This window comes from Haliotis rubra, unplaced genomic scaffold (genome assembly GCF_003918875.1).
Source record: "Haliotis rubra isolate DU_JTF1 unplaced genomic scaffold, ASM391887v1 Scf1010, whole genome shotgun sequence".
Classification (NCBI taxonomy): Eukaryota; Metazoa; Mollusca; class Gastropoda; order Lepetellida; family Haliotidae; genus Haliotis; species Haliotis rubra.
Window position 1 is genome coordinate 216,470 of NW_025764905.1, and position 72,089 is coordinate 288,558.

General features: G+C 39.4%; 2 protein-coding genes across 2 annotated transcripts; both read right to left on the reverse strand.

The window, feature by feature from the left end:
• Positions 1–6,995: 6,995 nt before the first annotated feature.
• On the reverse strand, positions 6,996–18,441 carry LOC124269185 (acetylcholine receptor subunit alpha-like). Its single transcript, XM_046704199.1, has 5 exons — positions 18,390–18,441; positions 15,192–15,325; positions 12,520–12,629; positions 8,161–8,495; positions 6,996–7,321 (listed from the first exon to the last, which is right to left on the reverse strand). Exons 1-5 carry the CDS (start codon positions 18,439–18,441, stop codon positions 6,996–6,998), a joined length of 957 nt encoding a protein of 318 aa, XP_046560155.1.
• A 3,872-nt stretch (positions 18,442–22,313) lies between these two features.
• LOC124269205 (kielin/chordin-like protein) lies at positions 22,314–45,144 on the reverse strand. The gene is made up of 5 exons (XM_046704222.1): positions 45,002–45,144; positions 44,352–44,501; positions 42,019–42,162; positions 24,247–24,381; positions 22,314–22,494 (listed from the first exon to the last, which is right to left on the reverse strand). The coding sequence occupies exons 1-5, from the start codon at positions 45,054–45,056 to the stop codon at positions 22,367–22,369; spliced, it is 612 nt and encodes a 203-aa protein (XP_046560178.1). The 5' UTR covers positions 45,057–45,144; the 3' UTR covers positions 22,314–22,366.
• Positions 45,145–72,089: the final 26,945 nt, after the last annotated feature.

A 72,089-nucleotide genomic window follows, 5' to 3' on the forward strand; every position in this document is an offset into this window, starting at 1 on the left:
ATAACCGTTATTATTGCTAAAATACATTTGTGTTGAAAAGAAAAAGGAAACAATGAAGGAATTTGACTGTAAGTTTACTCAAAACCAACTTCTGACGGGGCTGACTGCCCGAATGCAATTACGTCATCGAACAATTCAAGTGACGTCACAACAGAAAGTGACGATATTCGACCTTGGCCTTTGACAAAACCATAGCCTGCAACATGTCAAACTATGTCAGACACAACGTCAGTTTTCAGTGTTCGGGTTTGATCAAACAACAACGTTAATAGTGCAATTGTTAAGGTTAGCACCAGCAACAAAGCCAATATTACCGCTATTTTAAGCGTGAATTCGGGTTGTTTTGACTTGTTTCACCCAGAATATCTGCCAGTCCAAAGCAAATGTCGAATGAACCGTAAGCCCACGCACCCACTATGACGTCACTTGACAACAGAATTGATAGTGGCCCGTCGTTAAGGTTGAGCGGGCCAATATCATTTGCAGCGGCCCGCAAGTTTCTGATAATGGGAGGGCCGTTTCATGATAATTCCATGTATTTTAGCTATAATTCTCAACTACTTCTGGTTGTACTGTATCTACACACTGTTCGAAAAAGTGCCAAACATGTTTTATATTTAATGCCGTTGTTAGAAAAAGGTCAACCTGCCAGATGTTTAATTGTTTGCAAACATTTAGAAGATAGTCTTTGCCATAAATATAAAAATGGCGAGGGTAAAATTTTTCGATTACCAGTTACAACTGATTTTGTAAACTTTTTCAAGAGAATTCGTATCTCCCGACTAATGACGTTTGATGATTTTTATGAGCGAATTTAAGAACTTTGTCTTCTAACGTTATATCTAATTTTTGTGGGAAGGTAACATAAATGTTTCTAGAAAATAATGAATCAAGTCAGTTGTTACTGAAATGCTTGAAAGAACTTGACAAATTGACTTGTAGTTGTCATGGGAGAGATTGAAATATCTGTGTGATGCCAACATCAACTGTCATTATGACATGATCAAAAGGTAGTATAACCTCTGCCTTTCGACGTGATTTCTTGAACTTCTGTGGTTCGTTTCTGATAGAAACCAGAACATCGATGAGCAGAAATGACTTTTCCTACTTTCCACTCATGGCCAATGACAACAACAACGTAAGATCCTGACTGATTATATGTTCTGTATAATTCTCTCTTTTTCAACGTTGCTATTGTTGATTCAGTGCTCTGTGACACACGACTTATGGCCAGTTTTGTGGCACTTATTGATTGAAAGCATGATGACTTCTTCCTGTTCCGGGAACAGTTGAGGATGCAGAAAATCACAAAGCACAATTCTTGGCTTTCTCTGCTCTGATCTCTCCTTTTTTTCACAAGCAACATTTTTGTAGCTCGAATAGCAGTTATTGCCCAATCGAAAAGTTGCTGTGGAGCTTGTGATTTGGTTCTGGAGACGTGCTTGAAGATTAGCTTTTGATGCAAGTCTTTTTATTGTACCCCCTTCCCCGTCACAAGCACTTTTTCCATGACTTATTCCAAAGGCATGCCACTGAGCTTTCAGCCCATAGTGGTCTTCACGGACGGGGGCTGAGATGGAGTTTTTTCACAACCTGTGAGCTTGATATGAGTGAAATGTCCAAAGTGATGAGTGTGTATGGTGCTGGGATTAGAACCTATGATCATAGTTTTCTGGTGTGACTAAGAGACACAACTCTGCACAGCAAATTGCTCCGCCTTGAATGACAGGGCCACCGTGTGCCGTCATTACATTGAATAGTAGCGCTTATAATTTGTCTGGCTAAAACACACTTGATTGGCCAAATACATTTACAATATATACAATAATTTTCAAAGCAACAATGAAAGATTTGCATTAAGTTCAAGAAAAGCAGCCCCTGTTATCATTACGCGTACTACTTCATTGTAAAAACCATTGGAAGTAACAAAAGACCACTGAAGTGTGAAATAGAGTATAACATTTCCTGCGCATGCGTAGACTCGTTGACTTTCTACGCAAATGTCGCGATGTCGCGTGTTGTGTGTCGCGTGTCGCGTTTTGGTTTATTTTGCCTCGCTTTACTTGTTTTTGAGAGGGCGACAATGCGACATAGTGACAATGTCCCTTCTCGGATTCCATACTTATTAGTATCCTACCACCAAACACCACCACCGCACTCTCTCTCTCTCACACGCACGCACGCGCCCTAATACTCACACTCACTCTAACACTCTGTAACACACACATCAGTCTTGGTTGATCTTTGCTGCATTAAAGCTAGGGATCATGTTGAAACTCTCATCATAAATGTTTGTTGTCAATTTCAAATATAGAGGAGTCAACATACTAGTGATTTTAACAGGGTGGGAAAATGCGCAGGTTTAGTCACAAGAAAAATCAACTATTGTTGACGTATAGAAAGGAGACAAAGAGCCGAGAGTACGAACAATTGTGTATTACTCAGTGTTCTACACTTACAGAGAATGCTTAGTTCTAAAGAAAACAGAATGCCCAATGTTCACCTAAGGCACCGATATACGAACCTTTCAAACCGACATAATGAAAGGCACACATGTTAATAGTGCAGCCCTTTAAATTGCATGTGCCCAGTCAGGGGTATCACTTTGCCTTGAGTTTCTAATGATCTCAATACATTATGGACCGATGTGACAGATATAATTTATGCTCGAAATGCAATTTTGACTATACATAGTAACCATCTTTATTAAAGCGTTTATTCAATATATATTCATATATTAACAAGAAATTTGCGAGCAACTAATTTTGAAATATAGTTTCAATTTAGTGAAAGTAAACTACTAACTACAAAGGGTTATTGCATTTGCTAATAGAAGAAGAAGAAGAAGAGCTTTATTCAGTATTTATGGCCACATGACCAAAAGTACAATTCAATATGCAAAATATAGAACATGGTCAGGAGAACAATTTACAATTTATACAGGTAAATATAGTTTAAGATAAATTGCAATATTTTTTAGGAGTTTTACATTCTTTGTTGCAAGCAGCTGGGTAAACTTTGATCTGGTTGGAGATATAATATAAAAATCAGGAATGTACAAAGAGCGTTGTTGTGAATAAAATGGACATACGAGTAAGAAATGATACTCATCTTGTATCAAATTACAATTACATTTATCACATTTAATGGAATCAGCATTTACCTTATTAAAACGGTTGTGTTGAATTTTAAGTTTATGACTCATGCATCTGAATTTAAATAAAACTCGTAAGAGATCTTTATCATAGCAAAACTCTGATATATATTTTTCCGGTTCAAGTACAGATTTATATGACGAGTAATGATTTAAGAATGATGAAGAAGTGATTTTTGCATACCAATTCTGTATATCTATATCTTTACATCTCTGTTTAAAACACTTATAAAACTTGTTACATCGCCACAATCTTGCGATAACCACACAAAAGAAAACCCAGAGTGAAATAAAAGTAAACGTACATGGGATACCCAATTGCGACCACCATTGTCGTCGTATGTTTTTAACATCTCATAGCATGCCTTTGGAATACGATAACTTTCCATATTCAGGAGTCTACACCAGTACTTTATACAACGGGTGAAATACTGTACACAAAGATGGCTTCTACCTGTTTCACCGAGTACAATATTTGAAGATACAGTTTTGCTAACACGAAGATATCTTTTGAAATAATAAGTTTGTAATTTTTCAATGTTTGCACGATAGGTAAACCCCCATATTTCTGCACCATAAAGCAGAATCGGTGCAATTTTGCTGTCAAATATAGTAGATGCCACATTCAAAGAGATATTTTGATAAGTTCTGAAAAGAGAAAATATCGGAAATGAAGCCTTCCTAGCTTGTAAAGCTAATGTTTCACATGCTTTAGACCAGTACAATTTTGATGTGAAAACAATGCCAAGATATTTATAATGAGATAAAACCTTCATGTTTGTACCATCATAAAGCCATTTTTCGTTATTTCGAAGATAGCCACCATTCCTGAAAACAATAATGCAGGATTTATCTAAGTTAACTTCTAGACCCCATTTGATACAAAATGATTTTAATGTATCCAGCTTTTTTTGTAAACCTATTACTGTGTCATCAATGAGAGTGACGTCATCTGCGAATAACAATAAAAGTATATCATTCATACCATTTTTCACAAATATTCCACGTAGGCCACGTGCATTCATTTCATCTACTAATTCGTTGATAAAGAAAATGAACAGAACAGGACTGAGAATACATCCTTGTCGTAGTCCAGATATTGTCGAGAATACTTCTGTTCGTACACTAGATATTTTCACACAAGCAGATACCTTATCATACATATTTTTGAGGATTCGTATTATTTTCCCATGCATACCTTTGGAGATAAGTGCATATAAAAGCTTGTTTCTGTCTATATAATCAAATGCCTTCCGAAAGTCAATAAAAGCTGCGTAAAACCGATGTTTACGTTTTCTTAAATACTTTTGGCATAGAGCTGCAGAACGAACATATTATCAGCTGATGAGTAATCGGGCCTAAACCCTGCTTGACATTCATGTAGTATATCGTTTAAATCTAACCAGATACGGATTCTGACTTCGAGGATAGAAGTGAATATTTTCCCCATTACATTCAACAAAGAGATTCCACGATAGTTATTTGGTTCGTGAGTGCTTCCTTTTTTATAGAGTGGAATGATCAAGCCAACATTCCAGATATCAGGGAAAATGCCGCTGTCCAGTATAGCATTAAACAATATTTCTAGGTAGGGAAGTATGCATTGAGAATGTTTGAAGAATTCGGGTGGTGTTCCATCAATACCTGGGGATTTACCAGATTTTAACACTTTGATTGCATTTTCTATTTCTGTTCTGGTAATTGGTGCAGATAAAAAGTCAGTATTGTTACAGTCCGCACAGTAATCATGCTGTGTCAAAAATGCGTCAACATTCTCATTGAACTCCATATTTGTTTCCCGACACGTCGGGTTTAACAAATTCTTAAAATATGTCACCCACTTATCTGCCGTAATTGTGTTATTTTCATTACAATTGCTCAGTAGAGATTTTATCTTATGCCAGAACTTCTTACAGTCACCACTTTTAGCTGCACTCTGAATCTCATCAGCAATACCACAGTTAAACATTCTACTTTTATTTCTGCACAAGAGGCGAAAGTGTCTCTTTGCTTCAATGTATCTGTTTAGATTTTCATTTGATCTGCATTTGCGGAACATATTAAGCCAGTAGAACTTATATCTTTTTTGAACTTTCGCATTCTTCATCAAACCAATTAGGTTGAATATTCTTTGATTTCGGGATCTGAACATCACGACATTGAAAGTGACTTCCCACAAAGTGGAGAAACTCAACAAGTTTCTCGGTGGCACCATTGATATCAGAATAGACTAGATCAAGAAACTCATCTAATATACAACTCGCTGTACTAGACGCTACAGACTCATTGAACTTGTCTAAACCACCATTATTCCACCTGAACTTTGCGAGTTTTTCACACTCTACATGACGAACACTGGTTAATAGCGAGTTATCACCACAATCCTCGACGGATACCTCTACAATGCACGATAGAGGCAGGTGGTCAGAGTCTGACCGCGAGTGGACAAACATATCCCTAATCAAGTAAAAAACAGCTGGTCGACGCCAATATAAAATCAACAAGGCTTGAGCCATTGTGTGTGATACATGTAATAGACCCAGTTTCATCGCCTTGTGTCCTACCATTAACTATATGTATACCCCATACCTTGCACACTTCTAGCAGAGCCAGGCCATACATATTCACTGTAGTGTCTTGTGTTACTCTAGTTTCACTGAAACTGTCGGGAAGATACAAATCTGATAATGGTAAGAAGTTCAAATCACTATCATCTTCCAACAAATAATCATCGTTTGAGCCCACCCTCGAATTGAAATCACCTAGCAGTATTATAGGAATAACACGATTGTGAAACTTCCAAACAACTGGGATCACTAAGTAGCATCTTTCTGCATTTTTCCGGGGCAATGTGATAACCGACTGGTTAAACCGTTTGCTCGTCACGTCGTTGTCGTCGTCGTCGGTTAAACATGGGTACAGAGTGCGAAGCCCATTTCTTGTGTACCCCGCCATGATATTGCTGGTATTCCTAAAAGCAGCATAAAACCGGGTCAAATACTTACAATGGCTATGGGTTACATCAGATGTCAGGGGAATTGGCCCATTGCGTATAAAGTGCCTTAAAAAGCTGACCCTAAGTTCGCATCATACAACACGATAGTCTATTGCAACATACTATTGCGACCAACTATTGCAAAACAATTGTAATAGTTTCTCTCTCCTTGAATTGTCTCATTTGAAGTCGAATGTATAGGTTATGTGAAATAAAAAAACAACAACCAAAGTAGTTTCAGTCTCTTTTAATAACTGACAAGAAACTTGACACCCAGATCAAGTTTGTTTAAGAGGTAACAGGGGCGGATAACTCTAAATCCAAGTGAACGAATCTGGTACTTCCTGTATTTTGTGCTGCGCATTTATCAACAGAAGGCAATTCCTAAACTATCGATAGTCACACATACTATCGATGCATCGATAGTTTTTCTTTTCTTCCATCGATTAATTGCTATCGGAGACTCAAGTGCAAAAGTTCGATGCATCGTAACAGTCCTACAGCTTGTTCAGCTTGATCAGTTGATTGTGAACATGTCCGAACAGCCGAGTCAAGGGCGCCGTTTGACATCTCAGTGTCGAGAAATCGTCAGCAATGTCCTAACTCTCTTTAAAAAGTAGGTACAGATGGTTTAATGTTTCCGATTCGAGCTTTTAGGCAGCAGCAACTGGTGTTTCCAGTGCAACCCTGGTCCGAATAGCAACATCACACATGTTAATAACATTCTCTGCTCCCCTATTTAATGAAATTAACTCGACCTGCCAATTGTGCCATTTGACCTCCCGGGTAATGCATATCTAGAGTAGCTCAGGTCAAGCTAAACAAGCTGTAGTCTAAAGAATAACATTAGATCTGATCTAGGAAACCCAACAAAACTGCGCCAAGTGTCCCTGACAGTAGAGCCACTTCCACCCAAAACAGGCAGATATTTACCCTCCTGTGAATAGGCTGGGTTTGTTTTTCCTTTCGAATTTCTCTTGATTCGCCAGAAACACCATACACGAAGCGTTCATCTCTGCTGCCAGTATTCGCCCTTTCTTTGTCATTGTTATTGTTTGGATTGTCCCCCTGTGGTGTTGCATTATCTCCCTTTTCGAAGTAGAGCAGGACGATGCACACATTTCCGAGAACTGCAACGAAGCTTAGGAACAGCATGGCTGTTACGTACACGGCTGAAAGAATAAAGTATACGTGTTAAAGAAGAAATTAGCTTGAAACGACCGGGTTTCTGGTCAGCAGTGTTCACAGTGACCTGTTACCGCCAAGAGGCGATTGGGTGTTTGTATTCGCCCACAGCCCACAGATGTAAATTGAATCGGGATCTAATCATCCACTGCATGCCAAAATTAGGATACGATCACATCCACGAATGATACACAAATTCTTGTTAGAAACGAAATTTACGAAACTCGTGAACTTCCTAATGGTGGCTGATTTCGTTTGTCTTAGATCACCATGATGAGATCGTCTTGACTGAACGCAGCCATTTTGGAGCAAATGTAACTTATGAAATGTGAGAAACGCTGATTGAGTGAGCGAGTAAGTTGCATTTTACGCTGCTTTAGCAATATTCCAGCAATATCTCGGTGGGGGACATGAGAAAAGGGCTTCACACATTGTACCCATGCGGAGAATCAAACCTGGGCCTTTCGTCTGATGAGCGAATGCTTTAACCCCAAGGCTCGCCCACCACCCGAACCGAATTCTGATTGATCAATAGCAGAGACAAAGATGGGACAATACGAATGATTGAATATTGTTTTTCGACGCATCATCAATTTTCCAGCAATTCGTGGCGGTATAATAGGGGGGACGTGAAAGGGACGTGACCCATAAGGGCAACTACGAGCGCTACGATAGATGTACAAAGTTTCAGCCTAACATTCAGCAAGTTAACTCTCTACCCTAGGAATCATGGCCTTCATTTAGCTGGAATATTGCAATGTGCAGCATTGAAAAAACACAAGCGAATCAACTACATATACTGAAGGTGTACATACCCTTCACCTACCTAGAACAGAGACGGATGTTGAGACTTTGGGGATGGCAGAGTCAATTACTCCCAGGTACACTGTGAACGACAAAAGTGTTGTCATGGAAACCGACATCTTCTCCCCTGAACTTGCAGGAATGAGAAAGCTGACAATACACAACAGGGACAAGATGAAGATGGGTAGGATGAGAACCAGGATGTAGTAGACAGGTCGACGATCGAGCTTTAGTCTGAACACCATTGCCTCGTAAATTGGGTGCTTCTCAACTTCAGCGATGTGAACGTTGTACTCACCGTTCTGGGTCAGAGCAGTGTCATCTTGTATGGGAATATGCTTAAGGACCATTTCACTTCTGAAATGCATCCAGGTATATATTTTGATTTCACAGTTCTGAGTATCAAAGGGATAGAGGCGAATGTCGACTAGGCAAAATGTCTCCAGAGTGAATCCAGGGCTGAAATTGACAGTTCCATTACTGGAAATGCTGGCAAGGTTCTCTCCATCCCACAATGATCTCTTCTCACTCACTCTAAAACGAAAGAAATATTTGTACAAATGAATATTAACAAAATACAAACAGTTTATTTTGTTAGACGGCACATTCCTGTCATGTGTGTGAGTGAGTATAGTTTTACGCCACATTCAGCAATATTACACCTAAATGGCGGCGGTCTGTAAATAATCGAGTCTGGAACAGACAATCCAGTGATCAACAGCATGAGCATCGATCATGCAATTGGGATACGATGACGTGTGTCAACCAAGTCAGCAATCATTTCTAACCCGTATCTTCACGGTCCCTCTCTGAAAGAAAGAAAGACAGTCTGTTTGGTGGAAGAACATGAATAAAACTAATGACGACAAAGGCTGGTATGATAATTTACGAATGAACGAATCTTATCTGCACACAACTGCAGGATTACTTAAAAGCTAGTGACCAAGCTGTTCGCCAACCTTTAGATGTAAGAATGAAAGTTGCAAAGGCAATATTCTTTATGGTTTCAACTTCAGAATATAGAACTGTGGGAAATTTATGAAGTCCACCGTTTGTAAATACATTCATGACGTTTGTCAGACAACATGTGATGTGTTTCTTCCAGAATATGTAACTTTTCTCCTAAATGAAGATGACATGATACAATATACTCACAGTGCAAATTTGCACATGTTTAAATACACTTTTGCACCTGGTCCTGACCACATGTAAATTTGCTCCTAGTGTATATTTACATACGTGAGTAAATGCGTTCACATGACACATTTACACACGTATGTAAAGTTTGCTCATGTTTGTATTTATACATAAATGTACAAACAGGTGCATGTGAATGGGGCTTTAGAACTACATGTAAAACCAACAAGCAACAAAGCAATGTGATATATGACCTGCAACCAAGACCACGAATGTGACAAAAAATTAGACATTCCCAGAAATCTCACAAGTTCCTTTTTGTTTTGAGGAACTGAGAATTTAAAAACAGAGTCCACCTTTGCTTGGACCGGCTGTACCCGACCTTGGCCTATGAGGCGGAATAAAATTTGTGTCTGCTTGCTAAATTTACAGGCATCTTGGCTTCAATGAATCTTTTGGAGAAGGCATGGATCTGTTTCAGGTGTTAGTCCCATTCCATGGAACGAGTGATGGTATCATCGATGTAGGCATTCCTCTGACCAAATAGCATAACTTTGTAATCACAAAAGTCCATCTGGAGTCACAAAAGCTGAAAAGCAATTGGCAATCCCTTATAGTGGAATTTGCCAATACCCTTTCCTGAAGTCAATCTTGCTGATATACTTGGCTTGACCGATTCTGTTGATGCAGTCACTGGCTGTTGGTATGGGGTAAGAATCCGTTTTAGAATCAGTGTTCACACGTTTCAAGTCGGTACAGTATCTGTTACTTCTATCAGGCTTCGGCACAAGAATACAATGGGAAATTCCGTCACTTTGACTTGGTTCAATAATGTCATTATCCAGCTTGTATTGAAAATCCTTCTTCAAGACTTCAAGTTAATCCAGTAGTGATGCTGTTTCAAAGGCACAATATGTCCCTGTCTCATAACAACAGGTATTGCTAAAGTTTAATCAGTCTTTGCTTGAGCATGCATGTCAGAGAAATGGAAGACTTTTAATTCTCGGCGATTTCAACTTTCATTCTGATAACAACGAAAGTGCTGATATGAAGATAATGAATAAGCTGTTTGAGATTCATGACTGCGTCCAGCATGTGACTGTCCCCACACATAAGTCCGGACATATCCTGGACTGGGTGCTGATATGGGTCGCTGAGGAATGTGTCCGTGATGCTCTCCTCGTCCCCTAGAGTCTATAAGTTGCAGGAACATCCGCAATATGGATATAGAGGCGTTTAGACAAGACTCAACAAACTCTGAATTGATATTGAATCCTCCAGGTAACTGTGAAGATCTTGTTGCTCAGTACAACCGTGTTTTGACAGAGCTACTTGACAAGCATGCCCCGGTAAAGATCAAGAAGATTCCTGATCGTCATGAATCAACATGGGATGTCACAACAGAAGTTGTAGCTGCAAAACGTAAAAGACGCAGAGCAGAGAGACTTTGGAGAAAATCCAGATTGGAAATACATCGGTAGCTGTATGTACGACAATCTGGATATTCTGCTGCCTCCCATCTCCAAATTTGTCAATCTATCAACAACTTCCGGTTCTATGCAGCAAGACTTCAATGCAGCTATAGTCAAGCCCTTATTGAAGAAATCTGGACTCGACATAGAAAATCTGAAGAACTATAGACCAGTCTCCAATCTGTCTTTTGTATCGAAACTTGTTGAGAAGGCTGTGAGCTGTCTGAACATCTTAGCAAGCACAATCTCCATGAACCCCTTCAATCTGCTTATAGACCTCGCCATAGCACTGAAACTGCCTTGTTGAAAGTTCTGAATGACATACGGTGTGGTGTGGACAATGGTGACGTTGCTGTTCTAATTCTTCTTGATCTAAGTGCAGCTTTTGACACGATTGATCATAACAACCTTTTGACACGTCTTGACTCACAATTCGGAATTAGGGGATCGGCACTGAAGTGGATTCAATCCTACTTGACAGATAGAACACAGAAAGTAGTCAACAATGGAATCTCATCTAGTCCTGTTCAACTTCAATGCGACGTCCCACAAGGATCGGATTTGGGATTCACACTGTTCAGTCTTTACACCAGACCTCATGGCAACATCAGCAACATCAGCTCAATGCCGAGAAAACTGAAGCAATTCTCATTGGTCCATAACAGAGGCGTCAGAAATGCCAAATTCACTCGATGAGAGTGAACAATTCTACCATACCTCTGTCATCTCATGTGAAATACCTCGGGTTTGATATCGATTCTGATCTTAGTCTGGACAAGCAAAGCAGTCACCTCTCTAAAGTCTGCAACCTGCAATTAAGGAACATCGGCAATATCAGACCCTGTCTCACTAAAGAAGCTACGAAAACGCTGACTCTCTCGCTCTCTTATCATTTCTCCCCTGGACTATTGTAATAGTCTTCTCGCCGACTCTCCAAATATCAACCTAAACAGAGTCCAAGGGATTCATAATAAAGCTGCTAGCCTTGTCACTCTGTCACCCATGTCGAACCACACCACACCCATCCTCCAAGAACTCCACTGGCTTCCGGTAAAACTACGGATCGACTTTAAGCTCCTTTGTCTGGCACTCCAATGCTACTCTCAAACAGCGCCACAGTGCCTCTGCGACTTACTTCCATTGTATAGTCCCACCAGAACAGTTCGGTCTGAATCCAAACATCTGTTTACTGTTCCAAAAGTGAAACTCTCCAGTTATGGGAAGAAATCGTTCGCATATGCTGCAACCACTGCCTGGAACAATCTTTCCCTTGATGTCCGCAAATGTCAAACCTGTTCTGCCTTCAAAACATCTCTCAAACCAATCTTTTCCGACAAGCTTTCTTCTGATCAATCTTCACTGCACTTTGAGCATAATATACAAGTATGGAAAAAGCGCAATACAAATCCACTATTATTATAATACATTTCCAAACATTCATGGTTCAACTTCAAAATGGTATGAATTTTGAAAAGGTGATTGACATCATGAGCATCAATACCAACGCTTTTGGATACGATGGCACGTTTATTTAGTACCCTGATCACCCTATCCTGTCAGTCGTTTGTTCGAGAAGCATGATTTTTTAAAGAGAAATTCTAACCCGAACCTTCGCAGGCAGTGGCAGTTGTTGGCGTCAGTGGATGGATATACTGATCAAATCAGGGTAAAGAGAAAACCTCCCAATGCCCACACGAAAACAAACTGATGTTCCATACTAAGGGCAATACGAATCGTTTCCAGTAGGAACGCTAAATGACATTAATACTCACATGTTCGTTGCTACTAGATCTGGAAGCCAGATGTTGGAACTGTGGACCTTGATCACAGACAAGCCACCATAGTCATCTGGATTCCAGGTCAGAATCTCGTCCTGCCAGGTCTACACACGTACAAAATGTAGAGATCGTGCCAGGAGACCGTGCCAGGAAATACACAAGCATGCAATATACTAGCTAAATTTGTTCGGCATGTACATAGTCTAGCTTCCCTCGCTTCGGTTCGGAAAATATTTATAATATCAAAATAGATATCACCATCTAAGGTTGACACCCATTTCCTCACAGGGTTGTGCTCTCAGATTTCAAACCTCAAATTTAATAATTACTCATTTACAATATATTTAATTCGCAATTTTAAGCGCCACTCGTGGCATGTAAAATCGTTCTTCGCCTCCATTATCCCTGTCGGCTTCCGTTTCAACGGCGTGAAAGAACAAGAATAAGAAGAAATTAAAAAGAAACATGACATTGCCTAATTTTACCATTAAACGGTTGGAGTTTATTTTTCTTATCTGCCGTCATTATTGTCAAAATATTCGTAATTTCGTAACACTTATTCAACAAAACGCACTCAGACTGGCGTATCGGCTGAATGAAAGCAAGGAAGGTAACTCCGCAAGTATTCCCCATGGAGGACATGTGATTCAACAAGTATATTTAACTCCCCTGTTCCTTCACTCCGTTGAACCGGAAGCTGGCAGGGGTAATGGAGGCTTCGTTCGCATATAGAAAAACTGGTAATTTTCTCTTTGTTGCGCAACCCTATTTGCGCTACAGTTTGCCTGTGAGTCAAGTCTGGTTTAGTGATTGTTGTTGCGGGCAAAGTCCAAGGTTTTGTAGGTACGATTACCCAACCAACCAACCAACGTCACCGAGACTGACCTCATGCCTCCGGCCACTCAAATGCAACTCAACTACATTACATCTTATTTCCTCTACGTTTCTTATTTAGAAAAAGAGGTATAACATTTGCAGCTGCATCCTTTGCGTTACACGTAGACAACCTGGAGGAACGTTTACGACTATCCAGCAGGTGCAAAATACATATACAGAAACTCTCTCTCTCACACGCACACAAACTCACGCACACACACATACAGCGCCTTGAGCATGTAACAGTTGCGTGAATATGTGCGCTATATACATATCCTATATTAAATAAATAAATAAATAAATAAATAAATAAATAAATAAATAAATAAATAAATAAATAAATAAATAAATAAATAAATAAATAAATAAATAAATAAATAAATAAATAAATAAATAAATACAGAGACACGTACATACAGACTCACATACAGACACACATACATAAACAGACAAACACACGCAGACATTTGACGACAACTTGGCAACAATACGCCCACGTACGCCCTCTCTCAGACACCGAAGGTGTGGTTGGGTAGCCTAGTGGTTAAAGTGAACGATTGCCACACCAGAGACAAAATTTGATTCCTCACATGGGCACAATGTGGGAAGCTCATTTCTGTTGTGGGGCGGTGAGGTAGCCCAGTGGTTAAAGCGTTCGCTCGTCACGCCGAAGACCCGAGTTCGATTCCCCATATGGGTACAATGTGTGAAGCCCATTTCTGGTGTCCCCCGCCGTGATATTGCTGGAATATTGCTAAAAGCGGCGTAAAACCAAACTCACTCACTCACTCATCTCTGTTGTATCCAGCGGTGACGTTGCTGTAATGTTACAAAATGATAATCCTTTCTATTACAGTATACCTGTGTGAATCTCATTCCTGGTGTGTGGCCTCTACTGTGATGTTGCTGGAATATTGCTGAAAGCGGCATAAAACTAAATTCACTCTCTTAGGCACCACGTGATTATTACCATATAAGTGAGTCCTGTGGTTCTCATTGTCTGCGTTTTCAAGTCCTGCAAACATATAATATGCATGCATGTTAATTATTGTGGTGTATCTTATACCCATACTCTTATACTCTTTTTGCGCAGGCTGTTAGGTGCCTCAATCTGAGAGTGTGGGTTCAAATACCGGATGAGACTCAATCCCAAATACTGCTAGAAACTGAGAAATTTTAATTCCATATCTAACCTACATTACTTTTGACCACCTTTCAAAAGTATTATCTTTTGGTTCAAAATTACACTAAGTACGACTACACCATAGCAAGATGCTTCAGTACCTTGCATGTCTACATTGGTATTTGGCTTTCTCTACGAAAATCGGGGCGGTGGGGTAGCCAAGTGGTTAAAGCGTTCGCTCGTTACGCCAAAGACCCGGGTTCGATTCCCCACATAGGTAAAATTCGTGAAGCACATTTCTGGTGTCCCTCGCCGTGATATTGCTGGAATATTGCTAAAAGCGGCATAAAATTAAACTCATCCTCTCCACGAAAATCGGTACGATGGTAGACCGATGTTTGCTGGAGCAGTGTGTGTGGTTCTAACTGATGAGGTGGTGATAGGCAGATGCGTGTAGATACAGTCTGGTTCGATATGTTCAAGTGATGTTAGACCGATGTGTAATGATATGATGTGATTGAATTTGATGAGGTGATGGTAAATTTAAATATGATATATATATGTTTTATAGCTTAAGTTGATGAAATTTAAATTTGATGACACTAAATAGAAATCAGGAAATCATTGGCTGTATTTAGTTCAGTTATCAAAGGGCGAGTGCACATACCAGACCATGGACGACGAATATCTGAAGGTCAAGGGCGACGCTTATTGTCTGACTTTGGTTCAGGAGCGGTCGTACAGTGACGCTGTAGTTCTGAAACAGGTCCTGCTGTAGTCGAACGGCCTCGCCATAGCTGGCTGGAGCAAATGTACAAATAACCAGTACAAATACACTATACAGGGACGTGGAAATAATGAAATAATGTTCATGAATTCTATTCCTTCGGCACGAGAACACATACACTAAACGAAAAATGAAACGTTACCCTCCTACCTTAATCAATTACTTAAAAACTATCAAAGATATGTTAGCAGGTATTAGTTTACAAGAAAGCTTAACAACACAGCTTTATGCAAATCACAATAATAATTTCTCAAATGGATTCATATTTAGGTGAAATGCATCTGTTTCAGAAGAGTTAAATTGTCCTATTTTCGTCCATGCCGAAACAAACCGATAACAGTGATTTAGATGTCCAAAAGAAAGGTTGAAGTATAACTCCCCTTTAAAACAAAGATAACCATTTAAAGTCACGATTTTGCAGCTATTAAAGCAAGGAACAGCTATTGCAGAGTGTGTAAAACTGTAAAAGAATCATTCCTATGATTTCAGTCTTTTAAAACATTTTCTGCTGATTTGCATGAGTGAAAACAAGTAAAACGTGTCTTTGATATTGTGAAAGAGTGTTTAGGAACATCGACAATTATCTTGGTTAACATTTTTGCTTGCAAAGTAACATTTTTAAACGTCATATGTTGGCCAATTTCCGGGTGTAATTGAGTATTTAAAGCACGGGAATTCATTTGGAACCGACGGCGTCAGCCGGGGGTTTCAAATGAAATATTGCCGTGCTTCAAATACTCAATAACACCCGGAAATTGGCCAACACATGATGTTTGTCGACATTGTAAACACAAATTTAAACCAAAAGGTTCACACACGTTTTTTGTGTCTGCACTCATTGACATCGAGTACGGGTACAGCAGTGCAATGTCATCAGCCGGCCGTTTCGGCTGTCTCCCATGGTAGCATCTGGAACTGCTTATTCGGACTTTACATCACAATATCATTTTAATGACATCATCACAGCTGACGACGTAACAATACAATGCTGTGAGCGATGTTTTTATGTATTAATTCGCAGCGAATTTCCGGGAATCGAATACCATTTGCTCATGTTTTTCAACCAATCAGATTAAAGAACACAGTGACGTTTGGTTTACAAGTACAAATAGCAATATCAGTCGCCAAAACGTAGCAATATTCAAGCAGTATTTACAACCATTTCACGTGTAAAATGATTCTATCTCGTATAAAGAGAAACTAGAATGCATGATGTGATACACAAGTACCAGAAATATGCAACGATTAACAGCTGAAGAGAGAGAGAAAAAGCCATTGGGATGGTGCAGATGGGGTCGACATGCAATGCTGTTCCCAACGCCCTCGGATGCCACCGTATCACGGTTATAAGACTTATTCAGCGCTACAGACAGACTGGGGTCACCGTAGACAGACCAAAAAGTGGACGTCCACGCATCACAACGCCAGCTAAAGATAGGTACCTCCGTCATTAACGATGGAGGGTAACGTTTCTTTTGGCGATTAGTGTAGTCTGCTTCCAGGCCCTAGAGAATAAATTAAATAGCAGTCCTACTCAATTCTAGAAAAATTTGGCAAATCTAGCCTGGCAGAGCTCCAGAAGTTAAATATTGTTCCGGTTTCCATTTCGATTTGTTTTGGAGATAAATATTTTTCAAATATATTTTTTTCTCTGGGAGTAAATGTCTCATGATTGAAGGGATTCATTAATGCATAACGCAACGGCCATTTGTGAATTCAGCCGGCCTAGTGCTAAATAATTACACCTAGTGTGACCCCCAACACACACGTTTCGTCGTACTTCGAATTACCAGGACGGAGATGATTATGAACACTAGAAAGAGCCAGACCCTCTTTGATATGACGTCCAGTGCACTATCGATAGAATGCTCCTTGATTACGACATACAGTGTTGGCATAACAAAATATGTTTTTGAATAGAAATACAGTCGTACTACAGAGCTAACAAATATACTATTCAAATTGGATTTAAATATCTAAGCTTATTGTTAGCATGGATCCTAGGTTTCAGTGTGTCATTTCATCTTGTGGAACCCATACTTGCTACAGACAGGTGTTGTGTACTTGTCAATGACTCGTTCTATGGTTTGCAAAATGGTTGATTGGTGCCATGAAAACCATTTTTATGGTTTCTCATGAATCAAGTGCAAAAGGTTAGATTAAAAAAGAGTGGTTACCATATTATTATTTATCCATTTTTAAATGGATACAATTTCAAATTATGAATCTAAAGCTGTGAATTTTTGTGATCCTTAGCAAAGTGTTAGTAGTATATATACTCCTTGAAAAGACATACATTTGTAAAACAACCGTTCACTCTCTGATATTGAAGCACAGAATGGTATAACAACGAGATACTCCTTGGTTAGAAATACAGATGTAAAGCAACAATTCACCGTACCCTTTGATATATTGAAGTACAGAGTGGGCTAACGATGAGGTGCTCCTCGATCAGAAATACAGATGTAAAACAACCATTCACCCTTTGATATTGAAGTACAGAGTGGGCTAACATCAAGACATTCCTTGATCAGAAATACGGTTGTCAAACAACAGTTCACCCTTTGATATTGATGTACAGAGTGGGCTAACATCAAGACATTCCTTGATCAGAAATACGGTTGTCGAACAACAGTTCACCCTTTGATATTGATGTACAGAGTGGGCTAACATCAAGACATTCCTTGATCAGAAATACGGTTATCAAACAACCGTTCACTATTTGATATTGAAGTACAGTGAGTGAAAAGTATTAAACTCATCTTTCAGGTAGACATTATCTTTTGATCTATCCAATACAACTAGGATACGGTGACCTGCATCAATCAAGTCAGCGAACAAGACCACCCGATCTCCTTAGTCGCTTCTTAAGACAAGCATAGGTTGATGTAGGGATCTTCACGGATTACTAACACAAAAGGTATTACACCGTCAGGTTATGTACTGGATAAGTCGTCATGGAGTGTTGAAATCCACTGTTTTGATGCCTTGTTGACATGCATGTGTATAGGGTAAGAAAACAGGCAACTGACGTAACTATTCACAGGTTTAAATAAACAACCCAAACTTTGTCATTACCTGCATAAACGCCCAACTTCCACGCGAACAGCAGCAGGATTGGGAGACACATCCTGGCTAAGGGACGATCCACTGGATTGTATCTACGCATCACAGTGACGCATTCAGTACAGCAAATACGAAATTCTGTTTCAACAATGTTTCAGCAAAGTTATTTGTTTTGTAGATAATGCGTGGTTCTTCGACAAAAGAGTTAATGGGCGCCGCGATTGGTTTTATTTATCTTGCACTTTGTTAAAAGGGAACATGCATTTTAGTGAGACTTTGTTATGCTATGAAGTTCAAAGCTAACAACGACTAAAATAATTGCAACCTGGTTACAGTTATTTATTGATCCATTCAAAGCTAAAGGTATATTGTATGGAATCCGAGAAGGGACATTGTCGCTATGTCGCATTGTCGCCCTCTCAAAAACAAGTAAAGTGAGGCAAAATAAACCAAAACGCGACACGCGACATCGCGACAACGCGACATTTCATCAAAATGTCGCGTTGTCGCATTGTCGCGTGTCGCGTTTTAGTAATGATTTTAGGCTGTTTTTACACATCTTACATAGTGCGACGCGCGACAACGCGACCTTGAAAATTGTCGCTTTGTCGCCCTTTGTAGGAATAAAAAAAATATATTATTCAAAACGCGACACGCGACATCGCGACAATGCGACAAATGGGCGAAATGTCGCGTTGTCGCGTGTCGCGTTTTGGTTAATTTTGCTTGTACTTGAGAGGGCGACAACGCGACAATGCGACAACGCGACAATGTCCCTTCCAGGATTCCATACATAACGGTGGTATAACCTACACCAAAACGTCGCTCTCACTGTAATACAGAAGATGTTCATACATACATGTTTATCCTTTCTCACTTCTTTCTCCAACAAGTAAATGCCCCTCTAACAAGGCAGACTAATTATGAACGACTAGTTTATAACTCGGACAATATATATATATATATATCTTATCAATGCATTACCTTAATGCATCAACTTCATATACAACTATATACATGGACAAAACTATAAAGATGACCTGTTGGCAAGTGGACTTACATAATGATATAGAAAAGGGTAGACAAAGCAATGCTCTTGTCATTAGGGTGAAAGTGGCAACTGTGAGGTTGGTAGTTATAAAAGTTCAAGGGTAAATCTATTGTTACTTTTGGTATGCTGTTTTAGTGCCACACAAACAAAATTTAGAATCTTGGCATCATGACGTAGGATTGGTACGTTTGCAATTGCAAAACAATGCATGTTCGGTTTATTTACTCGTCCATTACACTTTCGTTGAGTGTGTAAATGTGGTGGTGTGTGGTCCTGTGCAGAGAGCGCAGGTCACAAATCAGTTGAAGTTAAGCAACGTTGGTCACGAAGAGTCTTTGGATGGGTGACCGTGTTTGGCAGCTTGACTCCTGGGAGTTTCTAGGACTTCAGTCCTGCCCACAATGATACATGATACATGTGGTCTTACCTTAGGCAGTGAGTTTGTTAAAAACTGCCTCTGTTCACCCAGCAGAAAATGGGTACCCGGTGGGATAAGTCATGTGACTATAACCTTCTAGTGCCGGACAGGCAGCTTGGGTTATCTGGAGTAATAATGTGTTAGCGATTTGAGGATGCACAAGTGTGTATGGAAACAGGTGCTTTATGTATGGCCGTTATTATACTTTATATATTCGGGAAATCCTACGAACTAAGCATCATCCATTATCTTTCAAGTGTACTATTTACGTCACTAGTTATTTACTTAGTAATTTTTGCGAAATGTATTCCACAGTTAAATTTTCATCAAATAAAAAAATCGGGCAAGAACCCTGTCCTAATGGTTTTTCAACAACTTACTGGACTTACAAAATCAAGAGTGAATTATTTTTTTGTATCGCAACACACGTAATCTCGGGTAAGCCATATATATATTTAAAAAAATCCATACAACCACATAACATGTGAACACAATCCATTTGTTAACATGCATCGACCCGAGTAACCCCGTATTTACATTCACTCTGTCTTGATAGGTCCCTGTGATGTGCTGCTGCTTGGAATCCGTGTACGGGTGGTAATGCCATCTATGTAGGTGTAGGTATCGTCTACTTATGTGTATACCGGGTTAGAATATTGATCTTCAGTAACCCATGCTTGTCGTAAGAGGCGACTGACGGGATCGGGTGGTCAGGCTATCTGACTTGGTTGACACATGTCATCGGTTCCTAATTGCGCAGATCGATGTTCATGCTGTTGATCACTGGATTGTCTGGTCCAGACTCGATTATTAACATACTGCCGCCATATAGCTGGAATATTGCTGAGTGCGGCGTAAAACTAGACTCACTCACTCACTACTTATGTGTAGACTATCATATATGTTAATCTAGGTATCTTCTATGTCGGTGTAAATATTATTATAATGGTATTTACATAGCGCTATGGTCCATCCCATCTACATGCATGCTCAAAGCGATTTGATTTTCCTCTCGATCACTGGATCATATTCGATCATATTTTCAAGGACAACTCCCTGGGGATCATATAACTCGAGAACCACAAGGCGCATCGAGTTAATGTTTTCCCATCCTTACGAGGTACCCATTCACAGCTGGGTGGACTGGGACACAAAGTCACAGTGCTTTGTCCAAGTTTACTGCACGTTGCTGTACCCGCAACTAGGTGTTTGCACGTATTCATGTGGCCACCATCTGGTCATATACCAACGGGTTAGTGAGTTGTTTTAAGTGCACAGGTTTGTGTACTGTACACTAGGGGTTGTGACAACACTGAAAGAATCTGCACACAAAGTTGACTCCGAGGATTTTACACCAACATATATTCTTGTGATGATAGGAAAGCAACAGAGTAACATGCAGCTTATCATGTGAACGTCATCGTTTCACACGGGTCCGTGTGTGCAATGTGTGCCTGTTTCGGGTGTAACAAGCCTCGAGGTTCCGTGAAGATCCGGGTTGGAGTTGATCTTCTGCGGCGTTGAACAACAGAAAAATACCAAATCATTTCGCCGATGACCTCGTTATGGTTCGTCACAGGGATACAATGTGTGAAACCTACTTCAGGGTTGTTCAGGGTTATTGCTGGAATATATCTAGTATATCTAAAGACTATAGTCATTTAATACGATAGAATTTGTAGGCGGGGCGTTTTACACACACCTTAAGGATAGCCGCCGATCAAACATTTCACGAGCGGCTTGATTTGGTTTGTTGTTTTACACCGCACTCAGCAATGTTCCAGCTATATGGCCCCTGTCTGTAAATAATCGAGTCTGGACCAGACATCCAGTGGTCAACATCATGAGCATCGATCTACACAATTGGGATACGATGACATGTGTCAGCAGAGTTAGCGAGCCTGACAACTAGATCCTGTCAGTGGCCTCTTACGACAAGCATGAGTTGCTGAAGACCAATTCTAACCCAGATCTTCACGGGTATACGTACGAACGGCTTGAACGAAAGCAATAGGTAACCTGTATGCTACTACACTACCGATCAAAAGAAAGCATACGTTAATGCTTGATCGTGGCGAATGAAGATATGGTTATTCGATGGTAATGTATGTGATCCCCCTGTCCTTGGGCCTAAGCGTTATAGTGTTTCTGCGAATGATTTCAGTCCATTAACGATTAGATAACGGTTATATATTTTTGTTGGTTTTTCATTTAGGGCAAATCCAATTTTCAAATGTAAACTTTAGTTTGTCCATAATTTATGTGTACCTAAAGGCATTCAATAAAGAGTATATAAGTGACGTATCTAGAATGAAAATGCATGTCACATGTTACTATAAGTCTGCTAGCCTTATACTGTGACTCAATTACCATTTCTAATATCTTAGTTACCTCGGCACTGCAACCTGACAACGATAAATATAGCGTCTTGACAAAAAGTAAATATAATGTGAAAATATCAGTTTCGTGGTCTTCAAAATGATTTTATTCACATTAGAATTTCGTCCGATCACGTGTCTACTATCGTCCGAGCTCACACATCCAGTAAGAACCACACTTCCAATGTCCCTCGGTACACGTGCACTCCTGGCAAGAATGAACGTAATACTCGCCGTCGCTGTAGATCTTCCCGTCGCGCGTGCACGATGCTGAAAGTTTCATAATATGTTTATCATTGCAGCAAATACTTCAATGTAATAACATCACCTACACAAGCAAGAAGAATAAACCCGTGAAGATCCGGGTTAGAATTGATCTTCAGTAACCCATGCTTGTCGTAAAAGGCGACTAACGGGATCGGATGGTCAGACTCGCTGACTTAGTTGACATCGGTTCCCAATTGCGTAGATTGATGCTCACACTGTTGATCACTGGATTGCCTGGTTCAGGCTCGATTATTTACAGACCGCTGACATATAGCTGGAATATTGCTTAGTGCGGAAAACTAAACTCACTCACTCACTCGCAAAAAGAGGTTCTGTTAAACGTGAATCAGATTGTCCAGATACAAGTTTGGATGGGAGACTGAGGATGAGAATCAATTGTATTTAAAATAATTAGCAAATATGGTTTTTTTGTGCATTTACATATAAACAGATCTTGAAAATATTTTACCGTCTAAGCAGCACAGTGAAATGTACAACTGCCGTTGTTTGCTTTAAATGTGTTCGGCAGGTTTGTTGTTGTTGTTGTTGTTGCTGCTGCTGTTTTTAGCAATATTCTAGCTGTATGGCGTCCGTCTGTTGATAATCGAGTCTGGACCAGACAATCCAGTGATTTACATCATAACCGATTCATGAGCATCGATAAACGCAGTTGGGATACAATGACATGTGTCAACCAAGTCAGCGAGCCTGACCACCCGATAATAGGTCGCTTAGCCGCCGCCGTATAGCTGGAATATTGCTTTGTGCGTCGTAAAACTAAACTCACTCACTCATTTTATGACAAGCATGGGTTGCTGAAGATCAATTCTAACCCGTATCTTCACGGGTTAAAAGATTGTCCAGATGCCATGAAAATGATAATACTATATTTTGAAATAGAAACGATACTCAGTCTCTAACATTGTTTTTTTCATTATCAATATTTTATATATATCTACAGGTAAGAAAACCAATTCTAACCCAGATCTTCCGGGAGGTAGCCTTACAGTGATGTTGTCAGCTTTGTGAAAACTTTTATGTACCCTTCGTATGTTTCTTATGCTAAAGGGCGGTGGGGTAGCCTAGTGGTTAAAGCGTTGGCTCGTCACGCCGAGGACCCGGGTTCGATTCCCCACATGGGCACAATGTGTTAAGCCCATTTCTGGTGTCCCCCGCCGTGATATTGCTGGAATATTGCTAAAAGCGGCGTAAAACTCTACTCAGTCAGTCAGTCTTATGCTAAAGTTATTGGATTGGATTTGTGTGTCCGCCCGTCCATCCGCCGCGAAGTCTATTAATGCTGAGTCAGTGAATTGGACTTAACACTGCCAGAGTTGAGTTGTTTAATGGCCTGACTGAAGAGAGAGTAGAAACAATCAACGTGACGTGTTAAGGATAGAGTTCAAACGTTCAACGTCGGATAAAATCTCTACTCCTTGTTTAGGGGTAGGGGCCGGGGTGTTGTACATCCAACAGAATCAGCTTACCTTTTTTCCCAATGTTTTATGAAGAAGCTAAAATACTAAAATATGAGAAACCTTTACATCTTTGATCTGATCAACCTTACCATGCTAAGGGGCTGTGGGGTAGCATAGTGGTTAAAGCATTCGCTCGTCACGCCGAAGACCCGGGTTCGATTCCCCATATGGACGCAATGTGTGAAGCCCATTTCTGGTGTCCCCCCGCCGTGAGACTGCTGGAATATTGCTAAAAGCGGCGTAAAACCATACACATGAACTCATTGTTAATGCTTACGTTTGGATGCTTGACGTTTCTTGCAGGGTAAGGCAACACATCTTGGGCCAGTGTCCTCACAAACACAATAGTGGCATCCGGTAGAGAAGGTGTCTCCTAAGGCATGGCTGACTCCCGCATACTCACACGTACTGCCTGGAACATGAACAGGTTTGTAAGGAATCTATTCTCACGCGCTTTAACATGAAAGCTACATGAAGAAGGTGTCGTGCCTTTCAGGTGTACAGTGAATGTTTCTGTCACATGGTACAGTGAATTACAGTTGTAACGAATACGGTTATATCAAACACGGGTATAAAGAACACGGTATATCGAACACGGTATATCGAACATGCTTATAACGAATACGGTTATATCGAACATCCTTATAACGAACACGGTTATATCGAACACGCTTATAACGAAGACAGTTATAACGAACAAGTTTATAATGAACACCATTATAACGAACACGGTTATATCGAACACACTTATAACGAACACCATTATAACGAACACGGTTATATCGAACACACTCATAATGAACACTGTTATATCGAACACACTTATAATGAACACTGTTATATCGAACACACTTATAATGAACACTGTTATATCGAACACGATTATATTGAACACACTTATAATGAACACCATTATAACGAACACGGTTATATTGAACACACTTATAATGAACAGCACTATAACGAACAAGGTTATATCGGACACACTCATAATGAACACTGTTATATCGAACACACTTATAATGAACACTGTTATATCGAACACACTTATAATGAACATCATTACAACGAACACGGTTATATTGAACACACTTATAACAAACACAATTATAACGAACACGGTTATATTGAACACGCTTATAATGAACACTGTTATATCGAACACGCTTATATTGAACACGCTTATAAGGAACATGGTTATATCGAACACACTTATAACTAACACGATTATAACGAACATGGTTATATTGAACACGCTTATAACAAACACGGTTACATCGAACAAGCTTGTAACTAACACGATTATAACGAACACGGTTATAACGAACACGTTTATATGGAACACGTTTATATCGAACACGGTTATAACGAACACGATTATAACCATCACGGTTATATTAAACACGCTTATAACTAACACGGTTATATCGAACACGCTTATAACTAACACGGTTATATTAAAGACGGTTATATATCGAACCAAATTATAATGAACACGATTATAACGAACACGGTTATATCGAACATGCTTATAACTAACATGGTTATATCAAAGACGGTTATATATCGAACACGGTTATAACAAACATGGTTATATTGAACACGCTTATAATGAACACGGTTATATCGAACATGCTTATAACGAACATGATTATAACGAACACGGTTATATTGAACACGATTACAAATAACACAGTTATATCAAACACGCTCATTAAGAACACAATTATAACGAAGACGGTTATATGGAACACTCATAATGAACACTGTTATATCAAACACACTTATAATGAACACTGTTATATCAAACACACTTATAATGAACACTGTTATATCGAACACGATTATATTGAACACACTTATAATGAACACCATTATAACGAACACGGTTATATTGAACACACTTATAATGAACACCATTATAACGAACATGGTTAAATTGAACACACTCATAATGAACACTGTTATATCAAACACACTTATAATGAACACTGTTATATCGAACACACTTATAATGAACACTGTTATATAGAACACACTTATAATGAACACTGTTATATCGAACACACGTATAATGAACACCATTACAACAAACACGATTATATTGAACACACTTATTACAAACACAATTATAACGAACAAAGTAATATTGAACACGGTTATAATGAACACTGTCATATCGAACATGGTTATATTGAACACGCTTATAATGAACACTGTTAAATCGAACACGCTTATATCGAACACGCTTATAACTAACACGATTATTAAGAACATGGTTATAACAAACACGTTTATATCGAACATGCTTATAACCAACACGGTTATATTGAACACGGTTATATCGAACACGTTTATAACGAACACGCTTATAACGAACACTGTTATATCAAACATGCTTATTAAGAACACGATTATAACGCTTATAATGAACACGATTATATCGAACACGCTTATAACGAACACGATTATAACGAACACTGTTATATTGAACACGATTATAACTAACACGGTTATATCGAACAGGCTTATAGCTAACACGATTATAACGAACATGGATATATTGAACACGCTTATAACGAACACAATTATAATGAACACGGTTATAACGAACACGCTTATAACTAATACGTTTATAACGAACACGATTATAACGAACATGGTGAAATTGAACACGCTTATAACTAACACCTTTATATCGAACAGGCTTATAACTAACACGGTTATATTTAACACGCTTATAACTAACACAATTATAACGAACATGGTTATATTGAACACGGTTATAATGAACACGATCATATCGAACACGCTTATAACGAACACACTTATAACTAACACGATTATAACGAACACGTTATATCGAACACGCTTCTAACTAACACGATTATAACAAACATGGTTATAATGAACACGTTTATATCGAACATGATTATAACGAACATGGTTATATTGAACACGCTTATAACTAACACGGTTATATCGAACAGGCTTATAACTAACACGATAATAACGAACACGGTTATATTGAACACGCTTACGCTTCTAACGAACACGGTTATATCGAACATGGTTATATTAAACACGATTATATCGAACACGCTAAGAAATAATACGATTATAACTAACTCGGTTATATCGAACACGCTTATAACTAACACGCTCATAACGAACACGGTTATATCGAACACGCTTATAACGAACACGATTATAACGAACACGATTATAACGAACATGGTTATATTGAACACACTTATAACTAACACGGTTATATTGAACACGCTTATAACTAACACGGTTATATTGAACACGTTTATAACAAACACGATGATAACGAACATGGTTATATTGATCACGCTTATAACTAACATGGTTATATTGAACACGCTTATAACGAACTCGGTTATATTGAACACGCTAATAACTAGCACGTTATATCGAACACGCTTATAACTAACACGATAATAGCGAACATGGTTATATCGAACACGCTTATAACTAACACGGGTATAACGAAAACGGTTATATCGAGCACCATTATAACGAACATGGTGATATCGAAGATGCTTATAACTGACACAGGTATAACGAACATGGTTATATCGAACACGCTTATAACTAACACGATTATAAAGAACAAGGTTATATCGAAGACACTTATAATGAACATGTTATATCGACCACGGTTATATCGACCACGCTTATAACTAAAACAGATATAATGAAGACGGTTATATCGAACGAGCTGATAACTAACACCATTATAACGAACACGCTTATAATGAACACTGTTATATCGAACACGGTTATATGGAACACGCTTATAACGAACACGGTTATATCGAACATGCTTATATTAAACACGGTTATATCGAACACGCTTACAACTAAGACGATTATAACTAACACGGTTATATTGAACATGGTTATATTGAACAGGCTTATAATGAACACGGTTATAACGAACACGCTTATACCTAACACGGTTATAACGAACACGGTTATATCGGACACGGTTATAACAAACACGCTCATAACGAACACGTTATATCGAACACGCTCATAACGAACTCGCTTGTAACAAACACGATTATAACGAACATGGTTATATTGAACACACTTATAACTAACACGGTTATATTGAACACGCTTATAACTAACACGGTTATATTGAACACGCTTATAACGAACACGATTATAACGAACATGGTTATATTAATCACACTTATAAGTAACATGATTATATTGAACACGCTTATAACGAACTCGGTTATATTGAAAACACGCTAATAACTAGCACGTTATATCGAACAAGCTTATAACGAACACGATAATAGCGAACATGGTTATATCGAACACGCTTATAACTAACACGTGTATAACGAAAACGGTTATATCGAGCACGATTATAACGAACATGGTGATATCAAAGATGCTTATAACTGACACGGGTATAACGAAAATGGTTATATCGAACACGCTTATAATGAACACGGTTATATCGAACACGGTTATAACAAACACGGTTATAACTAAAACAGGTAAAATGAACACGGTTATATCGAACAAGCTGATAACTAACACGATTATAACGAAAACGGTTATATTGAACACGATTATAACGAGCACGGTAATATCGAACACGCTTATTAAGAACACGATTATAACGAACACGGTTATATTGAACACGATTATAACGAGCACGGTTATATCGAACACGCTTATTAAGAACACGATTATAACGAACACGGTTATATCGAACACGCTTATAACTAACACGGTTATATTGAACACGCTTATAACTAACACGTTTATATTGAACACGCTTATAACTAGCACGGTTATATCGAACACACTTATAACTAACACGATTATAATGAACATGGTTAGATTGAACACGCTTATAACTGAACTCGATTATAACAAACATGGTTATTTTGAACACGCTTATAACTAACACGGGTATAGCGAACACGGTTATATCGAACACGATTATAACGAAAAGGGTTATATCGAACACGTTTATAATGAACACGTTTATAATGAACACGGTTATATCAAAGACGGTTATATATCGAACACGGTTATAACAAACATGGTTATATTGAACACGCTTATAATGAACACGGTTATATCGAACACGCTTATAACTAACACGATTATAACGAACACTGTTATATTGAACACGCTTATAACTAACACGGTTATATCGAACATGCTTATAACTAACACGGATATATCGAACACGGTTAAATTGAACACGCTTATAACTAGCACGATTATAACGAACATGGTTATATTGAACAAGCTTATAATGAACACGATTATATCGAACACACTTATAACTAACACGGGTATAACGAAAACGGTTATATCGAACACGATTATAACGAACATGGTGATATCAAAGATGCTTATAACTGACACGGGTATAACGAAAATGGTTATATCGAACACGCTTATAACTAACACGATTATAACGAACAAGGTTATATCGAACACGCTATATAATGAACACGGTTATATCGAACACGGTTATAACAAACACGGTTATAACTAAAACAGGTATATATGAACAACACGGCTTATATGAACACTTATATATTATAACACATGGGTATTATATATCGAACGAACGCTTATTAAGAACATGATTATAACGAACACGGTTATATTGAACACGATTATAACGAGCACGGTTATATCGAACACGGTTATTAAGAACACGATTATAACGAACACGGTTATATTGAACACGCTTATAACTAACACGGTTATATTGAACACGCTTATAACTAACACGGTTATATTGAACACGCTTATAACTAGCACGGTTATATCGAACACGCTTATAACTAACACGATTATAATGAACATGGTTATATTGAACACGCTTATAACTAACACACGATTATAACAAACATGGTTATATCGAACACGCTTATAACTAACACGGTTATAACGAACACGATTATATCGAACACGATTATAACTAACACGATTATAACGAAAAGGGTTATATCGAACACGCTTATAATGAACACGTTTATAACTAACACGGTTATATAATGAACACGGTTATATATCGAACACGGTTATAACTAACACGGTTATATTGAACACGCGAACTATATATCGAACACGGTTATATCGAACACGCTTATAACGAACACGATTATAATAACACTGTTATATTGAACACGCTTATAACTAACACGGTTATAACGAACATGGTTATATTGAACAAGCTTATAATGAACACGGTTATATCGAACACGCTTATAACTAACACGATTATAACGAACATGGTTATATTGAACAAGCTTATAATGAACACGGTTATATCGAACACGCTATTATAATGAACACGGTTATATCGAACACGGTTATATTATAACACGAACACGATTATAACGAACACGATTATAACGAACACGATTATAACGAACATGGTTATATTGAACACACTTATAACTAACACGGTTATATTGAACACGCTTATAACTAACACGGTTATATCGAACACGTTTATAACAAACACGATGATAACGAACATGGTTATATTGATCACGCTTATAACTAACATGGTTATATTGAACACGCTTATAACGAACTCGGTTATATTGAACACGCTAATAACTAGCACGGTTATATCGAACACGCTTATAACGAACACGATAATAGCGAACATGGTTATATCGAACACGCTTATAACTAACACGGGTATAACGAAAACGGTTATATCGAACACCATTATAACGAACATGGTGATATCGAAAATGCTTATAACTGACACGGGTATAACGAACATGGTTATATCGAACACGCTTATAACTAACACGATTATAAAGAACAAGGTTATATCGAACACGCTTATAATGAACACTGTTATATCGAACACGGTTATATCAAACCACGCTTATAACTAAAACAGATATAATGAACACGGTTATATCGAACGAGCTGATAACTAACACCATTATAACGAACACGGTTATAATGAACACTGTTATAACTAACACACGGTTATAACGAACGGTTATATGGAACACGCTTATAACGAACACGGTTATATCGAACATGCTTATAACGAACACGGTTATATCGAACACGCTTACAACTAACACGATTATAACTAACACGGTTATATTGAACATGGTTACGGTTATAACACGCTTATAATGAACACGGTTATAACGAACACGCTTATACCTAACACGGTTATAACGAACACGGTTATATCGAACACGGTTATAACTAACACGCTTATAACGAACACGTTATATCGAACACGCTTATAACGAACTCGCTTATAACAAAACACGATTATAACGAACATGGTTATATTGAACACGCTTATTATAACGAACACGGTTATATTGAACACGCTTATAACTAACACGGTTATATTGAAACACTTTAGCGACGATTATAACGAACATGGTTTATAACGCTAATAAACACATGGTAGCGAACATGGTTATTAATCACACTTATAAGTAACATGATTATATTGAACACGCTTATAACGAACACGGTTATATTGAAAACACGCTATATAACTAGCACGTTATATCGAACTAACGCTTATAACGAACACGATTATAGCGAACATGGTTATATCGAACACGCTTATAACTAACACGTGTATACGAAACGGTTATATCGAACACGATTATAACGAACATGGTTATATCAAAGATGCTTATAACTAACACGGTTATAACGAACATGGTTATATCGAACACGCTTTATAATGAACACGGTTATAACGGTTATAAACACGGTTATATATCGAACACGGTTATAATGAACACGGTTATGCTGATTATAACGAACACGGATTATAACACGTTATACACGGTTATAACACGATTATAACGAACACGGTTATATTATTATAACGAACACGGTTATATCGAACGGCTTATAATATTATAACGAACACGGTTATAACTAAACGGTTATATTGAACACGCTTATAACTAACTAACACGATTATAATCGAACATGGTTATATTGAAAGCTTATTATAACTAACACGCATTATAATGAACACGATTATACGAACGCTTATAACGAACACACATTATAACGAACACGGTTATATCGAACACGATTATAACGAACATGGTGATATCAAAGATGCTTATAACTGACACGGGTATAACGAAAATGGTTATATCGAACACGCTTATAACTAACACGATTATAACGAACAAGGTTATATCGAACACGCTTATAATGAACACGGTTATATCGAACACGGTTATAACAAACACGGTTATAACTAAAACAGGTATAATGAACACGATTATATCGAGCACGGTAATATCGAACACGCTTATTAAGAACATGATTATAACGAACACGGTTATATTGAACACGATTATAACGAGCACAGTTATATCGAACACGGTTATTAAGAACACGATTATAACGAACACGGTTATATTGAACACGCTTATAACTAACACGGTTATATTGAACACGCTTATAACTAACACGTTTATATTGAACACGCTTATAACTAGCACGGTTATATCGAACACACTTATAACTAACACGATTATAATGAACATGGTTAAATTGAACACGCTTTATAACTTAAATCGAACACGATTATAACGAAACACGAACATGGTTATTTCGAACACGCTTATAACTAACACGGGTATAGCGAAAACACGGTTATAACGGTTATATCGAACACGATTATATAACGAAAATGGTTATATCGAACACGTTTATAACGAACACGTTTATATAACTAACACGGTTATATTGAACACGGTTTATATATCGAACACGGTTATAACGAACATGGTTATATTGAACACGCTTTATAATGAACACGGTTATATCGAACACGATTATAACGAACACGCGATTATAACGTTAATTGAACATGGTTATATTGAACACGCTTATAACTAACACGGTTATATATCGAACACGGTTATAACTGAACACGGTTATATCGAACACGATTATAATGAACACGGTTATATCGAACAAACATAACTAACACGATTATAACGAACATGGTTATATTGAACACGGTTTATAATGAACACGGTTATATCGAACACGCTTTATAACTAACACGGTTATATCGAACACGGTTATATCGAACACGCATTATAATGAACACGGTTATATTGAACACACTTTATAACTAACACGGTTATATTGAACACGCATTTTATAACGAACACGGTTATATCGAACACGCTTATAACGAACACGATTATAACGAACATGGTTATATTGAACACGCTTATAACTAACACGGTTATATTGAACACGCTTTATAACGAACATAACTGAACACGGTTATATTGAACACGGTTATAATAACGATTATAACGAACACGCTTATATCGAACACGGTTATATCGAACACGCTTATAACTAACACGATTATAACGAACATGGTTATATCGAACACGCTTATAACGAACACGGTTATAACGAACACGGTTATATCGAACACGATTATAACGAACATGGTTATATCGAACACGCTTATAACTAACACGGGTATAACGAACATGGTTATATCGAACACGCTTATAACTAACACGATTATAACGAACACGGTTAGAACAAGGTTATACGGGTTAAACACGGTTATAATGAACACATGTTATATCGAACACGGTTATATCGAACACGCTTATAACTAACACAGGTATAATGAACACGGTTATATCGAACGAGCTGATAACTAACACGATTATAACGAACACGCTTATAATGAAAACTGTTATATCGAACACGGTTATATTGAACACGATTATAACGAACACGGTTATATCGAACACGCTTATAAAGAACACGATTATATCGAACACGGTTATATTGAACACGCTTATAAGACACACGTTATATTGAACATGGTTATTATAACTAACACGGTTATATTGAACATGGTTATATTGAACACGCTTATAATGAAATTAACGGTTACGGTTATAACGAACACGAACACGGTTATAACGAACACGGTTATAACGAACACGGTTATAACGGTAACACGGTTATAACAAACACGCTTATAACGAACACGGTTATACGAACAATACGAACATAACGAACACGCTTATAACAAACACGATTATAACGAACATGGTTATATTGAACACACTTATAACTAACACGGTTATATTGAACACGCTTATAACTAACACACGTTATATTGAACACGCTTTTATATTATAACACGATTATAACGAACATGGTTATATTAACAACTTATAATGAACACGGTTATATTGAACACTTATATTGAACGCTTATAACGAACACGGTTATATTGAACAACACGCTTATAATAAACACGTTATATCGAACACGCTTATAACGAACACGATTATAATGAACACGGTTATATCGAACACGCTTATCGAACACGGTTATAACTGGTTAACACACGGTTATAACGAACACGGTTATATCGAACACGATTATAACGAACATGGTTATATCGAACACGCTTATAACTAACACGATTATAACGAACAAGGTTATATCGAACACGCTTATAATGAACACGGTTATATCGAACACGGTTATAACAAACACGGTTATAACTAAAACAGGTATAATGAACACGGTTATATCGAACAAGCTGATAACTAACACGATTATAAGAAACGGTTATAACGAACGGTTATATTGAACACGATTATAACGAACACGGTTATATCGAACACGCTTATAACGAACACGCTTATAATAACGAACACGGTTATATCGAACACGCTTATAACTAAACACGATTATAACGAACACGGTTATATCGAACACGATTATTATGAACACGGTTATAACTAACACGGTTATATTGAACACGCTTATAACTAACACGGTTATATCGAACACGCTTATATTATAACACGATTATAACGAACATGGTTATATTGAACACGCTTATTATAACATAGTTACGGCGAACACGGTTATATCGAACACGGTTATACGAAACACGGTTATAATAATGAACAATGGTTATATCGGTTAATAGAACACGGTTATATCGAACACGTTTATAACGAACACGGCTATATCGAACACGCTTTATAACTAACACAGGTTATAACTGAACACGATTATAACTAACACGGTTATAATGAACACGGTTATAACGAACACGCTTTATAATGAACACTGTTATATCGAGCATAGTTATATTGAACACGATTATAACGAACACGGTTATATTGAACACGCTTATTAAGAACACGATTATAACGAACACGGTTACATCGAAAACGCTTATAACTAGCACGGTTATATCGAACACGCTCATAACTAACACGATTATAATGAACATGGTTATATCGAACACGGTTATATCGAACACGCTTATAACTATCACAATTATAACGAACATGGTTATATTGAACAGGGTTATATTTAACAGGGTTATATTTAATGCTTATAATGAACACGGTTATAACGGACACGCTTATAACGAACACGGTTATATCAAAGACGGTTATATATCGAACACGCTTATAACAAACACTATTATATCGAACACGGTTATATTGAACACGCTTATATCTAACACGGTTATATTGAACACGCTTATAACTAACACGGTTATATCGAACACGATTATAACGAACACGGTGATAACGAACATGGTTATATTGATCACGCTTATAACCAACACGGCTATATCGAACATGCTTATAATGAACTCGGTTATATTGAACACGCTTATAACGAACACGGTTATATTAAACACGCTTATAACTAACACGATTATAACGAACAGGGTTATATCGAACACGCTTATAACTAACACGTTTATATTGAACACGCTTATAACTAGCACGGTTATATCGAAAAGTGTTGTATCGAACACGCTTATAACTAACACGTTTCTATTGAACACGCTTATAACTAGCACGGTTATATCGAACACTCTTATAAAGAACACGATTATAACGAACATGGTTATATCAAACACGCTTATAACTAACATGGTTATAACGAACACGGTTATGAACACGGTTATATCGAAGACGCTTATAACTAACACAATAATAACTAGCACGGTTATATCGAACAGGGTTATATTTAACATGTTTATAATGAACACGGTTATAATGGACACGCTCATAACGAACACGGTTATAACGAACATGGTTATATTGAACATGCTTATAACTAACACGGTTATATTGAACACGCTTATAACTAACACGGTTATATTGAAAACGCTTATAATAACGAAAACGATCATAATGAACATGGTTATATTGATCACGCTTATAACTAACACGGGTATAACGGACACGGTTATATCGAAGACGCTTATAACTAACACAATAATAACTAGCACGGTTATATCGAACAGGGTTATATTTAACATGTTTATAATGAACACGGTTATATCGAACAAGCTTATAACGAACACGTTGAAAATGAACATGGTTATATTGGTCACGCTTATAACTAACACGGCTATATCGAACATGCTTATAATGAACTCGGTTATATTGAACACGCTTATAACGAACAAACGGTTATATTGAACACTCTTATAACTAGCACGGTTATATCGAACACGCTTATAACTAACAAGATTATAGCGAACATGGTTATATCGAACACGCTTAAAACTAACACAGGTATTATGAACACGGTTATATCGAACACGATTATAAGGGACATGGTGATATCGAAGACGCTTATAACTGACACGGGTATAACGAACACGGTTATATCGAACACGCTTATAACTAACACGATTATAACGAACACGGTTATATCGAACACGCTTATAATGAACACGCTTATAATGAACACGGTTATATCGAACACGGTGATATCAAACATGGTTGTAACTAACACGGGTATAATGAAGATGGTTATATCGAACACGCTTATAACTAACACAGGTATAATGAACACTGTGATATCTAAGGAGGTGATAACTAACACGATTATAACGAACATGCTTATAATGAACACTGTTATATCGAGCATGGTTATATTAAACACGATTATAACGAAATCGGTTATATCGAACACGCTTATATCAGACCACGGTTATAACGAACACGGTTATATCGAACACGCTTATAACTGACACGGTTATATTGAACACTCTTATATCTAGCACGGTTATATTGAACACGCTTATCCCTAGCACAGTTATATCGAACACGCTTATAACTAACATGATTATAATGAACATGGTTATATCGAACACACTTATAACGATCACGATTATAACGAACATGGTTATATCGAACACACTTATAACTAACACGGGTATAACGAACACGATTATAACTAGACACGGGTTAAATGAACACAGTTATATCGAAGACGCTTATAACTGACACGGGTATAATAAACACGGTTATATCGAACACGCTTTTAACTAACACAATTATAACTAACATGGTTATATCGAACACGCTTATAACAAACACAATTATAACGAACATGGTTATAATGTACAGGGTTATATTTAACAAGCTTGCAATGAAAACGGTTATAACGGACACGCTCATAACGAACATGGTTATATCGAACACGCTTATAACGAACACGTTTATAACTAACACTGTTATATCGAACACGCTGATAACGAACACGATGATAACGAACATGGTTATATTGATCACGTTTATAACTAACACGGCTATATCGAACATGCTTATAATGAAATCAGATATATTGAACACGCTTATAACGAACAAACTGTTTTATTGAACACGCTTATAACGAGCACAGTTATATCGAACACGCTTATAACTCACACGATTATAGCGAACATGGTTATATCGAACACGCTTAAAACTAACACGGGTATAACGAACACGGTTATATAGAACACGATTATAACGGACATGGTGACGTCGAAGACGCTTATAACTGACACGGGTATAACGAACACAGTTATATCGAACACGCCTATAATGAACATGGTTATATTGAACACGGTTATATCAAACATGGTTATAACTAACTCGTTGATAATGACCACGGTTATATTGAACACGCTTATAACTAACACAGGTATTATGAACACTGTTATATCTAAGGAGCTGATAACTAACACAATTATAACGAACACGCTTATTATGAACACTGTTATATCGAACATGGTTATATTGAACATGATTATAACGAACACGGTTATATCGAACACGCTTATTAAGAACACGATTATAACGAACACGGTTATATTGAATACGCTTATAACTAACACGGTTATACTGAACACGCTTATAACTAACACGGTTATATTGAACACGCTTATAACTAGCACGGTTATATTGAACATGATTATAACGAACACGGTTATATCGAACACGCTTATAACGAACACGATTATAACGAACATGGTTATATCAAACACGGTTATAACTAACACGGGTATAATGAACAACGTTATATCGAACACGCTTATAACTAACTCAGGGATAATGAACTCTGTTATATCTAAGGAGCTGATAACTAACACGATTATAACGAACACGCTTATAATGAACACTGTTATATCAAACAAGGTTATATTAAACACGATTATAACGAACACGGTTATATCGAACACGCCTATAATGAACATGGTTATATTGAACACGGTTATATCAAACATGGTTATAACTAACTCGTTGATAATGACCACGGTTATATTGAACACGCTTATAACTAACACAGGTATTATGAACACTGTTATATCTAAGGAGCTGATAACTAAAACAATTGTAACGAACACGCTTATTATGAACACTGTTATATCGAACATGGTTATATTGAACATGATTATAACGAACACGGTTATATCGAACACGCTTATTAAGAACACGATTATAACGAACACGGTTATATTGAATACGCTTATAACTAACACGGTTATACTGAACACGCTTATAACTAACACGGTTATATTGAACACGCTTATAACTAGCACGGTTATATTGAACATGATTATAACGAACACGGTTATATCGAACACGCTTATAACGAACACGATTATAACGAACATGGTTATATCAAACACGGTTATAACTAACACGGGTATAATGAACAACGTTATATCGAACACGCTGATAACTAACTCAGGGATAATGAACTCTGTTATATCTAAGGAGCTGATAACTAACACGATTATAACGAACACGCTTATAATGAACACTGTTATATCAAACAAGGTTATATTAAACACGATTATAACGAACACGGTTATATTGAACACGCTTATAACTAACACGGTTATATTGAACACGCTTATAACTAGCACGGTTATATCGAACACGCTTATAACTAACATGATTATAGCGAACATGGTTATATCGAACACGCTTAAAACTAACACGGGTATAACGAACACGGTTATATCGAACACGGTTATAATGGACATGGTGATATCGAAGATGCTTATAACTGACACAGGTATAACGAACACGGTTATATCGAACACGCTTATAACTAACACGATTATAACGAACAGGGTAATATCGAACACGCTTATAATGAACATGGTTATATCGAACACGGTTATATCAAACACGGTTATAACTAACACAGGTATAATGAACACTGTTATATCTAAGGAGCTGATAACTAACACGGGTATAACGAACACGGTTATATCGAACACGCTTATAACGAACACGATTATAGCGAACATGGTGATATCAAACACGCTTAAAACTAACATGGGTATAACTAACACGGTTATATCGAACACGATTATAACGGACATGGTGATATCCAAGACGCTTATAACTGACACGGGTATAACGAACACGGTTATATCGAACACGCTTATAACTAACACGATTATAACGAACAGGGTTATATCGAACACGCTTATAATGAACATGGTTATATCGAACACGGTTATATCAAACACGATTATAACTAACACAGGTATAATGAACACTGTTATATCTAAGGAGCTGATAACTAACACGATTATAACGAACACGCTTATAATGAACACTGTTATATCGAACATGGTTATATTGAACACAATTATAATGAACACGGTTATATCGAACACGCGTATAATGAACACGGTTATAACGAACACGGTTATATTGAACACGCTTATAACTAACACGGTTATATTGAACACGCTTATAACTAACACGGTTATATTGAACACGCTTATAACTAGCACGGTTATATCGAACACGCTTATAACTAACACGATTATAATGAACATGGTTATATCGAACACACTTATAACTAACACGATTATAACGAACATGGTTATATTGATCACGCTTATAACTAACACGGGTATAACGAACACGGTTATATCGAACACAATTATAACGAACATGGTGATATCAAAGACGCTTATAACTAACACGATTATAACGAACAGGGTTATATCGAACACGCTTATAATGAACACGGTTATATCGAACACGGCTATATCGAACATGCTTATAACTTACACGGGTATGATGAACACGATTATATCAAACATGCTTATACCGATCACGATTATAACGAACATGGTTATATCGAAGACGCTTATAACTAACACGCTTATAACTAACACGATTGTAACGAACACGGTTATATCTGATATGCTTATAATGAACACGGTTATATCGAACACGGTTATAATGAACACGCTTATAACTAACACGGGTATAATGAACACGGTCATATCGAACACTCTTATAACTAGCACAGGTATAATGAATACGGTTATATCGAACGAGCTTATAACTAACACGATTATAACGAACACGCTTATAATGAACACTGTTATATCGAACACGCTTATAACTTACATGATTATAACGAACACGTTTATATCGAACACACTTATAATGAACACGGTTATATCGAACACACTTATAACTAACACGATTATATCGAGCAGAGTTATAACGAACATGCTTTTAACTAATACGATTATAACGAACACACTTATAATGAACACAATTATATCGAACATGCTTACAACTAACACCGTTATATCGAACACGATGATAACGAACATGGTTATATTGATCACACTTATAACTAACACGGTTATATCGAACACGCTTATAGCGAACACGCTTATATTGAACACGTTTTATAACTAGCACGGTTATATTGATCACGCTTATAACTAGCACGGTTATATCGAACACGCTTATAACTAACACGATTATAATGAACAGGGTTATATCGAACACGCTTTTAACGAACACGATTATAACGAACATGGTTATATCAAACACGGTTATAACTAACAGGGGTATAATGAACACGGTCATATCGAACACGCTTATAACTAACCCAGGTATAATGAACACGGTTATATCGAACGAGCTTATAACTAACACGATTATAACGAACACACTTATAATGAACATGGTTATATCGAACACACTTATAACTAACACGATTATATCGAACAGAGTTATAACGAACACGCTTTTAACTAACACGATTTTAACGAACACGCTTATAATGAACACGGTTATATCGAACATGCTTATAATGAACATGGTTATATCGAACACGGATATAACGAACATGGTTATAACGAACATGGTTATAACGAACACGGTTATGTTTGTGTCCCCAACTGACTGTATATTTAGTCGTTTAACGAACTAAAGTAATACGAACTAAAATCAGTGGTAATTAGAGTTTGTAGTTTAGAGTACTTTGTTGTCTATATTTCGGATTGTTGCTTCATCTGAAAGACCAGAATTTTGCTGTTTTGGTGATGAATGGATTAGAATATGTTATTGTGATTGTGGGTGTGCGTGCGTGCGTGTGTGTGTGTCTGTCGTCCTTTTGTCTATCAGGAAACTGTAGTCCGTTACTTATATAGCTGAGATATGTCACTAACTGACCATGGGTAAGGATAATAATCTGCAGATGCTGACACAATGAAGGGACGTCACTCCGGAAAGAGAACTGCTGTACACATGACCATGTGGACACCCTCACCCTAATAATCCCACCAATAGTCTACCCCAAACACGCTCGCACGCACGAAGGTACGCACGCACGCTCGCACGCACAGACGCACGCACTCACAAAACTGTTATACCTCTCTTGGCGAGTTGTTGACCACAGTACATAGCAGTACAGAGTGGTCCCCACTTGTCACACATGCAGGTGTTGCAGCCGTCGCTGAAGGTGTCACCCACGTGGTAGGTGACTCCGTTTTGTACACATGTCGGCGTATCAACAGCTAGAGGAGAAAACGTATTATTTTACATCAAACCATGAAACGTTTACTGAAACCAAATGTAAGATGCTCCTGAAGCTGTTACTAATCGCTTACAAATTCTTCTACCCACCCCTAAAAATGTTGAATTCCTGCGTTCATTTATTTTTTATAAACATCATTCGTCGTGTTTTATGGATTACGTCCTTCATTGTGATATGCACTGTTTCAGATGGAGTTACTATTGCCGCTAGATGGCGGCGGTCTGTAAATAATCGAGTCTGGACCAGACAATCCAGTGATCAACAGCATGAGTATCGACCTACGCAACTGGGATACCATGACATGTGTCAACCAAGTCCGCGAGGCAAACCATTGCTGGGATTGCTGAAGACCAGTTTTAACCCGGATCTTCACGGGTTATGTATTATCTACAAAGTGGGTGTACAAGTGGGTGTACAAGTGGTTGTACATGTGGGTGTACAAGTGGGTGTACAAGTGGGTGTACAAGTGGTTGTACATGTGGGTGTACAAGTGGGTGTACAAGTGGTTGTACAAGTGGGTGTACATGTGGGTGTACAAGTGGGTGTACAAGTGGTTGTACAAGTGGGTGTACATGTGGGTGTACAAGTGGGTGTACAATGTGGGTGTACATGTGGGTGTACAAGTGGGTGTACAAGTGGGTGTACAAGTGGGTGTACAAGTGGGTGTACAAGTGGGTTGTACAAGTGGGTGTACAAGTGGTTGTACAAGTGGGTGTACATGTGGGTGTACAAGTGGGTGTACATGTGGTTGTACATGTGGGTGTACATGTGGGTGTACAAGTGGGTGTACATGTGGGTGTACATGTGGGTGTACATGTGGGTGTACATGTGGGTGTACAAGTGGGTGTACATGTGGGTGTACATGTGGGTGTACATGTGGGTGTACAAGTGGGTGTACAAGTGGGTGTACAAGTGGGTGTACAAGTGGGTGTACAAGTGGGTGTACATGTAGGTGTACAAGTGGTTGTACATGTGGTTGTACATGTGGGTGTACAAGTGGGTGTACAAGTGGGTGTACAAGTGGGTGTACAAGTGGGTGTACAAGTGGGTGTAGTGGGTGTACATGTGGGTGTACAAGTGGGTGTACAAGTGGGTGTACAAGTGGGGGCACAGTGGGTGTACAAGTGGGTGTACAAATGGGTGTAGAAGTGGGGGTACAATGGGGGTACAAGTGGGTGTACAATGGAGGTACAAGTGGGGATACAATGGGGGAACAAGTGGATGTACAAGTGGGGGTACAAGTGGGGGTACAATTGTGTGTACAAGTTGGGTACAAGTGGGGTCCAATGGAAGTACAAGTGGGGATACAATGGGGGTACAAGTGGATGTACAATTGGGTGTACAAGTGGGGGTACAATGGAGGTACAAGTGGGGGTACAAGTGGGTGTACAAGTGGGTGTACAATGGGGTACAAGTGGATGTACAAATGGGGGTACAAGTGGGTGTACAATTGTGTGTACAATTGTGTGTACAAGTTTGGTACAAGTGGGGTACAATGGAGGTACAAGTGGGTGTACAAGTGGGTGTACAATTGGGTGTACAAGTGGGGGTACAATGGGGGTACAAGTGGGGGTACAAGACGGGGTACAATGGGGGTACAGTGACAAGAGGTAGAAAGTGCAGTTATAGTAAACAAGAAGTACACAGAAACATCTGTAACATGTTTAGCACATAATGACAAGGTATCAGTGTTAGAAGCTCATAGTAAAGTTCTGAGAGAGTATTCATATGTTAAACCAGTGTTAGAAACATAGATGTGTCTTAAAATATCATAAACGACTAACTTAAAATATAACTCTTCTAAAACACCTTACAAAAGGGCACAATCTGAGGTCTCTAGCAACACTCGCCCTCTACCTGTATCTTTCACATTAGTCATTTTTCAGTTAATTGTGTGCATCTTTAGTGGCTTCTTTGGTGCACCTAAATAAAATTCGGTTAGTTGATCCAGGCGCGTAGCATGCCAATTTTTTCTTGTAAGTCCGATAGGTTGCAAAGATATATATTTTAGATAGTATTGAGTGCTTGCCCAACCTTTTTAGCAGCAATCATGTGTCATCCTGGGCTTTGTTTTATAATGGTAGCTACGCCCCTGAGTGGAGCATAAGGGTTCTTGATACTTTTAGTAAACCCAGGAATGCTAGACGACCAAGGCGTTTGCCATCTTACCTCCATTGTCGCGTTTTCCCAGCATACACAATACACCCCTGTGACATTTTGGCCCGGTCAGTTCACAGCTGCAGAGGTCGCAGCTGCCCTCCACGTACGTTTGTCCAAAGTTGTAGGTGCGGCCACCGCTCTGACACTTCATCAGTGTCTCTTCAGCAATCAGAGATATTATACAGTTGTTGTAAGTAACATAGTGTTTTAGGTCCATCCTTTTAACGTGCCTTCCTTACTGGTTGTTTAACATTGTTTATCTTATTATCTTAGCTATTAGTATGCCATTTGTTACATAAAACCATTAATTGAGGAATCTGGATATTCTGTTATTTCCGAAGTAGAGTCACATGACTTTGTGCCGTGTTAAACAAACAAACACACAAAACAATAGTTTTTTTTAAACAAGAATGAGCAGTCTGAGAAAATGGAGTTTGTAATTAAGCTTTTCGGACTCGAGGCGGTTGGGTAACCCACCGTTTAAAGCGTTCGCTGGTTGCGTCGAAGACACGGATTCTATTCCATGTGTGAAGGACATTTCTAGTGTCCTCCATCGTTATATTGCTGGAATATTGCTAAAACGGCGTAAAACTATACTCACTCACTACACTGTCGGCGGCGTTAACCTCACTCACATTTGATTATTATTGTGGTCTCACCTTGGGTTGATGATCCGATACATATGGCAAGCAGTATGAAAGTTAACTTCGCCATATTGGACAAAAGGTATATACAACAGATAAGAATGACCGATAGTACTTGGGTGTACCTTGTAGTAGAAGCAATGCCACGTTGACCTCGTGTTAGATATCTATCTTATCACTGTCTTGGTACATGTTGTGACGTGTGGTCCTGTGCATAGAGCTCAGGTCACAAATCAGTTGACTGACTGACTGAGTTTGGTATTACGCCGCTTTTAGCAATATTCCAGCAACATCACAGCGGAAGACTTCAGACATTGTACCCATGTGGGGATGCAAATCAGTTGAAGCCAAGCACCGTTGAGTACGGAGATGTCCTTGGATGGGTGACCGTGTTTGGCAGATTGACTCCTGAGAGTTTCTAGGACTTCAGTCGTGTCCACAACGAAACACACGTGATACCTTAGGCAAGTGAGTTTGTTTAAAATTGCCTCTGTTCACCCAGCATTAAATGGGTACCCGGTGGGATAAGTCATGTGACTATAAGCGCCTGACAGGCAGCTTGGGTTATCCGGAGTAATAATGTGTTAGATCTTTAAACCTGTTTCACGTGTATGGAAACAGCATGCTTAAAACAGCATTGTTTAAAACTGCCTCTGTTTACCCTTTGTTCCCCCAGCAGTAAATGGGTACCCGGTGGGATAAGTCATGTGTCTATAACCTTCTAGCGCCTGACAGGCACATTGGGTGATCCGGGGTAATAATAATCAGATTCTGAATACAGCGTCCAGTGAGCAACTAGTCTCTAGCATTTAGTAGCATTCAGGATACGGACGTTTGTGTTTGTGTTGGTGGAAGGTTCACCTTTAATTCATGCGCATACAAACATACATGACTGTGAGTTCGACTCCCGGTTGTTTGTTTTCTAGGACCGTCAGCACCATAAACCTGCCTGTAGGTTTCAAGTGGTAAACGCACAACATCTACATCACTTTTGAATTGTCCTCCGACATTCAGCTGGCATGCTGTGCTGCAACTGGAATACCTATAAAGTGGCGTTAAACCTAACTCACTCAATCCTTCACTCGCTGAGCACGCTTACTACACATCGTTTCATGGACACCTCTTCCCCTTCATGGCCCCCTAATTGGACCACAACATAGTAGCCAGGGCCGGATACAGCTTTTTGAGAAAGGGGGTGTATGTGTGTGTGTGCACACTATTGAGAAAGGAGGGGTGCACACTCCATTTCCACGAGAGTTTCAATGGTCATTAAATAAACTTTCAGGACAAAGGGGGTGGGGGTGTGCGCCTATGATAGCTCTTGTTTACTCACTCTCTTATTGTTACAGCCTACCAAGAACCTCGAGTAATGTATCAATTGCTGATATTAGTACAATGTGCAGAAATGAGCAAACTGTTACCCCACAGTTATAACTTTTCACAAAAAAATAAATAAAACGGCTTTGAAATATTCTATTCAATCGGTTCCAGGCAAATCGAAGTGGTTGTCTTGAAGATCACGTGCCCACGGATCAAGTCAACTGTGTACATCGTCCATGTGTGTTTGTGGCCGTTGGATGCGCACGTAAAATAAACTTGACCAAACGTGGCTTTGCATAAATCCCGGAAACGACACACAGACACACAAACACACAGCCTAATAACGAACAGACACACAGAGACACAGACACACCTATTAAGTAGCACCCGGACATTTGACGGTGTTACACTGAATTTGAAACCGCAAGCCTTTGGCATCGTTTGAGTCGAATTGTTTGAATTATGGAAATGTTCGTCAAAGGATTGTTGGTCTGTTTGTTTGTCTGTTTGTTAAAATTTCCGAGTCACGTGCTGGGATTCTAATCATGGACCTTCTAATCCGGAGGCGGACACCTTGTCCACCAAACAGGTTAACCCCATCAGCAAGCTGACAAGGCAAGGATGTCATCTGTGGGATGACTCCACGCCCTGCTACATACTCCCCCGTCAACAGAAGGCACGTCCCGAGCCGCATAGTTGGGTACTGAGACTTATTTGGCTCAAATTTGATCTGAACGTGCTCAGCCCCACGTTTGGCGACAATGTTGCCGCCATGAAATTTCCGAGTCACGTGCTGGGATTCTAATCACGGACCTTCTAATACGGAGGCGGACTCCACGCCCTGCTACATAAAGACCACATTGAAGTTAATGTTGTGCATTGGCGGAGCCAAGGTGGGGTCCAGGGGACTTGAACCCCAGAAACCCACCCACCCCCACCCCAACCTTTCCCCTTGAAATTTCCTGGATCCGCCTATGTTCGTCAACCTACTCTGTAAGACGAACAACCCGATTCTGTGATTCGCCTCTTGCAACAAGCATTGGTTCCTGAAGATCAGTTCAAATCCGGATCTCCACAAGGAAATTATGTCTCTGCATATACTCAAACAAATACATATCTCATCGGCATACACTGTAAATGTGAAGCACGGAGAAAGTGTGATCCCGATTGTAGCACATTTAAAAAGTCAACATTCAAATTATCAATGGATAAAAAACGGCAAATCAGTGATGACACCAATAGAAATCGTGATGACAGCAGTTCAAATCAGTGATGACACCATACAAATCAGTGATGACACCAATATACAAATCGGTGAAGACACCAATAGAAATCTGTGATGACATCAATAGAAATATGTGATGCCACCAATATACAAAACTGTGATGACATCAATAGAAATCAGTGATGACACCAATATACCAATCGTGATGACACCAATACAAATCAGTGATGACACCAATACAAATCAGTGATGCCATCAATAGAAATCAGTGATGCCATCAATACAAATCGCGAGGACACCAATTTAAATCAGTGATGACACCAATATACAAATCGGTGAAGACACCAATAGAAATCTGTGATGACATCAATAGAAATCTGTGATGCCACCAATATACAAAACTGTGATGACATCAATAGAAATCTGTGATGCCACCAATATACCAATCGTGATGACACCAATACAAATCAGTGATGACACCAATACAAATCAGTGATGACACCAATAGAAATCGGTGATGACACCAATGCAAATCGTGATGACACCAATACAAATCAGTGATGACACCAATACAAATCAGTGATGACACCAATACAAATCAGCGATGACACCAATAGAAATCAGTGATGCCATCAATACAAATCGCGAGGACACCAATTTAAATCAGTGAGGACACCAGTGCAAATCAGTGATGACACCGATACAAATCGGTGATGACATCAATACAAATCGTTATGACACTAATTCAAATCAGTGATGACACCAGTGCAAATCTGTTATGACACCGATACAAATCGGTGATGACATCAATACAAATCGTGATGACACTAATTCAAATCAGTGATGACACCAGTGCAAATCTGTGATGACACCAATACAATAGGTGATGACACGAATTCAAATTCAATTCGCTGAGACTTACACAAGTAAATGTTTGAGCCAACAAACCGTTTCGGATGTAGCCAGTGTAAAAGTCAAATTTATCAGCAAATAAACAGTTTGAGTACATTTACATAAAATCAGTGCTTAGGTGAAGTGAACCAGTGCATGAGTTGGGGTGACCAGCACTGATCACTGTTAACCAGTACATGTGAAAGATTATCGGAGTAAAGTAAACCAGTTTCAAAGTAAACTTTAAAGTTACCCAGTGCTTGAGAAACGTGAACCAATCCTTGAGTAAAATGAACCTGCGTAAAAATAATTTCAAAATAAACCCATTCCTTGTGGATGTGAAATGTTATCAAACGCATGGGTAATACACTCTCTCAAAAAAAAGAAACGCAACCCCTATCTAAATATCTGACATCATTTCTAGAATAAAGATGGTGAATGTAAATTAGAATTTTCTTCAAAATACTGTTAATACGTTCCCATCTGATCAGTATAAGCTCCCAAACGGAACCATTTTCACACATGATGACCTTTGTATCCGTGTTATTTGAGAAAGTGCGAAATTGTCATGTACAAAATGCTAAAAGCCTGTTGCACGTGCAAATCGTTGAAAACACAGTTCATGTAGAGGGTTTTAAAAGCACGCGTAGTTTGTAATTTTTCTCTCAGAATTTGCTCTGCAAATCAAGTTCGAAAATGCCCCGTTTGAGTACAGCAAATCGAAATATTGCCATTGGTCGCATTGAAGCCGGGGGAAAGCTTTGGAACAGTTGCCCGTCATGTAAACGTACACAAAACAACAATCTCACGACTTTGGAATCGTTACACACAGTTCCATGCAATTGAAGATCGTCCCAGGAGCGGTAAACCTAGGATCACCACACCGGCTCAGGATCGCTTTATTCGACTCAGCCACCTACGTAATCGGCATGCCACACCCACCATCACTGCAACACAGGTGCCAGGTTTGAGGAGAGCATCGGCCCAAACCATCAGGAACCGTTTACATGAGGCAAATTTACGTGCAAGAAGACCAGTTGTTGGGCCCGTCTTGAAACGCCAACATCGACGCCAACGTCTCAGGTGGTGTACTAACGTAAGGAGATGGACCCTCAGAAACTGGAGAAGAGTCTGGTTTAGTGACGAGTCTCGTTTTCTTCTTCAACGACGTGACGGTAGACAACGTGTCTATAGACGAGCAAATGAACGTTTTGCACCGAACTGCGTTCGACAGGTCGACAGATTTGGAGGAGGAAGCATCATGATTTGATTTAAACATATTTATTCAAGAGAATGGATTGGGTACAAGTTATGCCAACTTAGTGAAACCCTCTCCTATTTACAGTGCTTACATGCAAAAGTGAAACAAACTATATGTACAGGGATAGAAAGATATATACAAAATGATATATACAATACAATGAATACATGAATTATTTAGATCATACACATTATATCTGAAGCATCATGGTATGGGGAGCCATGTCTTACAACCAACGGTCAGACTTGGTCATCATTCGTGGCAATTTGACGGCACAACGGTACATTGATGACGTCTTACAGCCACATCTTCTGCCGATAATCGACCAACAGAGGGAGTTGTTTCAACATGACAATGCCCGCCCTCATACAGCTCGTGCAACAGTGGCATTCCTACAGAATTCAAACGTCAACGTGATGCCGTGGCCCTCCAGATCGCCAGACATCAATCCTATCGAACATCTGTGGGACCAGCTGGATCGTCGTGTTCGTGCACGTACACCACAACCGCACACGTTGGTTGAACTGGCCGCAGCACTCCAGGAAGAGTGGAGAGCAATCCCCCAGGAAAACATCCGCCGTCTGATTCGTTCTGTTCCGAGGAGGTGCACTGCTGTGATTAGAGCTCGTGGCTCTACAACGAGATACTGAAGACAACGCCCCCTAGCGTAAATTGAGAGTTCGATACTGACCTGCATTAACTGTTACCTTATACCGTGCTGACCTAAGGTTCACCATGTCAAATTTCATGGCATTATCTTTAAAAATACAAATGTAATAACCAGTTAAAATTGATATAAACATTACCAAAAAAAAACAGGGGTTGCGTTCCTTTTTTGAGAGAGTGTACATAGTACAGGGGCGGATATTGGTGGTCCCCCAAAAGCACCAAGACAAAATCTTCTCACGTTCAAATGAAACGTATATCTATGGAAATCAGGGGCATGGTCGCGTTGTTGCCCTCAGAAAAACAAGCAAAAAAGCATCCACAATTTACACTCGGATGTATGTATGTACCTTTTTCACGATACCAATTAGCAAATAATACAATATTCAAACAGCTGGATAATACAGAAACTACATATATTTAAGCTTCGAAATAAATAAGAGACGACATAAGGTTAATGGCTGTATGAATAAAGTACAAAGAAAAGGAATAGGGATATAGGAAAGATAGAGAATATATATATATATATATATATATATATATATATATATATATATATATATATATATATGACATATATATATATATATATATATATATATATATATATATATATATATATATATACACACACACTACAAATGAACATATATATACTACAAAAGAACATTCGTAAATATATATATCTTTAATATAATACATAGATTATCAGTGTCCCTCAGAAGAAAGCATTAATTTCGGACTTTGGGCATTTTGGGGTGAAAAGACGTGTGTGTGTCATCCTATCAAGATAAGTATTTTTGTATTTACAGTTATATCCGTATTTTATAATTTGCAAGTATTGTAGAAATTGCTTGCACCATGATTTAAGGCAATGGAAATGAGTCTCCCCTGACCTGTGCTGACATTATTTTACTTTCAAACCCCATAGTCAGTTCATCGCCAACCCCTGCACATTAACCGTCATTTATCATCTAAACCTGACTTCCTAGAGATTCTGTTTGGTAGGGATCAATCGAAATCCATTTGGAAATAAATGGCCATGGCTCCCTCGGTGAGTGTTCAGACAGTTATCCACGTGGTAGATACTACCCGGTTCCAACTTTTAACGCACCAGAAATAAATCGTATAACTCCTAATTTCGGATTACTAAATTAAACTTACTACTATTAAAGGAGTAGTTTTCAAATGATCATGATTTTATCAAGCAAATACAAAATGTATGAAGGTCGGGGTTAGAATTGGTCCTCAGTAACCCATGTCGGAAGAGGCGACTAACGGTATCGGATGGTCAGACTCGCGAACTTGGTTGACACATGTCATCGTATCCCAATTGTATATATGCTCATGCTGTTTATCAGTGGATTGTCGGGTCCAGGCTCAAATATATACAGACCGCCGCCATTCAGCTAGGATATTGCTGAGTGCGGCGTTAAACAACAAACCAACCATAACATGTATTCAGTTACAAAGCATTTCGGGTTCATTTTCATTTTCCTGAAATAGAGACTCAGGTTTGACATTCCAGAATAGATTTACATTTGATAATAAATTGGCAAAGCTGAAACTAGAAAACTGTTTCATCTCTCATAGTATTTGCATTTAATTTCCATTGAATCATCTGAAGTGGGTTCAAGTGTAAGTGTCACGACAGGGACGTGTGTGTTTTATCAATATGTTGAATATGTTTATGAATTTTGACCCTATTCATGACATAGTGCGAACTTTGTACTCAGATATATTATTCCAGTCAGTCATCGTGTGATGTGGACATTCTCCATTAAGTGATGTGGTCTGACATTCTAAAGCTTATAACACAATGCAGTTTCGCTCGTCAGTTTATATTGCCCTTGGTAGTAGGGCCAACTGCATTGCGCTGAGCATATTATGTAGTCACCCGCCCCTCCGTGACAGACATGACTAATACAAACTGCTCTCTCGAGGAAACCTGCTTGCATGATATTGTCGACAGGAAATGTAATGATGATTTATTAATCGTTTACGGACCAGTCTGTCCTTTGGTGATCAAAAAGTTTGTGACAATATCTTTCATGCAGTCTTTCAATGTTGTCACATACTAGCCATCCTTTAAATATGTGAAGTATGAAAATGCATTTTGTGCAATGTACCCCAAAACCCAAAGAACTACATGTGTTTTTTTTAAAATTATTTTGTGAATGAACAAAGGTAACAGGAACATTTGATAAATGATCCTAACTAATTATTTTCGGTTGTAATGGACCAATGACCAATTTTAACCAATTCCCAACACTACCAATTATGCATTGAAATGGGAACAATAATTGTCATAAGTCTTATAAGTCACCATCCCTAATATCCCATGTTGGGTTGCCCCCCAGTCCAGATCAACAGTTTGTTGAGGAAAAGCTTGGAATTCAGTTGATGCCTATTTTTGCTGTGAAGAGGAGCAATCTGAACTGTATGCAGGGGCACTGTTGAATTTTTAGATTTAGCATTTAATTAGGCAAGTGGGCACATCTGTTATCCCATGTCATACAACAGTGCTGTATCTATATAGGTGAAAATAGATCCACAGGAAAACATCCCTATGCTGAGTCAGGTGACCAGGAGGTAGTCAGTCTTGGTAAACTAGTTTATGGTACAGCTGGAGTACCGGTAGTCTGGGATGTTAATTATAATGCAGAGTCAATTAAAAAGAAAGGTACAGCATCATACAAACATTAAAGGACTGATGAATGCTACATTATTATGATTATTATTATTAATATGAATTTATGACTTCAGTCTTTACTGTCAAATGCAAAACTCAGTCGCTGAAAAGTATCAGGGTACCATTTCTAATTCATGGCATTACAAGGTATTGAAAACTTTAAGAGTAGGGAGTGAGTGAAAGATTTCGGTGTAGTCATTATTATGTAACTTGTGCTCATATGCTTTAGGATTAATGGTATGTTCTCTTATGTTTACACTTCTGGTGATTTTATGCACCATTGAAAGGGAAAAGGATGTAGATTTCTGTGCCCTCTTATTACTCTTTGCACAAAAGCTATGATGTAAAATCAGTTTGACAAAGTGTATTCATATTGTATCTTAACATTCCCATGTTTTTTAATGTATTTTTTTATTTGTTCCCATAGTCAAAGGTATACAGTAACAACAAACACAGAAACGATGTAAAGATGTAATTATAATTAGTTTCTGAATATTGGCATGAGTGAATTCCATTTAAGACTTAAGACTGAATTTATCAATTTCATTGTTTCCCTTGAAAATAAAGTTTTGAACAGAAAATATCTCTTTTGATGCCATTTTATATTTAAAGAATTTTGGAATTGATTTTTAATTTACATAAATTGATATGTTTTTTGGCAGGGATAATGGTTTGATTTAGTAATACATCATTATGTAATGTACCAAACCAAATCAAATATTTTGTAATGTTCAATTCTCATGGTAAATAGTTATTAATTGATTTCGAGATCATTCCAGAATTTTATGCTTTCACAACAGTCCTAATAAGCACAACAAATTCTCTCAGAAACATCATTGCAAACTGACGGTAGACAAATCATTGTCAGTCAGGTTCATTTTGAATAATTATATTTTAGTATAAATAACTATTTGCAGAAATGTGTATTGAAAATAAAGAAGTTTAACAACTGTCAATACATGTCAAGAGAAGTTGAAAATTTTGTGCCAATCACTTGTCATTAAGTAATCTTGAACCCTTTGAGAGCTTTAATATATATTTTAAAACTTATCCTATCTCACGGTATGCACCATCTCTCTCTTCTACGACCATGTGTGGAAACGTGCTGTCAGCTAAGTTGAGTCAAATCTAACTGGCCTCTGACCCGCCCTGACCTCTGCCTTCACCCCGACATCAATGCCTGTCAATCATCCATCAAAGCGTGCGGCTCGCCTAAACGATCACATGACCACCTCTACTTGTCATTCTCTTTTTTGCGCCACACTGTGTGGACGTGTGTTGTGGTTAAGAGAGTTTTTTGTTTGTGTTTTCTACTATGGGGAAAGCAAATCGTCAGGCTTCAAAGAAACGCAATCATTGTGATAGATGCAATAGTAACTATTCGGCAGCGGACCCTCATAACTCTTGCGTGGATTGCCATGGACGATGCGATTGGTCTAAACGTTGTAGTTTATGTGCTAACCTGGACGACGATGCATTCTCAGGGTATCGTCGGGTAGCTAGCAGGTGCAAGGCAGATAGAGATTGGAGGAATCCATCGGAAGGTCCATCGGAGCCGAAGTGTTCTAAATTAGATCGCCGAATAAAATCTGCAATACGTTCTAAATCCAAATCTCCTAAAGAAGATTTTCTGGACGAGTCATTACTTTGGAAGATTCGTCATCTCCACGGATTGTTGTTTTGTCTACATCTGACAAACAACCACGGCCATCCTTGTTGGTAAATGTGACTCAACGCCCTAATGGGTCAGAGGTGGTGACTACTCATACTATTACATCACAAGTGACGGTTACAGGCAGTGCGGTGCTTTCAACCAGAGCGGCGCTTACCTCGGGAGTGACGCTCTCATTAGGACAGTTATATACGGGCAGAGCGCCGCTTGTCACGGATCCCACGTGGCTACTCAGAGCGCCGCTCTCTTCCAGTGTGGCGCTTTGGATGGATTCGGCGCTTACTACCGCTTCCTTCCGATGCGACGCTTACCCATGGTATTCCGGGTTCGGCGTTTCCTCCTGGTTCGGCACTTAACCCTTGTATTCCCAGTTCGGCGCTTCCCCCTTGTTCGGCGCTTAACCCTGGTATTCCTGGTTCGGTGTTTACTCAGGGTTCGGCGCTTCATGGTTTTGCGTTTCCTCCCAGTGGTCCTGGTTTGACGCTTGCATCTGGTTCGATGCTTCCTTATGGTGCTCTCAGTTCAGCACTTCCTCCCAGGATTCCCGGTTTGGCACTCACTAATGTTGGTCTTGGCTCGGCGCTTGCTCATGGTATTCATGGTTTGGCACCCCTTCCTAGGACTCCCGGTGTGGCACTCACTCTCGGTCCAGCGCTTCATCCTGGTTCGGCGCTTCCAACCGGTTCGACGCTTGCTCCCGGTGATCAGGGTTCGACGCTTCCTCCTGGTTCAGCGTTTGCTCCCGGCGTTTCCGGTTCGACACTCCCTACTAGTTCAACGCTCCCTACTAATTCAGCGCTCGCTCACGGCCGTCCTGGTTCGGCGCTTACTCATAGTGTTATTGGATCAACGCTCACTCCAGGGATTCCTATTCGAGTTTCACTCATGGGCCACCTGGCTCAACGCTTACTTATGGTGTTCCTGGTGCGGTACGGTCTCAAGCTACTGGAGTGGTTCATGGTTCAACGCTTCCTCACGTTTAAGCGTTTACCACACAAGTGCCATCATCTCATGTGGGCATGATTCAATCAGCTGTATGTTCATCCTCACTGCGTGACATACCTCATCTTCCCTCTGGGTCTGCTACAATTTCATCAGTTCCTTCTGCTACAGTTTCGACGGCGAGATCTGCTTTGCCTGTTTCCTGGAATCCGGTGTCTGAGGGGGCAACGTCTCAACCTATGGACTTTGATGCCTTTGTGTTGGCGGTAGCATCAGCTATACAGCATCAGGAGCCAGTGTCATCTCCTGTTACTCAGTCATCAGGGATTTGGACTACACCAGCGGTGCCTGTGCAAGAGATTCTACGTTCAACAACGCCGTCTATGTCTTCAGGAAGTATGTCTTCTTCGGATGTGAGAGTGGATGCTGTTGACTCACCTCAGCTTCTGATCTGGATTGCTGATAACCTCAACTTACAGCGTAGTACTTCGAAGGATGACATTTTATCCAGTTTTGATATGAAGACTGGAGACTTTGGTTCTATCATGTTCCCTCCCCGACTGTGCATCACTCAGCTGACTGCGTCCCTGGATGAGGCTTTTGCTAGTTTGAGGAAGATTAAAGATGGTTTTGCTGCGCCTCGCTTCAACTTGGCATCGGCTCATGTACAGGGATTGTCATCTATGATTGCCTCTCCTCCAGTAGATGATATCACGCTGTTGGGGACGAAACAGAGAGCTTATTCGCCCTTTCTGGTCGAAGACCGTGAACTGATACATTTCGATGCGTCCACAAGGAAGATGGCTCCATTGAACTTAATGAACTACTGAAGCGGTGGCCATGTCTGTCGCACATGCTACAGCCCATGAGCAAGCATACATCCGAGCGGCTATGGTGTTATTGCAGGAACAATTCCAAACCATCCTAGATCTCTTGGCTCATTTCTTCTCCTATGTCACGGCTGTGAGGCGTAGAGGACCGTTACAATTATCATCCTGGGAAGACAGATTCAGAACGGTGTTTCGCCCACCCTGGTCGGGCAATTCTCTGTTCAACGGGGCGATTAGGGAAGTAGCTGAAAGAGTAGGGAAGGATGCCCATCTACAAGTCTCAGTCGAATTGTTGAGGTTCCAGTGACTACAAGTGGAGCAATCAATGAGACAGCGACGACCAGCTCACTATGTCCCTACTAATCCGGACCTTCGCTCGGGTTCTACGGCTTCTTTTTGTGGGAGGGGTTCCTACGGAAAAGGACGATCGAGTCGCCAACGAAGAACTGCCACTGCTCCACGATCAACTTCCACTACCGACCAGCCCACCTCACAGAGACGTGATAGGCAATGACTTGTTGACGTTGAAAGGCGACTGGGAACTTCCACCTCCAGTTGTACCCATTCAGATTTCCCCTGTAGGAGGCCGACTGGGGACCTATGCTCCTTATTGGACAATTTTGGGAGACCCTTACGTCCTGTCCATGTAAACCAAGGGATTCCAGTTACCAGTCATTGGGAAACCTCCGCTCACAATACTTCCAGATTGCAGAACGTATCCCAAACAACAATCGGCTGTTCTGCGATCAATGATAGACACTTTACTCAACAATCTTGCGATCGAATCCCTGGGTCCGGCCCCGACCAATCCAGGGTTTCTATTCTCCAATCTTTCTGGTGCCCAAGAAGGATTCGGACAAACTGAGATTAATCTTCAAAATGAAGACTTTCAACGAGAAATTTCTGCAGCCCCCGCCTCATTTTCGCATGACATCGGTGGCACTCCTCAAGACAATTATCAAGCCGGGAGACTACATGGTCAGTTTGGATCTTCAGGATGCCTACCTCCACATCTCGATATTCCTGGTGCATCGCCGAGGACATCCACTATCAGTGGCATGTTCTCCGGTTTGGAATTTCTTTGGCCCCGTGGCTGTTTACACGGGTAACGAAGCCTATCACCAGTTTCTTCATCGCAAGAGGACAGTGTTCGAAGCCTACATCGACGACTGCATTCAGGCACAGAACGATCATCGCTTCTGGTTCGTCACATGCAGTTTGCGATACAGCTTCTTCGCCAATTAGGATGGTTAATCAATCTGCAGAAATCGGAACTAGTCCCAACACGCCGACTTCAATTCATCAGAGCTGTTTTCGACACACAGGTCAACAGAATGTTTGTCCCGAGGAATCGTTTCTGCAGATACAGCGGTTGGTCTTCCTTGCTCTAGCGCAAGCCAGGACACTCCGTCAATGGCAGGAACTCCTAGCCCTCTTGACGTCGGCTCAGGCGTTGACCCCCAGAGGTCAACTACAACTTCGTCTGTTACAGCTATTTCTAGCACCTTAAATCAGAGTGGGGAAAGCCGGTGCTTTGATCACTCTACCTCTGGAGCTTCGTCCTTATCTACATTGGTGGATGATAGAATTGAATGTCTGCAACGGAGTCTGTTTAGAGCTGATTGTTCAATCTCACCACCTGTATGTGGATGCGTCGGAACACGGGTTTGGGAGCTCACCTTCTCAATCTACAAGTGGCAGGGCTGTGGTCTTCCGAAGATCATGCTTCTAACATCAATATTCTGGAGTTCAGGGCAGTGATTCTAGCAATCAGTCACTGGCAGGATGTTCTACAATCAACCTCTCTCATGGTCAGATCGGACAACGCAGCGGTGGTGTGGCATATCAACAGAACGGGGTCAACAGGGTCTCCACGCCTTCTTCAGTGGACACAACGATTCTTCAACCTGGTGAATTCTCTCAAAATCTTGGTGCAGGCCAACCACATTCCGGGGGTGAAGAATGTCATCGCAGATGCTCTGTCTCGACCGAGTCGTCCCTCTCCAACTGAATGGAAATTACATCCCCAGGTGTTTCAGACTCTTTGCCTTCCAATGACGTTTCCAACAGTAGATCTCTTCGCCACGAGGTTCAATCATCAGCTACCTCGGTTTGTGTCACCAATACCGGACCTTCTAACTTGGGACCTGGATGCTCTGGCCATTCCGTGGGAAGATCTGAACGCTTACGCGTTTCCGCCAGTGGCCCTTCTTCCTCGCATTCTGGTGAAATTGCGTGCAACTCGAAGGATAACTCTGCTTTTGGTCACGCCCTACTGGCCGGCCAGAAGTTGGTTAGTAAATATTCAACACCTAGCCGGACCAGATCCCGTGCCGCTCCCCAATCGACCCGATCTATTGGTTCATCCACACTTCGATCAACTCCATTGGTCTCCGCTGACGCATCTACATCAATCATTAACGGTTAAGGGTTATTCTTTACGTGTTGCCACTGCCATCACTACAGCTCATCGTTCTTCTACCAGGTCACTCTACGATGACAAGTGGAAAAGTTTTGAAGCTTATTGCAGGAAGAAGGGCATCTTGTCTCCTACTACGGCATCCCCGCAGATGGTGGCAGAATATCTTCAACATCTCCGGACCTCCAGAAAACTTAAAGGATCAACTTTATCTACCTATCTGGCTGCTCTTAACACAGTTATTGCTACAGCCTCGGGTGTGAAGATTTCCACTGTTCCTGAACTCCAGTCTCTCCTAAGGTCTTTCAAATTGGCTGATCAATCCCAGAAGTTCCGGCCTCCAGCTTGGGATCTCTCTGTTGTACTTGCTCATCTCAGTTTGGCTGAATATGAACCTTTGAAGGATAAAGACTTTGAACATATCTCCTTCAAGACCTTCTTTCTCTTGGCCTTGGCTACAGCGGCCCGTATCTCTGAGTTGCATGCTCTGGATGTGTCTCGAGTATGATTTGAAAAGACTAGACATGCGAAAGTTTTCCTTGGTCTGCGGTGGGATTTCCTGGCCAAGAATCAGTTACCAGGACAACTGGATCGCATCTTTACGATCCCACCATTGTCTACCATCTTGGGACCAGAAGACACGGAAGATCTTTCCTTATGCCCAGTTTGAGCATTGAGGATTTATCTAGCTGCCTCGCAGGATCGTCGAAGACTACGTAAGAGACTGTTCATCCCTATATCTACTGCCTCGACTTCCAAAGTCTCTCGCACTACCTTGGCTTTTTGGATGAGAACTACGATCCTGCGTGCCTATACCTTTGCTAACCTACCTCCGCCAGCAATGGCCAAGCCTCATGAGACCCGAGCTCTTGCGTCAACCATGGCTCTTCACAGGAACTGTTCCCTTCAGTCCATCATGGAGGGCTGTTTTTGGAGATCGGATACTGTGTTCTCCTCACACTACCTACGGGACCTCTCACTGACAGATGTGGAAGGACTACATCAATTCGGCCCTTTGGTTCTGGCACAGCAACTGTCTTCGGCCCGCGCTCGCAGATAAAGCAATCCTTCTTCGGTAGGTTCTGCTCTGTACATAATAAAAGATATCGATGTTATCCATATCTTGGTACTTTTTGACCTGGGTCTAGACCCTTCTCACCTAGAGAACTAGGACATGTGGTACTGTCACACCATGTCGAGAAGACTATGAGGCAAGTCCTGTACTACATGTAGAGAAGGTCGACATTCCGCTTACTGACCTCTACTCTTTGAGCAATCACGTCAGTGAAGTGTTGATCCTGATTACCTACATGGTTTTCAAAGCGTTCTGCTCCTAAGTCCTTTCTCACCTTTGGTAAGTTAGGGAGATTGGTACTGAACGTTAAACTAGTTGAGCAACCGGGCTATTCCTTCTTTCACCGCCTTCCAGCATGTGTCTGTGGGGGATAGTTTCGAAGCAGGGACTGTCCAGATTAAGGTCCTCGACTTTAATTCACTGGGGTCACCTGATAAATCGCGGGGTGGCGGGGTCTACTTGCCAAACTGCGTCCTTTTGCTTGTCAAAAGTTGTGTCTGAAAAGCACATTAACTCGGGAGCGCCGACTCCTTAGAGTTTTTGTGCTGTGTAAGCCAAGGGGTTACCTGAAAAAAACACACAAAAAAACAACAAAAAAAACATCTCAAGTTTGGAGGTTGCATAACGGGAGTTGGTGCTTTCTCCTGGCCTCCTTGAGTTATGCGTTTTCCCGGTGGTAGTAGTAACCGGGTAATCTGCGACCCGCCTACCAACCGTGGGATTATGCATACCGTGAGATAGGATAAGTTTTAAAATTTGAACATTTTATAACAAATTGTATATTTATATACTTGTCCTATCTCACGCTTTAGGACCCACCCGACCTGCCCCACATCACAGATTACTGGAAGCTCCAAGACGAGAATGACAAGTAGAGGTGGTCATGTGATCGTTTAGGGGAGCCGCAGGCTTTGATGGATGATTGACAGGCATTGATGTCGGGGTGCAGGAAGAGATTAGCTGACAGCACGTTTCCACACATGGTCGTAGAAGAGAGAGATGGTGCATACCGTGAGATAGGATAAGTATATAAATATACAATTTATTATAAATTTTTTAATTCTTTGGTAAACATTGATGTATGAATTGTAGGAAGGAATGATAACTGTATTTTTAATAACATTTTTCCAAAGATCAGGTCAGATTTGAAGTAGATAGTTATAGTGTAATAGTGTCCCTCTTATTTTGTAATGTATCTTTAACTTATCAAAAGGCATAAATCCATGCTCATCACATACATCTTTTACTGTCAATAAACCCTTATCCGCCCAGTGTCTAATATAAGTGTTTTTATGATTATGATTGAGCCATACTGGTTGTGCAAGAATCAGCATTAACCTTTTTGCAATAATTGTTCCATGCTTTTAAACATCTTTCCAATAAGGGTTTTCAATGTTAAGTATTTTGTGAATATTTGCTCCATACTTGAAGATATCATTATAAGGCATATTAAAAGGATTATTGTCGGAAGATTTTTTACAGTAGAGCCTAAGAGTGGATAATATTAGAGCTTCAATAAATGTTTTTATATCAACCATACCCAGTCCCCCTTCAGCCTTTAATCTTTTCATTGTGATTCTTTTTATTTTATCATTATTACTATTCCAAATGAATTTGAAAAATATCTTTTCAAGAAACTTGCTAAAGCCATCTGGAGGATTAGGCAATGAGCTTAAAATATATACTACTTTTGAGAGGGCTAATGTTTTTATGACAGTAACCTTTCTTATCAATGTACCCAAGGTTATATGATCAAGCTGGATTGTGTCAAATAGTTGTTTTATTTAAAGAATGTGTTATTGCCATCGATTTCAAATAGGAATATCACACACACACACACACACACACACACACACACACACACACACACGCACGCACGCACGCACGCACGCACGCACGCACGCACGCACGCACGCACACACACACACACACACACCTCTAAAAAACACACAAAATTATGACAGGGTCATAGGTAAATTTCTAATAACAAAAAATTGCACTTCACTGATTTTTATGTCTCTGGATGAACATTGGTCGATGGTAACTTAGTGGTAAATAAAACCATCACTGTTTAAACAAGTTCATGGTCAGCACAGGTATGGATGGTATATAGTGCCTAAATGCAAGAGGTAATTCGTTTAAAGGGTGTGATGAAGCATTTGTTGATATTTAGCAATTTCTAGAGCCAACAAAGAAACAGTACATTTTTAACCATTTACAATGATCCACTCTTATATGAACCCATGTAGATACGGGTTAGAGTTGATCTTCAGTAACCCATGCTTGTCGTAAGAGGCGACTAACAGGATCAGGTGGTCAGGTTTGCTGACTTGGTTGACACGTCATGTTATCCCAATTGGGTAGATCGATGCTCATGCTGTTGATCACTGGGTTGTCTTGTACAGACTCGATTATTCAGAAACCGCTGCCATATAGCTGGAATAGTGCTGAGTGTGGCGTAAAACTAAACTCACCTACTCACTCTTATATGTACCCTGAAATGAAAACATTGCTGATGCCTGGATTTGTACCAAAGTAGGCAAAATATCATATTTTTTCACACGTATTGTCCTAACAGACTCATTGCCAGATGCAAAAGAAGGAGAAACCCAAGACAAAAACGTTATTACAATTTGAGACACTTTTAAGAAATATTATAATGGTAAGCTTTCCTTTATGCTAAAGGAACATGTTTGCACTTGGTGATAAATAATTTTACTTTTCAGGAAGGGGAGAACAGATTCCAAACAAGAGTAGATGTGATGACACCAAGATAGGTATTAGCTGATGGGTATAGTATATGGGACTAATAAACTCAAGATGAATCATAATTTGGTATGCAAATGCTAAGTATAAGGTTGTGTCAGTTTCTCATTTGGCTTTAGATATGGCATTTTCTCACGTCATTCATTTTTCTGAAATGGTTTATTGTCTCAGTTGATAAATGCTACATTTGTACATACATTGAAGAATATTTGTGATACTCATGAAAATGTGTATGTGGGGGGATACTAGAAGGTACAAACTGTAAAAGAACTGGAGCTATAGGCCTCATTTTGTGATCTTGAAATTTCAGGAAGAACCCGAATGTCAAAGATTCAGACATTTTTCCAACAATTCAGATTGCTAATTGACAAAACTGAAAAAGGCCACATTAATAAGATTTTGGAATAAATATTTTATGATTTTGAGTTTATTGTAATGAATAAACACTTCCCCTTGCCGGATACTGATAATTACAGCTAAAATCTGTTTGTTTTGTTTGTAAAGCAACTTTTAATGCATTTTAAAAATTGCCTTTTTTTCAGTTTGACTGTATTTTTTCCTAAATCTTAGTTTGCAAACTTTCATCAATTCATAATAAATAACGAATGTATAGGCTACACAACAATCAATTATTACTTTCACTTTTCAAAACACCTGTTTTTAATATGGGCAATTATCCTAATCAAAATTCAATGATGTTTTCGTTTTTGAAATGTTTTATGCACAGATGATGTTTATTTATTTATTTATTTATTTATTTATTTATTTATTTATTTATTTATTTATTTATTTATTTATTTCACTCTTTTGATGGGTGGGGGTGGTGATGATTTTAAGGGGAGGGGTCACCTGTTTTCTTCTTGGAGGTAGGGGTAGTCGTGAATTTTGTACACATGTACCCGATTTAAATTATAAATATACAAATTAATGTGGAGGCGAGGGAGGGAGGGGGTAATTGTATTTGTACATTGGAGGGGGTCACTTCCTTTGTACATAAATTTTAAGTTACTCAGATTGTACATGCTTCTCCATAAAAATCATCAAACTCCTCTCCCCCCTTCCCCTTGTGATTTTTGTTGGACTTATGTTTATACTGCCAAAAGAAAATTAGCTTGCTTATGCTATTATTATCTCATTGAAACTGACTGTTGCTAGTTTTTAACAAGCATAAAACATTAACTGAGTTAATGTATCTCGGTTGACCAAATATTGTGATGCGGGTACATGATACACATGTATGGTAGTTCACCTTGTCCAAGCATTCGTTCACAATGGTACAAGAATCTTATCAAAACGTCACACTTATAAAATAAAAGAAGTTGTTATCAATATAAAATTGTTCAATATAAATAAAAACACTTTCATCTTTTTGTACTTCAGAGCAGCCACATATTACCTCGAGAGGTTAACCGGAATGCAAATCAACAGAATATGATGCTGACCAAGTACCAAGAAGAGGTGTCCCCATCACTGTAGATGACAAGTGATGACAGTTATCTTGCTGGACTACAGGAATGATTCAAGTGCATTCATTATGCAGTTTACTGATTTGTTTGATGTATTTTGATAATTGTTCTGGCATTCTGATGTCAGCTGAGTAACACCTCCATAATGGAGACAAATTAAGGAACTTCTGTTTTGAAGCAGTAAAATAGTCTCAGCGAGAATCTTTATTTATTTTGCCAGCAGAACAGAAGTTTCCATTAATTTTCCCACACAAACATTTTGTGCTTTTCTGTTACCCATTTGTGCTTATTGTCCTGCTGAACAATTGGACCACCTTTTCAGTGACATTTTTTTACACTGCATGACAATGTGATTTATAAGTATGATTTGATATAGTTTGATGGTTTGATATTAGTATAGGTGGCATGTAGTAAACAATGGAATTGTGAAGTTATGCCATATTTCTTGTATTTCATGATACTGGCTGCTATATTACTTTTGTGATAGTTGGTACTTAATTAAGGCTGCACATACTGGCAACTAAGTCTCTGTTGCCCTTTGCCAGAACGAAGAAAGTTTTATATGTGTAATTCATGATATGTGAATAATGTCTGACATGTGATGTTACATCTGAATATTTAATGTGTATGCTGTTAGTCTTAGGAAAAAGAAAATTACCCCATCTTGAAATATTCAGCTTTGTCAGTTTTTGTTGCTCCAGATTTTGTCATATTTTGTTTCTGGAGAACATTTTTGTGAAATGTAGTTACCTATCATGAGTTCATACCAAATCATTTGATAAAGGTAATAATTTATGAACAAGATGTGCAGCCCAGTGAAACAGTGTTGTTTCCGTAATGACTACAACACAAAGATTAATGAGATTATTCTTCATTAGTCCCGGGGAATTGTTTTGGTAAAATGTCCATGTCACAAGACAACACAGGTTCTAAGAAGGAATGCACACATGCATAATTAAACATGACATGTGCCTTCTTCTTTCAAATGGATACCCTGTTCTTTGATGGTGTTGGTCATGATCATTAAAGTTGATGTCAGTGTTCATGTAGCTGTAAAACATGTTTCACTTATTATTACTACTCATATATGATGCAAGGTATTCCTTATTTTCATGTCTGGTTATAATTACTGCCATGTTTAATGTTAGTGCTATGTCAACATTCAAGGTGAAATTTGAGGTGATTGTGAGTGAGTATGGTTTTACACCACTTTTAGCAATATTCCAGCAATATCACGACGGGGGACACCAGAAATGGGCTGTACCCATGTGGGGAATCAAAACAGGGTCTTCTGGGTGATGAACGAACATTTTAACCACTAGCTATAGGCTAAACCACCACCACCACCACCCCCTCTCCCTCCCCAGAGATGATTGTGAAATGTGACTGTAATACTTGTATTTATATCATAGACTTGGTTATTGTTGGATTTTAATCAGTTGTATGGTTTTAAATTATTCTTGTAACACTTGAAAATACTTTAAGGAATGGGGTGTAGGGGATGCTTCTGTTTATGAACATATTTTCAAATAGCTACCTTGGTTTGTTTGGTTTGTTTACTAGTTTATATTTTCACAAATATGATGGGTGTAATGTTCAATGCCATATACATGTAACCTCCACGTATTTACACATTTCACGTTGGTGAGCCAATGGCATTACTTCAATTGTTTGTAAGAGTCTTTTCAACAGGCATAAAGATATGTGTGTGAACCATCTTAATGAGTTCGGTACTACATATAATTACATTTCATAGTATTCTTCTTGCCTGTCCCATTTCAAGACAGGCTGCTCTGTATTTTAGTAATAAAACATCTTTAACAAAACTCATTTCTTTTTGTCATTTTATGGGGAAATCTGACAATGGTCAGTTTTTATCTGGCCAGCTGATGCTCTACAACATTTCTGAATACACAAACAACTAACACCATGCAGGATTTGATGGATGTCTATACTTGGACAGAAAATGTCAACTGTGACATGTTCACCTTGCAAATGCTTGTGTATGTTCAGCTGCATAAACTTATGTGACGCCACAGGCATTGGTTTGACTCCCTACCCCAATGCAAATATATTAAGTTGATGCCCTTGATTGGGATGTGACTGGTATGATACTGATAGAGGCATCATAACCAACTATCTCTCATTTCACACTATTTCAAAGATGTCCAAAATGTTTAAACTTCTGATATCTTAAGAATCACATAACACATTTGCATCTTTTACCTTTAGTAAACTGTGCTAAAGGTGTCCTGTATACATTGCTTCTCATGCATACTGTATAAGCACACCTATATTTCAAGTTTAGACCAGACCAATTCTACTTCTTGTTTTACGTATCCTCCGGTTGTATTTTTTCAAGAATACGAAAAGAAATAAAAGTGAATTTTCCCCGCTCAAAATATAAAATCCTAATGTTTTTATTGGTCAAAAATGTAAACTTACAAGAAATTCTTCTGAGGACAAAAATATGTAAAACAAGAAATACATTGGTCTGGCCTTATTTAAAGAACATGGCACATAACCCAAGAATTGATTACCAAACACCAAATTCAGATCCATCAGGGAAGACCTGCAGACAACCCTCCACCCTGCTAAAAGACTGAGTATGGGTTTACACCACTTTTAGCAATATTCCAATATTATGGCGGAAGACACCAGAAATGCACTTGAAACATTGTTCTGATGTGGGGAATCGAACCGGGTCTTCGGCATGATGAGAGAACACTTTAACCACTAGGCTACCCCCACCCCAACTAAAAGAGTAGAATTCACACTCTCTCAAATTTTCTAAAGTTACACACTCACCCTGCGTGCATAGTGGTAGCAAAACAGGCTCTGTCATGACGAAGATGTATTATATATAATTATTTATTTAACAGTTTATGAATGTACTGATTGATTAAAGTAAAATGCAATTATGATTTGACAGTTTGATCAACAATCATCTAGAATGTGGGTGACACATAACACTCCCTTCCTCTGTCAAACTCTTTGAGACAATGATACACAACTTTGAGAGAGATGAGAGAGAGAGAGAGAGAGAGAGAGAGAGAGAGAGAGAGAGAGAGAGAGAGAGAGAGAGAGAGAGAGATGAAGAGAGAGAGAGGGTGGGGAGAGGGGAAGGGGGGGGGACTGGGACTGGGACTGTTATTCACATTGTACGTGCTTCTCCATAAAAATCATCATCACTCGATCCCAGCCCAGCTATACATTATGAACGGTCCCTTGCAATTTTTCGATCGAACTTTTAACAAACATTTGAATATTGCTATATTTTCTTTAATATTTATAAATGGTATTATGGAAGGAAATGCTGTGTTTGTTATGTTGTTGGGGGAAATGCACTCTCATTACACGCTATTCAACTTTACACGATTCAGCAGAAGTAAACACACTTCCGTGTTCAAGAGAGAAGTAGTGCGTACGAAACACGTATGACGTGGTCACATAAGCTCCACCCACTCATGTTTATTTATAATTTCTGGGCACTTAAGACCATTGTAGGTTTAAGGGCACAACATACGTCAATTCGTCAAACACAGTACAGTTATCCCCATTCTAATTCAACTCGTTTTATGCTGTTTTTTTCGTGAAAGAAATTCATTATTTAAACCAGGTCAAAGTTCCATTGGGGCAAAGGTTAATCATATCACTCCTTCAACTTACACCATCGCCAGAGAAAGTAGTTCCCTTTTCAAACTACACACGTTTATCATGTGCACATAGACTAAATTTGACAATGATGAATAGATCATAGTATTATAGATACAATGGACGGTATTATGATGAAACCGCCCTCTAGTTACAGAAATGAGCGGCCCGCTGATTCCCCAACTACGGGCCATTATCAATTCTGTTGTCAAATGACGTCATAGCAGGTGAGGTCATGCTCCATAATGACGTCATAAACCTTGTTTCATGATCTACCAGTGTTGGGTCAACAGCCCGTTGCGAGTAAGCTGTTTGAACTTAAAATTAAATTTATGATACTGTTTTGTCTTTTTAACACAAATTCCACCCATTTTAGCTGGATAGGGGAGTTAATTGACCAATGGCTACTGCAAATGACAATGTCCTGCGAAACAGCGTTACCCCAATAGTGTAGGGATTCAAAGGTTTCGGTGAATCGGTGTTCAAATTGCGACCGTATATGCTGATTATACGGTCGGAAATTTATAGCATTGACCAATCAGAACTCGTGTTACATACTAAGTTGAATTAGAATCTAAAAATAGCACACTGCGCCTCGACGTAAATCCGTTAAGTCGGGCGTAGTAACGCTTAGGCTTAACCGACGTTGTGCATGACGTGTAAGGGGAGGGCGCTGCGAAGCCCGACGTAGTGTGTTACACCTTACGTTAGCTACGCCCGACATGTGCATACGGCCACAGATGTATTTCTGTGGGAATATGAAAACACACCTAATGTTACACTTTGTTCGAGTACAGAGGTCTTGACGTCAGCACCGCCAGCTATGACGTCACGCCGCCAACAGTACCAATCTTGACACTGTGTCATCTGTGACAGGGAGGGAGGGAGGCATTTTTCACCGAAAGGAGTACGTTGTATCTTGACGCTGTTTCTTGTACTTTGGTCTTACTCGACTGTCAATATTTTGTTTTAATGTTTGCCTGAGGTTTCCGTTTATGTTACTTATATAAAATGTTACCAAGCTATAACATTCTGTAAGAGCATTCCATAACGTTATTTAACACTTATAATTTATATGTTTGGTCAATATTTATATAAAAACATAATTCTGGAACTCTACAAAATCACAAGAAGAAAAGAAAACAACATTTACGGAACATTTCTCGCAGTGGGTCATTTCAAATTTAACAAAACATTTTCGTGTTGTCCAGGTATACCCTCCTCACTGATTGTGTTTATCCAAAAACCAAATAAAAACAGTATGTTTGTGTGTGTATGTGTGTGTGTGTGTAGGGGGGTTGGGGGTGGGAGAGGAGGAGGGATGGGTAGTTCGTTCGATCATTTGTTTGTTGTTGTTGTTGTTGTTGCTGCTCCTGCTGTAGCTGTTGCAATTCTATAGCTATATGGAAATATTCAGGCCTTGGCTTCCTTTCACAAAGCACTAAGGTGATCGTAAGTCACTCAGGGCCATGTTACAGAATGGGACTTAAGGTTAACCTTAGTAAAGATTGCTTCGTGAAGGTGCCCCAGGACCAGACGCTCTAGTTATTGACCTCATACCCATCGATCTACTTAACTGGGATACGATGAAATGGATCAACCACGTCATCAAACCTGACCACCGCATGCCGTTTGTCGCCCCTGCACGCTTGAGTTGCCGAACACCAATTCTAAGGCCATCTTCACGGCAGTTCCTGGTAGTATTAGTACGTCATTCAAGCAGTGCAGACAGTGTACGTATAACGACTTGATCCGGCATTGCGTGTTAGTAGAATCAAAGGTTGGTAGAATCAAAGGTTGGTAGAATCAAAGGTTGATAGAATCAAAGGTTGGTAGAATCAAAGGTTGGTAGAATCAAAAATTGATAGAATCAAAGGTTGATAATATTCTCGTCTATTACAGCACACGTCTCCAGGAGTGCAGAAATGCAATAAACAGTATGTCAAGCTCCTAATAGAATACAGCTGTTGACAAAAGTTATACTGTACTGAAAATACAAGAAAAAAACAACACAACGCAGAAACAACAACGGGCAGCCTGGTGCTAGAGGTCGTCGAGAGTGTTAGTTTCAAAACAACATATATGAATTAAATCTGAATTCTAACTTACTTTGGTCTACATTTGTCGGTTACTGTCGGACTTGGGAGCTAATTATAATTTAGCGTTTGTAGTAGTTCAAAAGTAGTAGGGTACATATATATCCACTTTACTCCACTCCATTCTCTAATATTCCCGGCGGGGAGGCCCACTGTGTCAGGCGTACACTGAAGGCGTTCGGCGAATTTCATCGCCCACGAAGTCACTGATCCGTTTAACCTGGGCTGGTTTCATTGATCCACCAAGTCGGTCAGGTATGGCATGGCATGGCATGGCATGGAAGAGGTTTTCGCCCGAACACACACCAGAAGTGTACATAGTTTCTGGCCCGTACACACAAGCTACACGTGTAAAGACATTTAAGTTCATGCACACAAACCGAACGTGAAATCCTGCTGACGGTCCCGTTGGAGTTACATTTAGTATCACAAATATACACACGTTTCACAGAGACAGAAAACAATGCTAGGGCTGACGGTCCCCTTACACTTACATTTAGTATCCCAAATATACACACATTTCACGGAGACAGAAAACAATGCTAGGGCTGACGGTCCCGTTACATTTACATTTAGTATCACAAATATACACACATTTCACAGACACAGAAAGCAAGGTTAATGCTGACAGATAAGGTTCCATTCCTAGGATGGTTTAGTGGGAAGCGATCCCACGCAAAGTTAGGGTCTAGCGTTTGGGATTTAGAGGGTTACGGGTCATATGCAATGTTGGTGTATACAGTTGAATGGGTAAAGATTATCCAACATGTCATTAGACCCGTTGATATCCACATTCCTACAACCACCCCTGCACTCGACACTAGACTTCAGCTACTGGTACCCTGCCACTAAATTTAAGCTACTTGTACGCCGTCACTAGACTTCAGTTGCTGGTACACCGCCACTACACTTCAGTTACTGGTACCCCGACACTAGACTTCAGCTACTGGTACCCACCACTACACTTCAGCTACTGGTACACCGCCACTGCACTTCAGCTACTGGTACCCCACCAGTAAGCATCAGTTACTGGTACCCCGTCACAAGACTTCAGTTACCGGTACCCCGCCACAAGACTGCAGCTACTGGTACACCGCCACTAGACTTCAGTTACTCGTACCCCGTCACTAGACTTCAGTTACTGGAACACTGCCACTACACTTCAGTTACTGGTAACCCGCCACTAGACATCAATTACTGGTACCCCGTCACTAGACATCAGCTAATGGTACCCCTTCACTAGACTTCAGTTACTGGTACCCCTTCACTAGACTTCAGTTACTGGTACCCCACCACTAGACTTCAGTTACTGACACCCGACGACTAGACTTCAGTTACTGGTACCCCGTCACTACACTTCAGCTACTGGTATCCCGCCACTAGACTTCAGTTACTGGTACCCCACCACTAGACTTCAATTACTGGTACTGCAACACTAGACTTGAGTAACTGGAACCAGGCCACTACACCTCAGTTACTGGTACCCCGCCACTACACTTCAGTTACTGGTACCCCGCCATTAAACTTTAGTTACTGGTACCCCGTCACTAGACTTCAGTTCCTGGTACCCCGTTACTAGACTTCAGTTACTGGTACCCAACCAATAGACCTAAGTTACTGGTACCCCGTTACTAGACTTCAGTTATTGGTACCCCACCACTAGACTTCAGCTACTGGTACCCCACCACTAGACTGCAGCTTTTGGTACCCCACCACTAGACTTCAGTTACTGGTAAACCACCACTACACCTCAGTTACTCGTACCCCGCCACTAGACTTCAGTTACTGGTACCCCGTCACTAGACTTCAGTTACTGGTACCCCACCACTAGACTTCAGTTACTAGTACCCCACAACTAGATTTCAGTTGCTGGTACCCCACCAGTACACTTCAGCTACTGGTACCCCGCCATTACACTTCAGCTACTGCTACCCCACCACTATACTTTTGCTACTGGTACCCCACCACTAGACTTCAGTTACTAGTACCCCGTCACTAGAATTTAGTTACTGGTACCCCGCCTCTAGACTTCAGCTACTGGTACCCCCTCACAAGATTTCAGATACTGGTACCCCGCCACTACACTTAAGCTGCTTGTACCCCACCTCTAGACTTCAGTTACTGGTAA

Excerpts from the sequence above, each read along its gene's own strand:
- LOC124269185 (XM_046704199.1), bottom strand. The coding sequence starts at position 18,441 with ATGTGTCTCCCAATCCTGCTGCTGTTCGCGTGGAAGTTGGGCGTTTAT. Across the intron at positions 12,630-15,191 it reads TATTCGTCGTCCATGGTCTG|ACCTGGCAGGACGAGATTCT; the intron begins GTATGTGCACTC and ends GTACGTGTGTAG. Across the intron at positions 7,322-8,160 it reads AACATCCGTCTCTGTTCTAG|CCGTGTACGTAACAGCCATG; the intron begins GTAGGTGAAGGG and ends TTATTCTTTCAG.
- LOC124269205 (XM_046704222.1), bottom strand. The coding sequence starts at position 45,056 with ATGGCGAAGTTAACTTTCATACTGCTTGCCATATGTATCGGATCATCA. Across the intron at positions 44,502-45,001 it reads TATCGGATCATCAACCCAAG|AGACACTGATGAAGTGTCAG; the intron begins GTGAGACCACAA and ends TGATTGCTGAAG. Across the intron at positions 22,495-24,246 it reads GAAACGTCAAGCATCCAAAC|CATCGTGCACGCGCGACGGG; the intron begins GTAAGCATTAAC and ends TGAAACTTTCAG.